This window comes from Borostomias antarcticus (assembly GCF_949987555.1).
Source record: "Borostomias antarcticus genome assembly, chromosome: 7".
NCBI classification, from domain to species: domain Eukaryota; kingdom Metazoa; phylum Chordata; class Actinopteri; order Stomiiformes; family Stomiidae; genus Borostomias; species Borostomias antarcticus.
This window is the reverse complement of record NC_140240.1, coordinates 22,264,890-22,336,978: the sequence shown is the minus strand read 5'-3', so window position 1 is coordinate 22,336,978 and position 72,089 is coordinate 22,264,890. Positions and strand designations below refer to the sequence as shown.

The 72,089-nt window shown below is 44.5% G+C and overlaps 3 protein-coding genes across 3 annotated transcripts; 1 reads left to right on the top strand and 2 right to left on the bottom strand.

Annotated features, from left to right (window-relative positions):
* Positions 1–34,748: 34,748 nt before the first annotated feature.
* Positions 34,749–39,410, top strand: dla (deltaA; the record flags this gene model as incomplete). Its single annotated transcript, XM_084441383.1, has 11 exons — positions 34,749–34,802; positions 34,910–35,212; positions 35,481–35,541; positions 35,635–35,892; positions 36,737–36,797; positions 36,931–37,061; positions 37,579–37,748; positions 37,915–38,131; positions 38,290–39,076; positions 39,181–39,289; positions 39,405–39,410. The coding sequence occupies 11 exons, from the start codon at positions 34,749–34,751 to the stop codon at positions 39,408–39,410; spliced, it is 2,157 nt and encodes a 718-aa protein (XP_084297509.1).
* Positions 39,411–41,330: 1,920 nt separating this feature from the next.
* Positions 41,331–52,853, bottom strand: zbtb45 (zinc finger and BTB domain containing 45). Its single transcript, XM_084441278.1, has 8 exons — positions 52,747–52,853; positions 51,395–51,916; positions 49,358–50,227; positions 47,928–48,050; positions 45,978–46,118; positions 44,527–44,794; positions 43,806–44,141; positions 41,331–43,622 (listed from the first exon to the last, which is right to left on the bottom strand). The coding sequence occupies exons 2-8, from the start codon at positions 51,572–51,574 to the stop codon at positions 43,519–43,521; spliced, it is 2,022 nt and encodes a 673-aa protein (XP_084297404.1). The 5' UTR covers positions 51,575–51,916; positions 52,747–52,853; the 3' UTR covers positions 41,331–43,518.
* A 2,035-nt stretch (positions 52,854–54,888) lies between these two features.
* Positions 54,889–69,873, bottom strand: LOC311311632 (hexokinase-1; the record flags this gene model as incomplete). The annotated part of the gene is made up of 18 exons (XM_084441382.1): positions 54,889–55,039; positions 55,403–55,636; positions 56,082–56,237; positions 57,098–57,281; positions 58,510–58,609; positions 59,238–59,333; positions 59,724–59,843; positions 60,548–60,696; positions 61,587–61,891; positions 62,379–62,612; positions 63,103–63,258; positions 64,104–64,287; positions 64,614–64,713; positions 64,806–64,901; positions 65,123–65,242; positions 66,024–66,172; positions 68,011–68,173; positions 69,811–69,873. 18 exons carry the CDS (start codon positions 69,871–69,873, stop codon positions 54,889–54,891), a joined length of 2,760 nt encoding a protein of 919 aa, XP_084297508.1.
* Between the last annotated feature and the right edge of the window lie 2,216 nt (positions 69,874–72,089).

Genomic DNA, 72,089 nt, shown 5'->3' with positions numbered 1-72,089 from the left:
AGGCCCTACGAAGTCAGCGCATCAATGCGTACACAATTTTAAATCTATTCTCCTTATTTATTGGAAGTTCTTTACGGCGAAAGCATAAAATAGTTTGCAAGACAGTTTACCTCGATCAAGACTCGCGAGGTCGTTCCCTCTTGTCCTCCTTGGCCGTTAGGTTCACGTGAGGTAATTGAAGTCGCTATCTTTCAAGGGTCTTGCAAACGTAGCTAGAATCGCCGTCTCGTCCCCGTCGCCAATATGTTGTATCTTTTTGTCTTGACTTGGAAAGAATCTTCTGGAGAAAAATGCAGTTTAAACCAAATTTATTGAGCACGCCATTCGGGCAAATTTCAGCGGAACTACTGTACTTTACTCGGTCGCCGGTTTATATCCTTGGCTTCAGGCCAATGAGCACACGATAAACAAACAATTTTGCATACGAGGGAGGTACATTTACAACTAGTCTTGCAATTGGTCAATAGGTGTCACTGAGCTCTGCCCCCCCTCCGGACATGGGGGCAGTCTTGGGGTTTTTCCGGTCCTGCTTTGATCACCTGTAGGCTTCCTGACTTCTTCTTCAGAGGTGCCATCTCTATTGTTCATCAGGGGCAAAGGAATGTTGACTCAGGAAAGGACATCTGTTTGTCATCTACATGTTAAACTAATTAAGTTAACCAAGTTCCTACTGAATTGGAGTTTATTCATTATTCTTAATAAAATGATTACTACATGAGTAATACAGATGTATTGATGTAATACCGTATAAAAATACACTACACCTACATATAGGCTAGCCTACTGATCCTACTAATATGTGGCAGACTGCATGCGTAGCGCAGCGATTCAACATAATGGATGAGTTTGGAGACAGAGGGCCGTGCTCCAAGACTCCGTGAGCGCAGCGGTCAAGGGGGATAGCCTACTCTGGAGTCTGGAGACTAACAGGTCATGCAGTCAATAGATCTCGTTTTGAATGTTATTGTAATGCCCTCTGGTTATAATAGAATATCGCTACTGGAGCTGTTTAATCCCAAAATGCGCAATGCTTCCTGAAGTTGGGTCGGATCGAGGTGCTGGGATGATCAACATTATGTGGAGCAGATGCCACAGTGATGATAAGCCTTACACAACTTTCAGAATGTTTTGCAGAATTACAATTATTTGGAGTTGTAAATTATGAAGGAACATAACTTGACTTAATATCTTCACCTCCACCCACCCTGAAATGTAGTCATAATTTTAGCACAGTAGCCTCTATATGCGCATCACAACGCTGCAATACAAGACCTTAGGACAAACGATTCAGTACACAGCAGGTGTGTTTGATCAAGTTAAGATCTCAATGTGAGAATAAATAAATGACAAAAACCCGCACGGGTAGGACTACGTCTTTATTTTCCGAGGTAATTGTTGCGCATACAACATGACATTAAATTAAGACATAGGCTACTTTCTCATAAAACAGGGCGGTGTTGTAACATTTATAATATCATTAGGTGACATTGGCTGCAACCTGTCCTCCAGGACCTGCACACCCCCAGAGCCCTGAAGCACAGGACCTCCCGAGTCCCAGTATTGGAAATGTAGTGATCTGGCTACAAGAAAAGGGGGGAAATTATAAAAGCGATTAGTAATAGCATCGTTATTTTGCATATGCAAAACAGCATAAATTACAACAATAGGCTATTTATCAGTAAGTCTACATTATATCGAATTAAGTTTGAGCGAGATAATCGGGAGATTCTTGTGGAGACAAACTGACTTATAACCAACTTTGACTTCGTAACGTTGCCTATTGTATTGGCCTATACAACACAGCACGCTCACAACAGTTCTGGTAGGCTATCGCTTCGGAAACCTTACAGCACAGTTTGCACCTGGTGCAAGTAGATTTTATGCCAGGGAAGAGTACAGTATGGTGCGCTGTGTTTCTGCCATTGCACTGGAGGGCTAACGTTACCAAAAGCAAATGCATTGAGAGCTAACGTTAGCATGCTAGGATAATTAACACAGCTAGCTGACATTCCAAACATTAGGCTAGCTAACGTCAACATGCTGGATAAAGACAAATAGCTAGCTGGATCAGACAGCTTTTTAAAAACTGTTGCCAATTACAGCTAACGTTACGGTTCGTTTATCTAACATTAGCTAGGTTGGCTACTCAGACACGGAGATCATGGTGAAAACTTCCCAATATGTATGACAACCACAAATACAATTAGGCCTATAAAACGTACAAATTATATAAAATTAAGAGACTGCAACTATTCAATTATTCTCAAGATGAGAAAGGGTTCAGAGCTGCCTTACCATGTTGGATAGATGGTGAAACGGCGCAAAGACAGCAGGTGCGGGAGGCAGACAGGTTTCTGTTGGAGGCGGTGCAGGGGAGTGGAGGCGGGATTTTCAAACTTTAGGGTGACGTCAACAAAGGGAAAAACGTCACGAATTCGGAGTATTTTTACCCCGAGTCAAATTGGACTGAAAATGTTACGCTTCCAGTTTCTCAAAAACGACAAAACGGATATATTTAATGTTTTTATTGTGTTTCTTCAATGTCCTATTGTGCAAATAGCACGTTCAAACTCAAAAAAAGGGAAAATTACCATGTTAATCCTTTAAGAAGCACGTAGCGCTACGATGCCTTAACGATGCCTCTGGGAAACGCGGCCCTGAGGGCAGTTAAACCGTATGCGAGGATGCCCAACACTGTTGCCACTCAAACGCCGAACAAATGTGGTCTTTGTGATATTTTCTGATGACCAAGCCTTTGATCTAAGCAGAGCCTTAGCACATTATGGAGGAACCATGTCCCTTTCTTTTACCGATCCCTGAGAGCAAGACCTGTGAATGTCCTGAACAGTGTGGTGGCCACATTTGTTGGGAATTTGGGTGGAAATAGTGTTGAACATCATTGCATAGTTTGACTGCCATTTCATACCAACATTAAGAGAAAGTGGAGAAGTAGGCTATACCTAGAAAATACTATAGGTGTGCAATTCGTTTGTACAGTCTGATAGTTAAATGGTTAAAAATGGGCAAGCAATAACATTGGATGGAAATGTATACTGACACTGATGATTGTTTCAGAAATGGTCTGAGACAAAATAATGAAATGTTATACATCAGTATTGTGAAACACTGAACATATTTTAATGACTGACAAGGAGAGAGGAAACAGTCCAAGTTAATCAATAATAACTAGGCTCACTATGAACAGTGTGTATTATTGGCTCTGTTCTGACATCAGTGCACAGTTCATTCCACCACTGTGAGGCCAGGACAGAAAAGAGCCATGGCCACGCCAATCTGCCGTAGGGGGGCTTGGAGCAACTGGGGAACCAATCACCTCAAGGCAGCAGAGCTTGACCACAGCCTGGAGGTCGGGGGAGCTGTTCATTTGCCCTGTAGGCTTGCACCACAGTCCTAAACTGGATGGGACAGCGCAGGGAGCCAGTGCAGAGAACGGAGTAGGGAAGTTTTGTGGAAGAGCATGGGGCTGTTGAACACCAGGTCAGCAGCAGCTTTCTCCAGGAGTCTGATGGCCAACGCTGCAGGATGGCAGCAAGTAGGGAGTTGCAGGAGTCCAGGCGGGAGATGACAACAGCCTGGATGAGCACTAGCGACGAATCACAGCCAGATTTCTTTCCTAGCACAAAGTTTGATAAAAGAGATGAGTATTAGCAAAGGCAAGGATAATGATTATATCAGTGTACAATGAGCTATGATGGGGAGGAATTACACTATTAATTTGATTTCCAGGCATGGTATAAACATGGCATGCTTACTTGCAATGGTAATAATGCCTTCAGGTAATAACACTCACTATGCTTGATTAATTTGATGTATAATGTGGCAAATGCTATAGTAGCATCAGCCCACTATAGCTAAATAATGCCAGACAAGATTACAGACTGTAATCAATGTATGAACAATGTCACATTGATCATGCTCAACATTATGTTAAAATTGAAATACATCTGAGACCTCCGAACGTAACGTTAGCATTAACTAACGTTAACCCTAAGCCGTTAGCATTAGCTACCGTTAGCATAGCTCCCTAGCCTATCAATATAGTTGATGTTAATATAAAGAAATGTAACATTAGATAATGTTAGCTAAGTTATTCAACATTGACCCACTTACCCTCTAGATCTTTTCCAACTATGTCCTAAAGTAACCACATGTCATGATCATTTGCATCATAGACATACGTTCATATCTATGATTAGCATGATCATAGCAGCTTCATTGCTAAAAGCATAGCAAATGTTAGCCGACGTCATTGCATGATATCCTTAAAACTATCCAATCAGAGGCAGAGTAGGGCGGGTCTTCCTATGGTGACGTGCTCTCCCGAGCTCGCAGGACTCTTGAACGCGCGACCAGCGTCCCCGAGGCTCGTGCACAGCACATGTTTCAAATGGCTCGATACAGGTATTGGTGGCTTCAAAAACAAACAAAACCCCATTGAATTAAAAGTTTATATTGATTAGATTGGTCTCTGATGCTGAATGATACCGAGAAAAATTTTGTTTTCCTTTTCTAGCCCTATCTATCATAATCCACAAACCATGGGAAATAAGGGTCTTGGGCCGCATGCCGTCACGTGACTTGCAATACCGGGCTTGGCCTGAAAGCCCATGGTGGCTTCAATGCGCCAAGCTGATCCTGGGGGCTTGGCTGAGCCGGGCCGCCACCATTTTGGACTGTCAACTTGTGCTGCACTGTTAGCTGTCAGTGTCATGCACTCACTTTATCATGTTGACACTTGCATTTACTAAATAATAAATAATCAAGAATTCCCACTATTACAATCTCACTTTTTAAAAATGTTTATCTGCATTGAAAATATACAATTAAATCTGCACAAATACAGGTTACTCATTCTATATAGACTGATACAGCAACATCCACACAGGTTTACAAAAGGTAAAACTTAACACAAGGTTTTCACTTTTTTCGCTGAATTTAATTTAATGTTCATGCCCATTACAAGCTATAACTTGGCTAGACTAGCCATCTTCAGTAAAACCAAGGAGCTGTGTCTGGGAGGTAGGATGGGAGCAGCATGGGGCCTTCAAGCCTGATATCATGAAGGGGCAGGAAGTGGAACAGGCCACTCACTTTAATACCTGGGAACAATAATTCTCGTCTCTCTCTCCTCAACAAAGCTACACTAATGTTTGTTTTACTGATGACTTATTTTGAGAAATGTTCTGTTTCTCTTCTGGTTTGGCTGAGAGATACAGCGGTTTTCCTCCCACAGGATGTGATAGATTCTGAGAACTTGACCATGTAGATGACAGACACCACTCAGAACCTTCATACTACTGGTAATTATACAACGGTTAGTTCTGGTTCTTGATTCTGATTGGCTGGAAGCTGTGTTAAAATACTTTGTAACATACACCTGGGACCGCATATCATTCCATTTTCAGTATTAATGCGATAACTAGTCTGTTATAGACATGGCTACCTAGCCCGTTATTGTTATTGTCATGGCTAGTGTTACCACTGTAAACTAGCAGGAATGGCTCTGAGACTTGGTTCAGGTTGACATGATTTTCATCTGTCCTGTACAGAAAGGTATCACACCACAGTTGGCCTATAGGGATGGACAAGACGGTCTCAGACAAGCAGTGTTGCCTGGGACCGTCTTGTCCATCTGTATATGGCTGTGATGTGATGCCTTTCTGTGTACAGCTTCAATTAAAAACCATGTCAACCCGAAGCAAGTCTCAGAGCCATTCCTGCTAGTTTACAATGGTTATTGTAAACTAGCAGGGACTGTTAACTGTGTTGGCTTTTGAGGTCTTTTCTTCTGTTTCTCTGCATTGTGTAATTTTTTGTAAGCCTTGATAAGAGTTGTAGCACCATCTAATTATGAACCATGATGTTAATTGCCTTCTTGTTGTGATAGTCATTGATGAAATCACCCAACACAGGATCGGAAGCGGCGACAGATGATAGATTTATTGTACAAAGTGTAGTGTATTTTTATACGGTATTACATCAATACATCTGTATTACTCTCATGTAGTAATCATTTTATTAAGAATAATGAATAAACTCCAATTCAGTAGGAACTTGGTTAACTTAATTAGTTTATCATCTAGATGACAACATATTGTCCTTTCCTGAGTCAACATTCCTTTGCCCCTGAGGAACAATAGAGATGGCACCCTGAAGAAGAAGTCAGGAAGTCTACAGGTGATCAAAGCAGGACCGGAAAAACCCCAAGACTGCCCCCATGTCCGGAGGGGGGGGCAGAGCTCAGTGACGCCTATTGACCAATTACAAGACTAGTTGTAAATGTACCTCCCTCGTATGCAAAATTGTTTGTTTATCGTGTGCTCATTGGCCTGAAGCCAAGGATATAAACCGGCGACCGAGTAAAGTACAGTAGTACCGCTGAAATTGGACCTGAATGGCGTGCTCAATAAATTTGGTTTAAACTGCATTTTTCTCCAGAAGATTCTTTCCAAGTCAAGACAAAAAGATACGACATATTGGCGACGGGGACGAGACGGCGATTCTAGCTACGTTTGCAAGACCCTTGAAAGATAGCGACTTCAATTACCTCACGTGAACCTAACGGCCAAGGAGGACAAGAGGGAACGACCTTGCGAGTCTTGATCGAGGTAAACTGTCTTGCAAACTATTTTATGCTTTCGCCGTAAAGAACTTCCAATAAATAAGGAGAATAGATTTAAAATTGTGTACGCATTGATGCGCTGACTTCGTAGGGCCTAGTCTTGAAAAGACGCATACGAGTGCGCAAAGTCAGAGAAGACGGGAGCTCCAGAGTGGGGTTCCGTGTCTATAAAGAAAACCGGTTAAATTAAATGCATAGGATTGCATATTCTTGTTAAATGTGTGAGGTACCAGTATGTAAAGCAGGCTAAACCGGAGTCCTGTATGTCTCGTTTAAGTACGTTTTAAGCTGTCTGCTTATTGTCTGGTCTTTCGTTTCTTGTAATTGTTGTATATTTGAGATAGGTTTAATGTAGATATTCTTACTTTCTGAATGATGTTGAGGGGATAGAGATCCTTTGTTCTCTCCTCCACGTGTGTGTGTGTATAGGCTACTGTATTGCCTTTGTGTGAGGAGACGGGCTGTGAGAGGTGTGAAAGTTGAGGTGTGAACGGAGAGCCGTGTGTTGTGGGTTTTGTGCTTTAAAGTTTAAAAGTTGAGATTGTGTGTTTGTTGGTTTTATACATTGTAAGGTTTGAAAGTTGAGTTAATGTAAATAATATTGGCTGATATTTCCTGTTTAATTGTCTTTTGTGGGTGAAGCTGCTCCCACAAAGCCTGAGTTGTAAATTCCTAGCCCTCATCAAACAGCTGTGGAGAGGGGGGTCGGTGAAACGCGTTCACTGGCCAGGGGGGTTGTGCTGTGGTTTGTAGGTGTGAAGTCACCCAATTGTGTTTCTCTCTCTATCTATCTGTCTCTCTCTCTTTCTTTCTCTCTTATTTCTCTCTCTTTCCTGTCTTTAGAAATTAGGGAACGATAATTCATCCAGTGGGTCGTGCGGTGTATGGGACGACTGGATTAGATAAGAATAGTTAATTTATAACTTTAGCCAGATTTTAGGGATATTTAGAAATCTTTCATCCTTCTCACCTCTGTTGTCCTATGCCTCCATCTAGTGGCGTTTAGATTGCAGTTCACGTTGGTCTATTGTGTTGATTCAAGTGTAATAGGTGGTTCAATGCTGCCATCGTGTGGCCGTTGATAGATATGACCGCTTTCTATATTTGTTTGATTATTCGTGTGTTTTATGACAGTTTGACTTTAGAATAATGGATTGTTAATAGCAAATTTATTTTTAATTATCATTGCTTGGGGATTAATTGGGTTTCTCCCCTTTTGAGTCAATCTGTTTACAGTGATATCCGGAAAAGCTTTTGTCCAAACCAGCCACCAATACCAGCCATCCATCCACCCACCCATCCATCACCTGCTTGAAAAGTAAGCCTGAATTGCTGATTAATGCTCATTAATTGAACTAGACTGATCACCTGATTTAATTGTTTTGAGTGGTTGACCTGCATTTAGGGCTTGGTGTTTTATGATAAGGTGATTGATTGGTTTGGTTACTTGATTTGATAATAAGGATACATGGTTAGTTCATTAATTGATTAATTATTCAATATTTTATTGATTACTTGATTAATTATTTATAGTTATTCAACTTTTTATTATTATAAGTATTATATATATAATAATTCTACTTGATACTGGATATAAGTGGTTTTGAGGGTGTTTAATTGTTAAATGGATGTAGATGGTTTGGTGATGAGCTTTGGTTTTGAGTGATTGGTGGTCTGTTGGATATCTGGTTTAAAGGTGTCTTGGTTTTTGATAGAATAAACATCAGTTTAAGCGTTGCTTTAGTAGAGCGATATAGACGTACATACATATATTACGCTTTGCATATTGTGTGTATGGAGTGAAAGGACTGAGTGAACGGACAGTAGGACTCAACTTGCTGACAGGCAAAGTGGTGTGGACATTTCGATGTCTACGTCAAAATATTTTTTATTTTAATTCATTATTTTCTGGCATACAGCGATTAATGAGGGGATTGTCCTCTGGTGCACAATACCCTAAGCTTGCGTCAAACCGGGCCTTGTGGTTTTTAATTTGCAAAAATTAAAAGTGCTTAAATGGGACCGATCGCTCCCTGTGCTGAAGACTAGGGTTGAGATTGAGCAGGAGTATATCTGGATAGGCAGTTTAGTCAGAGCAAGAAGGGTCCCATGTCTGTGAGTGATTGAGTGTTCATTTCTTTATTAATTACATAATTGATAAAGCTTCATTTTATAGTGTTAGATTCTTAGTAGGTTTATTGATAGTTTGAATTGTTAACAGTTTATCAAGTTATGAGGATCTTAAATAGTCTGGACGCTGTTCAGTAAAGTGGGACGGATACAGAACACAGCATTGGAAGCAGTAATTATAGCTCCAACCGAAATAGAGGAAGTCAACAGCACAACGGACAAGCTGTTGAGTGAGTGATGCTCTGTTCTCCCACATGAATTAAGTTTTGACTTTGCATTCTTATGACATCAAGAGGGAATCTAATATGGCTTATACACAGTTACTTGTGATAAATACGGAGGGAAGATATGTAATCAGAGATGATAATAATGATATTATGCAGAAGGGAAATGCCAGGACGACCGTTGTAACTCATCTTGAGGTGAAGCGCAAAACCAAGAAGTTAGCTCAGTCTCTGACACCAGCTGAAAAGAAGAAGAAGTAGATGAACAAAAAGGGAAAGTGGAAGCGACAGTGACTCTTCTGTAGATGAAGGAGTGGATATTGGAGGATATGATGAAAGTATTAGAAAGATTATGACAGGTGCTGTATAGAAAGGAAGTGTTGCTAATGAAACAGACTAGTAGTAGTAGTGAAGAAGAGAGTGAGGAGTCTGACTCGAAGGAAGATGATACAACATGGACCAAGGATGTACCAGGTTAAGAAGAATTGAAGGAAATTAGGAAGTAGTTGAAGGTGATTAGGAAGTAGTTGAAGGAAATTGCAAAGTAGTTGAAGGAACAAGGTGCTGAGCTGAAGAGGAAACTCACTCAAAGTCAGTTATTGAATGGAAAATGGATAGAAGAGGAGTAGAGACAAGCTGTTGTTTTGCAGAACAACAACGACGACAATAACCAATGATGTAATCTTCATTCCCGTTCCCTGTTTTCCAACAGCCTCAGACAGGGGGAGATTATTAATTCTGAAGTATTAAAAAAAAAAAAAAAAAAAAAAAAAAAAAAAAAGGGGGGGGGTGAATAGGAAGTTAAACATGTCATTGGCTAGATGTCATCAGCAATTTACAATACAATAAGTTTCTTACATTTTTAGAATAAATTTTTTAGGAGAATGATAGCGGTGATAACCTACGTTGTCACCTCTGAGCCTGAGTTCATTATTGAAGTTGAAGTGATGAGGAATATTTTTATTACATCTGTGACATTTTGGAGAAACACTTGTCTCCAGAAGATTATTATAGAAGCAAACTAGTTGAATATGGACTCTAGAGTATGAACCATCTTTTTGTTCAGAAAAACAAAAACCAAAAGTCATGTGTGTTGAATGGTTATCAATGATTTGATGCTAAGTTCAGTTTATTACAGGAATTTCATAATAGTAGGAGTATTCAGTTATGGTTTCATATAACATCAGTTTAGATAATTGGTTTACAAAGCTGTTTAGTCAATTCAAATAGGTTATGTTTCTCACTTTGATTTAGGAGTTTGTGTTTCAATAGTCAATGAATGGCCATAAGCTGTTCGTTTATGCATTCTATTGAGGAGTTGGCTTTAGGCCTCCCCCTCTGTCATTAACCTCGGTTTGTGTTGAGTGTTGTTTTACAGGTACCGCGGACCCTGGGGGCCAGGCCCTAGCAATGCCTGGATCGTGCCTTCCTGGGGACTGCCTGAAACCTGTTGTTTGTCTGTTAACCTTTTGTTTGTCTTTTCTATCTTTTTCTGATATGTGTTGGATCATGAGGTTTCTTGATGTTTAGCATTATATGTCATTTCTGTTTAGGGTTTCTTGTTCAATCAAGCTTGAGGATGTCGTCTACATTTCACCTGTGTTTTTGATTCAGGTGTGTGTACACGTCTCCTTGGTTAGATTGTTCTGTTTTGTAGTAATTTAGGTTTAGCCTATGTCTATAGGATGTTCTGTGTTTTGTGTAGTTCTGTGTTGATGTTTTCAGATTTTCCTGCAGTGCATTTAGTGGGCTACCAAGGCGTGGTTGCCCCTCACCAGCACGAAGCTATGAACTGTGTGGAGTCACGGATGACTTGAGGGTCATTCTTGGACATTCCTGGAGTGTTCTCCCTGTTTCGGACGGGGTGAGCTTACCATCTTGCTACGGACATTGTTCTCTGGGTGACAGAGAGGATTGCGACACCTGGGGGTTTGATGTCTGAAGATTGCTCCAGCGTGAGACGAGGAGATGAGACAGCGCTGAGGGCTGTTCTCCTTCGGAGGGGCTAAGTGCTAGTAACCTCTGGCCCCCGATTTGCTTTGTTGCTGTGTGATGATTTGGTTATTTGTATGTGTTTTGGGGATTGTTTATGTTTAATGTTGTTTTGTGTCGAGGCGTTAAGACGCCTCGAAGGGGGGATATGTAGTGTATTTTTATACGGTATTACATCAATACATCTGTATTACTCTCATGTAGTAATCATTTTATTAAGAATAATGAATAAACTCCAATTCAGTAGGAACTTGGTTAACTTAATTAGTTTATCATCTAGATGACAACATATTGTCCTTTCCTGAGTCAACATTCCTTTGCCCCTGAGGAACAATAGAGATGGCACCCTGAAGAAGAAGTCAGGAAGTCTACAGGTGATCAAAGCAGGACCGGAAAAACCCCAAGACTGCCCCCATGTCCGGAGGGGGGGGCAGAGCTCAGTGACGCCTATTGACCAATTACAAGACTAGTTGTAAATGTACCTCCCTCGTATGCAAAATTGTTTGTTTATCGTGTGCTCATTGGCCTGAAGCCAAGGATATAAACCGGCGACCGAGTAAAGTACAGTAGTACCGCTGAAATTGGACCTGAATGGCGTGCTCAATAAATTTGGTTTAAACTGCATTTTTCTCCAGAAGATTCTTTCCAAGTCAAGACAAAAAGATACGACAAAAGATACAATCACATGGAACACTGGGATGTTTCCCTAGTCGCTCTCTCTCCCTGCTCTCTGCTGGCTGCGGCTGTGGGCGAAGACGAGGCCCCGAGTCTTCTCTCCCCCGCATGGTGTTATCAGCGTGTCTGCCTGCTGGGAGCAGCGAATCTGTCCGGCCGAGTTGCCTACCGTTTCCAAATCGAAGTCTCAAGGTTTGGTTGAGACTTTAAATAGTGCTCTCTCGGCCCACCCCCCATGCCTTCACAATTAGGGCCTAGTGAAGCTAGATTGATGGAGGAGTGACCATACAGATGTGTCGCCCGTCACCCTAACATTATGTCTTAATCACCATTGGTTGTCAGTCCGAGTTCTGTCTGTTTATAGTGTCCCATAGAGATGTGTCATTGACCCCCCAGAGGAGAGGCCCCCCCTGTGGCCTAAGTGTGACCTCTTGATACCCACTACCCCGAACGGCCACAGCAGCAGCAGCATCAGCTGTCTCCCTCACTCTATCGACTACACAGTGTCCACGTGTAAACAAACAATAAAATCAAATACATAGCAGTTAACTGTAGATGTTATAGACATTTCTACCTAGATTCATCAACTGTATTACAGTGGTTACACTAGCTAACTAGCTATCTAGCAGTGACAGGTCCAACCAACTTCAATTTCTACACTTTTGTAAACAAGTTAAACAAAAAATGACCTGTCAGAATCTTTGGGGAACAGGTGAAAGGCAAGCTCTGGAATATACTCTGATAGTTCTGACAATTTATTGAAATAGATCTGAAACCTCCGAACGTAACGTTAGCATTAACTAACGTTAACTAAAGTTAACCCTAAGCCGTTAGCATTAGCTACCATTAGCATAGCTACCTAGCCTATAAATATAGTTGACGTTAATATAAAGAAATGTAACATTAGATAATGTTAGCTAAGTTATTCAACATTGACCCACTTACCCTCTAGATCTTTTCCAACGATGTCCTAAAGTAACCACGTCATGATCATTCGTTGATAGATATCGTCATAGATATCGTTCATATCTATGATTAACATGATCATAGCAGCTTCCTTGCTAAAAGCATAGCAAATGTTAGCCGACGTCATTACATATGACTTCCTATCCAATCAGAGGCAGAGTAGGGCGGGTCTTCCTATGGTGACGTGTTTTCCGCCGAGTTCGCAGGACTCATGAAAGCGCGACCAGCGTCCCCGAGGCTCGTTCACAGCACATGTTTCAAATGGGCTCGATACAGGTATTGGTGGCTTCAAAAACAAAAAAACCCAATTGAATTAAAAGTTTATATTGATTAGATTGGTCTCTGATGCTGAATGATACCCAGAAAAATTTTGTTTTCCTTTTCTAGCCCTATCTATCATAATCCACAAACCATGGGAAATAAGGGTCTTGGGCCGTATGCCGTCACGTGACTTGCAATACCGAGCTTTGGCCACTACGTCAAATGGCTTCATGCGCCGGTGAGCAACTTCCATTGAAATGAATAGGCAGCCATTTTAAATGCCGTCTCCAGTTTATATTATACCTCCATGGAGGGAAAGCCAGGGGGAAGTGAAAGCATGCGCCCCTAGCGGATTTGTTCCTATCGGAGAGGAGTTTCAATGTAAACTCCCATAGACCGGATTTTCTAATAATTATTACGAAGCCATTTCGGTGAAGTTATCCCCAAAAATAATTGTGAGTGTCTTTACAGTAATAACCTACTAGCTGTGAGAATTTCAAACAGTATTTCACTTTCTTTCAAATTTTTGAAATTGCTCCTTTCGTTTCATGGACTTCAAAGCCAGGTGCGCTTACGTCACTCATGAGGAAAATGCTGTGCTTTGCGGCAGATTGCTCCCATCGGTATGAGACGAATGGTTGCAAATTCTACTAATTTCCAAGAGATTCCAAAGAGCTGTAAAGATGGATACGAATAATAAGTTGAGTTTAATTCATGGGGTTTAATTGCATATGGACAGTGCTACGTTGTGAAATGCCTCCTATTAACGTGAGCTGGTTAGGATGGTATTAGCTGGTCAGACTGGTCTTAGCTGGTCTGATCCACAGGTGCGCCTCACTATTCTTACTGGCCCGTAACCCTAACCTTAACCCCTAACTGTAATAGGCTCACTTATGATGTCCTCTTGTGTCCAGGAGTGCCCAGGTGGGGATCCTGAAAAGCAGCAAAGCAATCTCCCGCTACTTCTTACTTCTAATTGACAATGGTTAGCCCTTAAAAGTCAATGTTCATGTAGGCTACTATCTCTTTACTGTCCATGTACTCTCTACTGTCCATGTACTCTCTACTCCCTACTATACTCTACTCTTCATGTACTCTACTCTTCATGTACTCTACTCTTCATGTACTCTAGTCTTCATGTACTCTCTACTCTTCATGTACTTTCTACTCTTCATGTACTCTAGTCTTCATATACTCTACTCTTCATATACTCTACTCTTCATGTACTCTACTCTTCATATACTCTACTCTCCATATACTCTCTACTCTTCATGTACTTTAAAAAACATAAAATAAATAAAGCACTTCATATTTAAAAAATAATCTTAATAATGTTACTAGTGAGAGCAGAGGTGGGAGAGAAATGATGGTGTGTGTGCGTTTGTTTAGCTTTTGTAGCTACAGGCACTTGAAATTTATTAATAATAAAATGTATCTTGTTTTTTCTTCCATTTCAGATGAAGAAATACGTGAGGAAAACCTCAAGGGGGGGTTATGGAGAAACAAAGCTGAAAAAAGCTCTTGAGAGCATTCAACAGGGGGAACCAGTTAAGTCGGCTGCAAGGAGGTTCAATATTCCTCCAAAGACCCTGAGACGCCACCGAGATGCAGAAGTGAAAAGGCCAGGTCACATTCACCTCGGCAGGGAGAGTGTGTTGAGTAGGAGTTTTGAGAATGACCTGGTGTGCCATATCCAGACGATGGAGAGGGCCCTCTTCGGTTTGACATCAGAGGACATAAAGCGGCTGGCTTTTGATCTGGCAACAAGGATGGGCCTCAGACACCCCTTCAATGTGAATAAGGGCATGGCGGGAAAGAGTTGGTTTAGCCTGTTTATGGCCAGGCATCCCACTCTGTCTGTGAGAACCCCACAGGCCACTAGCATTGCCCGTGCTGTGGGGTTTAACAGGCCGAAGGTGGAGGAGTTCTTCAAGGTCTATGAAGAGGAACTGGGCAGACTTGGATCCCTGATCTCTCCAATGAAGATCTGGAACATGGATGAGACGGGGATTCAGAATGTCCAGAAGCCACAGCCCATAGTGGCTACAAAGGGTGCCAGGCAGGTGGGGAGGATGACAAGTGCGGAGCGTGGCTTCAGTCTGACCGCCATCTGTGCCATGAGTGCGATTGGGCGGTTGGGCCGTTTGTTCCTCCGATGTTCATCTTTCCGAGGAAGAGGATGAACGATCTTCTACTCCGAGAAGCACCTCCAGGATCAGCAGCAGGACTGTCTGACTCGGGGTGGAGCAATGCGAGCCTCTTCCTCGACTGGCTAAACCACTTGCATTGTCAAGTGCACGAAAGAGGACCCGCACCTTCTCATCTTAGACGGGCACCATTCCCACAAGACTCTGGAGGCAGTGACCTTGGCCAGCGAGCTGGGAGTGATCATGATCACTTTGCCACCTCACTCGAGCCATAAGATGCAGCCACTTGACAGAACATTCTTCAGGGGTTTGAAGCATGAGTACAACAAGGCTTCTGACAAGTGGATGGCATGTCACCCTGCCGAGCGGATCACCATCTACGACATGGCTGGACTCTTCCGGGAGGCATACACCAAGACGGCACTTATGAGTAGAGGAGTAGAGGGGTTCAGGACCTGTAGATTGTGGCCCTGCAACAGGGAAGTGTTTTGCGAAGATGATTTCCGGGCAGCTCAGGTGACAGAGGAGCCTGAGCCAGAACCACTCCTTCTAACTAGACAAGCTGCCTCATCCTCCCCGAGACCAACACCACCATCCTCAGGCAGACCAGAAGCCTCGGCCAGACCAGCGCCACCGCCCTCCTCCTTGGCCAGACCAGCGCCACCGCCCTCCTCCTCGGCCAGACCACCGCCCTCCTCCTCAGCCAGACCACTGCCCTCCTCCTCAGCCAGACCACCGCCACCACTGCCCTCCTCCTCAGCCAGACCACTGCCCTCCTCCTCGGCCAGACCACCGCCACCACTGCCCTCCTCCTCAGCCAGACCACCGTCCTCCTCCTCGGCCAGACCACCGCCACAACTGCCCTCCTCCTCAGCCAGACCACTGCCCTCCTCCTCAGCCAGACCACCGCCACCACTGCCCTCCTCCTCAGCCAGACCACCGCCACCACTTCCCTCCTCCTCGGCCAGACCACCGCCCTCCTCCTCAGCCAGACCACCGCCATCCACCTTTACCAGACCACTGCTTCCATCCTCGGCTAGACCACTGCGCTCAACATCAGCCAGACCAGCAGCCTCAGCCAAACCAGCCAACCTGCAGCCTCTACCCTACCATCTGCCCTCATCCTCAGCCTTATCACCACCCTCATCTTCAGCTACACCAGCAGCCTCCACTTCTGAACCCACCGCAGTAGCTGAGCCTTCAATCTCCTCTGTACTGGAAGAGCTGTCTCCAGTGCCAAAGCTGCAGAAGCCAAGACCACGGAAGCGTAAAGCTGAGTCAGCTGCGGTGTTAACATCGTCTCCATACAAGAGGTCCTTGCAGGAGAGGGTCACCAAGGAGAGAAAAATATTGCCAAAGGGGAAGAAACCTGCAAAAAAAAAACACAAAAGATGAAGATGCTGAATGCTTTTATTGCTGCGAACTTTTTTCTATTAGTAGAGGGCAGTGGATCCGCTGCGAGCAATGTATGAGGTGGGCACATGAAGACTGTAGTTGTGCCACAGCAGAGAAGTTTGTGTGTGAGTTTTGTGCCGACGAGTAGGTTCAACAATATGAGCATCATTTGCACTAAATTTGTTATTGTTGTCAACTTAAATTGAATTGAATTGAAGGAACTGCCTATTTATATTCTTATTCTTATTATTAATATTGTTATTATTATTCAATTATTTATCTATTTATTGTATTATTTATGTTTATCAACATTTAAATTATACATGTCATTAAATTGCATTAAAATTAATGAATAAACTTGTCTTTTTGTTATTTTCACGTATCTGATACAATGCCTAATATTATGCCAAAATGGATGTAGCCTATGCATATATTTCAAGAATTAATTACATTTTAAAATATGAATAACTACTTTTATAAGATTGAGACTCATTTTACACTCTATGATAAATTATTTAAGATTAAAATGTGAGGCAATATTCCATGGGGGGGGGCATCTTGCACTCCAGGTGGTGGAAGATGCCCCCTTTACACAAAAAACATGTTTTATTATATCATCAAAGTGTAGTTTTGTTTTGTTTTTTTACTTCAATGCTATTAAAGTGTAAAGTCTTCAACATAACTAACATGTATATACTAAATTCAGTTATAAATATGTATTTAATAAGCCACAAATTGACATTGACATTGGGGGGGGCATCTTTGGGTCCTCTACTCTACTCTACTCTTCATATACTCTACTCTTCATATACTCTACTCTTCATGTACTCTACTCTTCATATACTCTCTACTCTTCATGTACTTTCTACTATTCATGTACTCTAGTCTTCATATACTCTACTCCTCATATACTCTAGTCTTCATATACTCTACTCTTCATGTACTCTACTCTTCATGTACTCTAGTCTTCATGTACTCTCTACTCTTCATGTACTTTCTGCTCTTCATGTACTCTAGTCTTCATATACTCTACTCTTCATATACTCTACTCTTCATATACTCTCTACTCTTCATGTACTTTCTACTCTTCATATACTCTACTCTTCATGTACTCTAGTCTTAATATACTCTACTCTTCATATACTCTACTCTTCATGTACTCTAGTCTTCATATACTCTACTATTCATGTACTCTCTACTCTTCATGTACTTTCTACTCTTCATATACTCTTCTTCATGTACTCTAGTCTTCATGTACTCTACTCTTCATGTACTTTATACTCTTCATGTACTCTACTCTTCATGTAATTGAATGTAATGTTCATGTACTCTCTACTGTTCACATACTCTCAACTGTTCATGTACTCTCTACTCAATGTACTCTATACTCTTCATGTACTCTACTCTCAATGTACTCTACTCTTCATATACTCTCTGTTCATGTACATACACTCTACTCTCCATATAATCTCTACTCTTCATATACTCTATTTCTCATGTACTCTCTACTCTTCATGCACTCTCTATTTCTCAGGTATTATGTACTGTTCATGTACTCTCTACTCTTCATGTACTCTCTACTCTTCATGTACCCTACTGTTCATGTACTCTCTAATCCTGCTCCACAGACCCCTCCTCTATTTAAAGCCACCTGCCATTTTGAAATGCAAGTGGGCCAAAATAGGTGCCTTGAGGAACACTAGCATGGACAGAAGTAAATATAGCTTAGCCCCCCACATGTGTCCCTCTGCTCCCAAATTGACTTAAACAGAGAGAGAGAGAGAGAGAGAGAGAGAGAGAGAGAGAGAGAGAGATCATAAAAGGCACTTTGGGATTGGGGGAGTTGTGAAGCAATCCAAAATGGCAGAAGGTAAAAGGGGAAGACTGCTGTGTCAGCGATGGCCTGTGTCTGTAAATGCAGTAATGGCTTTCAATATAGCTGCAGAGGGTCAACACAGAGAGGTGTTTGCTTTAACTTTGTAATTCTCAGAGCTGATATGCAGTTGAAGAGCTCAGTAGAGAAGGGTGACAGAAATAGCCCCTAAGAGTAAAAAAAAAAAAAGAAGATAACTGAAGACTTGGAACAGGATCCCCCGTGTGTGTGTGTGTGTGTGTGTGTGTGTGTGTGTGTGTGTGTGTGTGTGTGTGTGTGTGTGTGTGTGTGGATGGGGGGGGGGTAGAAAGAGAAAATACGTTTCTGATGCTAGAGAAGACTTAATATTGAGGTGAATCAAATCACACCTAAGCCTTTTATGGTTTTAAAAGTAGAATAGAATAGAATGTTTCTTTTGCCATATATAACCAGTTAGGTACATTGGAATTCTTGTTATTGCTTATTGCTTGTCCTTATAATATATTATCAACCTTAATCAATTCCTCATTCTAGTTCCTAGGTACACAACTAGACATTATAAGGTTCCCAATCTGGCAATTTACTATCTGTAGTCTATCAGTCTATCAAATTGACCTCCATCTACTCCTCTAATCCAATTATATGGATTATTTAAACGATGGAGTAGGCTCTTGGAGGCAATTAGTCTGTAGTAGCAGAATTACAGGGAATGACAACAAGACTGGAACTCCAGCAGGAACATATTCAGATATACTAGCGGAATGAGAGATAAAGACAACAGTTTGACAAACTGATGGCAGATGCAGGTATACATCTAATTATCAGGCCTCTGATGCGAAAGATGTGAAGTCAGTTTATTTACCCCTAATCCATTTAGGTGAATCCCATCCTTTCTGTACAGGCCCTCCCTTGACCAGAACAAATCAACATTGTTTATGTAACCATAACCAGGAGCAATGCAGAAGTTCTGTAACCAGCAATGTGAAGTAAAAAGACGACTAAAATGTTCAACATCCTAAGGACGGAATGGGACCAGACAGAATATAGTTTTTCCCAAAATCAATACTACTACTAAGCACTCTCAATTTATCTACTACAAAAAGGTGTGACACTCACTCGCTCCTAACCTAGTTTTTAACAACGGGTTACCTACGTGATGAGGTGTATACCCATGTTTTTTTTTTAACCTACATTAGCCCTTCTCCACAGTGACCAGAAATGGAGTGCATCAGGACGAGGCAACAGCTAAGTACCCACACAGAAACACTCATGTAAAGCCCAGACAGAACAAAGGTACAAATATAACAATCATCCTCCCTTGCACACGAAACAACACAGAATATTAAATGTATACAGTATATGTGATAGATTGTCGTCTGATTGGATAGCAGGGACAGGTGGATGATAGGACACAAGTGGACTAACAATTGACGGGACACAATGAGCACAAGCACAACGACGGACCAAGGGAGGAACCACACACACACACACACACACACACCGCTGACGAACACCTGGGGGAGACAGACAGGAACAGAACAAAGAACAAAACAGACACTGGACACCATACAGATAAACAAGTGTGAAGAAGCAGCATGTGAAGCTGGGTCAAAACGTCTCTAACTCCAAGTCCATCAGCACCGGTTCCCCACAAAGCTGCGTTCTTTCCCCTCCACTCTTCTCCCTGTACATGAACAGCTGCACCTCCAGCCACCAGTCTGTCAAGCTCCTGAAGTTTGTGGACGACACCACCCTCGGACTCATCTTTGAGGGAGACGAGATTGCCTACAGGTGGGATATTGACCAGCTGCTGTCCTGGTGTGGCCAAAACAACTTGGAGCTCAACGCTCTTAAGACAGTGTTGATGGTTGGTTCAAGAAGAACCGAACACCCCCCCCATCACCCTGAATGGCTTCCCATTCGCCACTGTGGACTCCTTCCTCTTCCTGGGCCTCGTCATCTCCTGGGACCTCAAATGGGAGCTGAACGTCAGCTCCTACACCAAGAAGGCATAGCAGAGGATGCACTTCCTGAGACAGCTGAAGGAATTCGACCTGCCAAAGACAATACTGGTATTTTTCTACACCTCCATCATCAAGTCCATCCTCACCTCCTCCATCACCACCTGGTACTCCGCCGCTACAGACAAAGACGAGGCCAGACTGCAGCGACTCATCCGCTCCGCTGAGGTGATCGGCTGCAACCTGCCCTCCCCAGATAGCAAGCGGATCTGGGCAATATACAGGCCAGATCTGGCCCTTGTGGCTTAGTTCCGGCTCATATATGGCCCAGATCCGCTTGCCTCCTGGTCCTGCACAACTCCAGGGCGCTGAAGCTGGATAGAAAGATTGCAGCCGACCCTTCCCACCCTGGCCACAGTCTCTTCAGACCACTCCCCTCGGACAGGAGGCAGAGGTCCATCAGGGCCAAGACCTCACGCCATGAAAACAGCTTCATCTCCACGGCCACCAGCCTCATCACGAAGGCTTGTGCCCCTCTGACCCCCCACCCCCACATGTCTTCTGACTCCATCACTGCTGCAATACTTGCACATGACAGCTGATTGTACAGTACATAGCACACACCGCACTCATATCACGTCACACACATATTACACTTTGCACACTCACTGTATATACCACTGACTGCACTCCATTTTGTATATTGTTCTACCTTTTGCATTCGTATTTTTAACTGCTCATTTGCACTGTCCCGCCCCATTGACCGAAACAAATTAGTATGTTGGAAAACTACATGGTGATGGCAATAAACATTTCTGATTCTGAACAAGAAACAGCTCAAGCAATTGTATGGCATTAGTGACCTCTAGTGGTGGAGGTACAGTATAGCAGACATACTGTTTTTTCCTGGTCTTCTTTCATCAAACCTACTGGAGCAGATTAGTCACATATTGCTGTATTTAAAACACGAGTTGTAAACTGGATGCGAGCTGCTACAGGGAGCCAGGGTAGAGAACGGAGAAGGGAAGCTGTGTGGGAGAACTTGGCATGGTTGAACACCAGGCAAGCTGCAGCTTTCTGGACAAGCTCCAGTTTAATGGCTGATGGGGCCCCAGCAAGGAGAGAGCACCAGCTGACCATATAAGGGATCTCTATGGGCATATACTGTCTACACTGTGTAGCTGTGACTTGACATGAGCAATGAGCATTAATATCTCAAGAGTGCAGTCTGTCAAAAGTTGTATCGTAAATAATCTTCCAACAGTGCTTATGATGCTGAATACCAAACTATTACTTTAACCTCACACTGAGGTGGAATTAAGCAAGGTAAATGAGGTCAATTCCCCTGCTTGGTTTACCACTGCCATATTGAACATCACATACTGGATACCACCACTGGCTCGGTGTGTGACACCGTCGCCTCACAGCAAGAAGGTTCTAGGTTCGATTCTAGAATGGGCTATCTCCCGGGCCTTTCTGTGTGCAGTTTACATGTTCTCCTCGTGCTCACTCTGGTTCCCTCCACATAGAACCCCAATACGAAAAACATGCAGAAGAACAGAATGCGTCCCTGACCAGGACTGGACAGAGGAGTCTGATTGGTCCCCAGGTGAGGCCCCTGCACACGCCCTCGGCTCCTGGCGGCCCTTGGAGAAAGGACAGCACAGGACGGGTCAAAGGCAGAAAACTAATTTCACCAGGCAACCCTAATGTGTGTGTGTGTGTGTGTGTGTGTGTGTGTATGTGTGCTCCTGTGTTGCAAATTGCACGTGTGTGTTGGAGTCAAGTTCTGTGTGACAAATAAAGATTTCTTCTTCAGAGACCTTATTCAATGTCAGCAATGTTAGCAAATTTGTGTTAACCCCATAGTGGGCTAGGTGTGATAACAAAAGAACCACTGTAACCACTGAGACAGACTCTGGAGGGATCAGGGGAAACAGCACACAAACTGAGCATTAGTTTAGAATAAGATAAGGAAGATAAGAATTAAAAGGAAGTTACTCTTTTGCTTCATTTGGATGTCTGGTAATCTCAGTAACATCTCTTCTTTGGTGTTCTTACTTCTCTAATTTCAGATTTCAGACCGGTCTGATGATACAACCATTACAACTATATCACACAGATGTCGGGTCAAAACCTTGTGATTTACTTATTTATTTTACATCAATTGAAAGCTGGGACTACGCTTTACAAGCTCTGAACACCTCCCGGCCCTGGGACCAATCAAATGTATTCTAAACAGCTCATCATATGTGATTTTATGTTCAAAAACAGAAATTGGAATGTTCTTTTCAACATTTCTGAAAACTTGGCCATTTTGTAGATGCAAGGTTTTGACCTGACAGCAGTGATTATTTATTTGAAGTATTACTATGTCTAGAGTTTAAGTTTAAAAAAAGAGAAAACATGCCCAGAAGCCTAGCCTAAAATGAAGGTCATGGTTTAAGAGATATATAATATGCACATCAGGCAATGGGTGCTGAGTTAAGAATAAGTCATCGTTTTTAGGTATAAACCTGCACACCGGCTGTAGTTAAAAGACTTCTGTATTGAGCAACATTTCCATCCCAGTGGATCTTCATCAGGTCCTGGGGGGCGGACACACTCCAACTTGTCCTACGTGAGACAGAACAAAACTCAGAGATACAGACTGAGAGAGAAGCAGAGTTACCTACTTAGTTCTGGGTTTAGATAGGGGTTGGGCAGAAGTCTTCAACAGAAGGGTCTTAAGAGTTAACCAAAAGGGGGCGGTCAAGCATAGAAATAAAGGGGGTCTGTACAGTACTTATATACACAACCTACAGGGGGCGATGTAGATCAGATAATCAAAGTGGAGGCAAAGTCTTTAGACAAATCCAAAAGAAACTCTGATGGGAAAGAGAGGATTAGAGAGGGGGGGATGTTTTAAGCAGGTACAGTACCCTAGGTTACCCTACATGGCAACTGAGATAATGTAGACTGTCTAACTCTAAATAAAGGAGAGTGGTAGTACACTGACTACCTACATTAAATGCAATTATTATAAATCGCTTTGGATTAAAAAAAAAAAATCTGCTAAATGACTGTAATGTAATGTAATAGATATCTCATAACAAAAAGACAGAGAATGCCTGTAGCTGAGTTAACCAACCCCTACTTGTTTTCAACAGATAATAATGAATAATATTACAATGAATCGTTCCTTCCTCTCCTCATTGATCTGATATGAGAGGATTTCTAGGAGCTGACTAGACTAGAGGGACATGTTTCCACATATCCAATCATGTTACAACCAGGTGAGAAGGAAAAATGCATTTTTCAAACTGTGCTCTTGGGCAATGTAGTGACCTACAGGAATCTGCATTTGCTCTAGTCTCACCTGTCAGAGTCAAGTGCTACAGTACCAGTGCATCTTCTGCTAACTCAAGGCAGCATAGCCCTTATTATACTTCACATTTTCTAAAGGGCGGCACTGTGGCATGGGGCGTAGTACAGTCGCCTCAGAGCAAGAAGGGCCTGGGTTCAGTTCTCACTTTTAGCACTGGGGGGGTGAGTTCTCTCCAGGTAACCCAGGTGGGGGTATCTCCGGGGCCTTTCTGTGTGTGAGTTTGCATGTTCTCCCCGTGTTCGCAGAGGTTTCCCTCCATAAAGAACCCAATACAAAAAAACATGTAGAAGAAGAACAGGCCGCTATTGCTGTTCGTCCCTGACGAAGACGGACAGGAGCGTTTGGATTGGTCCTCAGGCGTGGCGCATGCACGCACCGACTGCTCCCAGCTGCCCTCGGGGGAAGGACGACGGGTTAAAGGCAGAGACACATTTCGTAAGTGGAGGCTCCTGTCATTCGTGTTTTGCCACCATGTGCTGTGTTAACTGCGTGACAAAGATGTTTGTTTTTTGTTTGTTTTATTTTGTTTTGTTTTGTAAGAAACCACATTAACTTCTTGCATTTCTTGAATATGTCATCACATTCCAGTCAGAATATAGGCCTGTTCAGGTAGAATAGGCCTATATCTTTACTTGTAAAGATTACAGCTTCATGTGAAAGGCTAGAGCTTCGGACATGATTTCTCCACAGATGTGATCAGCGGTCCTGGGACTCGTGCTGCTGCCAGGGCCCTGGAGAAATCTGTGTGGCCTTGGGAGATTTCTTTTTACCTAAGTTGGGGTTCTGGGAGAGAGGTGGTGGTTTGTTACAGAGAGCCCCCCCCCCCCTGCGCCACTCGACCCGGCCCTTAACCCTTCCCTGGCGACATTAATGGCGTTGTCAGCGACAACACAGGCATCGATCACGAGGGCGTCCCACACTTACGTATGCAGACGCGCTAAAGAAAGACGCAGGGGCGGAAAGTACCGGCGAGCTGCTAGCCAGACGCACGGAGGAAAGGGATGACCGGAAACGCAGATAGAGCGCTCGTCCAAGGACGACCTAGAGGGAGGTGGGATCTTCTGACGCCCCCTACAGGCGTGGCTGATGAACAGGTTCAGAAAGAGGCTGGCAGCCCCTAAGTCCCGGCCCGGCGCCACCCGTAGCTCTAATACCCCCTCAAACGCCCCAGCAATGAGTGCAGTATTACCTTGGTTCATAGGTTCACCCTCAGGGTCGTCTAGCAATAAAGGCCGCTGGTTTACCTCCGGGGTCGCCCAAGAGGGTGGAGTGCTGTTTGTCTGATGGTTCTGCGAGTTTTATCTTGGGCATGCGACCCCAATGGTTTTAATTTGAGCGTGTAGGTCCCGAAGGTTGTAAGTCGGGCGTTCTGGCCCGATGGGTCTGACAGTGTAGTGGCCGGGACGGCCTTTGATAAGTGGGTGGGGGGGTTGTTGCCTATACAGGAGCTGCACTCTGCAGCCAAGAGCATGCGGAGTGAATGAGGCAAATTAATGGAGAGGAGGAGAGAGGTGTGCGTGGGAAAACTACGCTCCGTTCACGACAGGTACCGGAGTTAGGCTGAGACCTGGATTTCCACGCTCTCAAAACGACGCTTACAATTGTAGTGACAGGGTGGGTGCTTAGCTTGGGGAGTGTCCTCATCTGCAGGAAAAGCTTCCCCGTTCATGTCCTGTGTCCCACTAGCGTCCCCTTACATATGCGTTGTATTTTTTTAAATTAATATGATGAAATAAAGCTGTGTTTATCCTTATTATATATCCTTATCTAACCTGTCTCTCCTGCCTGTCTGTGTGGCCTTGGGAGATTAATTTTTAACTGAGCTGGGGTATTGGAAGAGAGACACTGGTTTGATACAGACAGACCCCCCTCTCTCTCTCTCGCCCCCCCCCAGCAACACTAATATACACACATAGCCACCATCCTACCCACAGGCAAACAATTGCCCCAACCCCCCCCAACCCACAGCTGATTAACTAGACACTTTATCAGAATCTGTATGGAGCACAGGTGTCCCCTTTTTTGCGGGGTTGCAGAACTGACAAATATATTTACACAATTTAGAGTTGGGGGATTAAGAATCCCACCCCCCCCCCCTCCTCCACCCCCTTCTCTATCCTGCTCTTTCCTTTTGATGGGATCAGCTGAGAGATGCATTCTCTCTCTCTCTCTCTCTCTCTCTCTCCCTCCCTCTCTCTTCACCCTCGCCCTCCTCTGCCTCGTTCCCTATCTCTTCCTCCTCCCTCTGGGGACCGAGCGTTCTGCGGACCCATAGTTATGGACCCGGGGCCATCTGCCAGCGCGTGCATTCATGCAGCCACCAGAAGGCCACAACATGTGCTGATTTAAATGAAGAACCTAACTTTCCCAGGACACACAGGCCTGACCTCGGCAGCCGTAACCCCACCCCCGCCAACCCCCGCCACCCTCTCCCTGTGCCCCCCCCAACCCCCCACCCACCGAATCCACCACCCCTAGACCCACCCTCCTCTCCCTAAGAAATACTGTCTGCATATGAATCACTGAATTAGAGTCTCACCCTCCCCCGACACCCCCTTGGTGTATGGTAATAATCGCAATGTGTCCGCGAGGGACCTTTTTACACACAATGATGGATTTCCACCTTAACAGCTGATAGGGGGGTTCTAGGGTGGGGGGGATGGGGTGGGGTGCTGGGAAGGGATATGGGGTGATGGGGTGGAGGATGGAGGGGGGTCTTAATAGTCCCTGGTGTGTGTGTGTGTGTGCGTGTGTGTGTGTGTGTGTGGAAAGGAGGAGGAGGGGTTTGGTAGGGGAAGAGATTGGATTGTCTGTGGGACCCGAGGGTAGGACAAAGGGACTGGGAGCGAGGGGGGGGGGGGGGGGGGGGGTTTGGGGTGTGACTGTGTGTCACACGCTGTTCGGTCAACAGGCGTGTGCCACGGGTGTTGTCTGGACTCCCCTGCGCCTGCTGTCCGGCCATGAGAACCAGCCCCGGGGTCTATAATGAGGGGGTTGTTTCTTATCAAAGATGGACAAGGCATCATTAGAATCATCATTACACCACCTTACAATAGGCAAGGGCCTCCACGGGAAAATCCTCCAGTAACGCCTACGAGGAATCCTACTGAACACTTCTTTCAATATCAGTGGGATAAGCTATGTTTTATGCTACATTCAAGTTTATATTGTGTTGGTAAGATGTTGAAGTTAGTCAGACATATAATGCTATAATGATGTTTAATTTTTTAGTGGGTGATACAGTTATCTTAGTTTAATTTATCACCAGCTGTTATGCAAAAAAAATATTTAAAAAATAAATAAAATGAATGTAATGCAAGGTAACTTAAGATACATCGTTTTCTCTTTTATTAAGTAGTTACCAAAAACATAATCATCCAGATTATGTCTCATCTTTCTTTTGGTACACTCCACTCTATCTACTCTACCTAACCTATTAATGGTTACTGTGCCCTATAATACACTTATAACTCACACCGAGTTTGTCATCATCAACGTAGCCAAACATAGCCAAACAACATTGCTGCAGCCTTGAGGCTCTTTCTCCAGTCCTTTTTAATGGTCTGCAGTGGCCTGGTGCCCTGGCCGGAGAGAGCATTGTCATGTGTGGGGGGGGACGGGGGGACGGAAGGCCGCGATGCTGCAGTCGTGGCAGCTGGCTGCCCAGCTTGCGAGGCCATCTCCTCACAATAGAGAGCCGTCCCCTTGGGGGCGGGGGGGGGGCAGTGATTTAGGACAGGGGTCCTCTGGACAGCCCCAGGAGAGAGGACGCCCTTATGAAGAGGATACTGGCCCCTCCTCCTCTTCCTCTCCCCCCCCCCCCAGAGACAGACAGAGAGGCTTGTGGACGGGGCATTCCTGAGGTGAGGCGCATTAAGACTAGAGAGCCACAATGGGGAAGACAACAGGTGCTCCTGGATGCTCGGTCATGGGCGGCAGCTGAGGGATAGGACACGGGCTGTTATTGTTGTTATCAGTGCTAGGCTGTCGGCTTGGCTCTTTTTCCCGCCCATCTCCAGGACAAGTTCCTCCTCATATCTGTAACCTGGTCTGCTCCTCCTCCTCCTCCTCCTCGTGAGGCTTTCTTTCAGCCAAAGTCCCAGCTAACACCTGCTGCCACTGGTTTAGCTCCTCAAAACAGGCCACTTATCTCAGTCCTGAATCAAATCCCTAGTATTTTTCTCTTCATGTTTAAAGCAAAGAAACACTTTAGTAATGTTTAGGCTATTACTAAGAGAGATGAGGAGAAAATATTTTTGGTAAAACACAAACGTTTTTAAAGAAATATTTTTTTAATGATCAGCCCGCAATGCTAGTGTAATGTCCAGAAGACAAGAAGTTATCCGACATTAAGGTCTGCACACCGTCTCAACCAACGCCTACCAACTCCCAACATCCAACATTGTAAATTTGGCAGTTTTTGTAAGTTTAAAATTCAGCTGTAAAATCCATCCCACCGATTCCAACAGTCACGAACAAACATGAAAGACCGATCCAACTTTGATGTTGGTTGGCGTTGGTCGGGGCAGCGTGCAGACATGCAACCGTTACATTTTAACTTGGAGACGGTCGAGTTAAGCAGGAAGGCAGGCCGTCATGTGGTGCTGAAATGAGAAGCCGTGGCCATCAGAGCAGGTGGACCATGCTTTATGCTGAAAAGTATAGATAAATTGTTATGCGAGGGGTGCACATTAAAGGTACCCAACGAAACGTGAATCAAAACAATCCGTTCTTTATTTATTTTCGAAATTCCTCGATTATATCGTTCCTTGTAGTCTAATAAACATGTTGAATCACTTGAATGTCTTTCCTACCTTGTAATTTCTTCGCAAAATGATATTTAGCTAATGTTTTGAAAACAACAAAGATGTGTGAAACGTCACTATTATGTGTTCCGTGTATTGACGCAATGACGTAGTATGCCATTTTCGAGGACCACCTTCTCAAATTTTCTCTAGAGTACACACTAGTGGTCAAAAACTACATTGGGTAGGCTACCTTTAAAGGAGTAGTAAAGGGAAAATGCATGCAAATCCCTGTTTTAAGGTTACTTATGATCATATACAATGGTTCAGATCAAAACGTTGACAAAACTAGCACTTTTGAGAAAGTCTGATAATTGCTCTACTACCGTTTTGGTCATACAATGGATGTAGATGGGCACCGTGAAAAATCATTCAAAAAACATGTTAAACACTAAATTTCAAAGACAATAAACTCACCGAGGTGTTAGTTGGCATTCTGACATATAATTCGCCATAAAGTAAGATTCTAGTTCATCTGGAAAGGCTTTTTAAAATATTTAGCATAGAACTATTTAGTCGCAGCACATACATGTGTAAACTTCCGCAAACTAGGTAGCCTAGCAACATAAACAATAACAATAGCTACCGTAAATAGTTCCACTTCCTGAATCCCCTCTGCGGATTGATCTACACATCTACAACGGTCGCTTCAATACAAGTCAATGGATTTCATAAAATGATCAATAAAACCCTACAGGATTCATACTTTGCAGCGAATTTGATGTCAGAACACCAACGGACACCAATTACCCCCTCGGTGAGCTTCTTGTCTTTGAAATCGAGAGTTTAACATGTTTTTGAATTATTTTCTTGCCCACCCACATCCATTGTATGACCAAAACAGTGGTAGAGCAATTATCAGACTTTCTCAAAAGTGCTAGTTTTGTCAACGTTTTGATCTGGACCATTGTATATGATCATAAGTAACCTTAAAACAGGACTAAAAATGCATTTTCCCTTTACTACTCCTTTAACAGAGGAAGAACAACAACAACAGCATCATTCATTTCAACAATAATCTTCAAATTAAATTTGACTATTACCAGCAACGAGAGGTTTTGGGTGATCCCATTTCTTTGGAGCCTATTATGTTTGAAATATGCAATCACATATGCATTAGACTTATTTCTCCTATTCCTCCAAAACTGTCACCAATGCGATCTCATACCTCTGTGTCTGTGAAGGGCATGTTGTTTATTTAGAACCCAGGCAACTTGAGTATGTTCCGCCCCAGCGACAGCACAGGGCGAGAGTTAATGTTTTCTGTGGCGTGTGTGATGGCGTGTGTTAGTGTGTGTTAGTTAGTTAGTAAGCAGAATTACGTAAAAACTATCCGACCAATTTTCATGAGACAACCAAACACGGTCATCCATGATTCACCTCCATTTCTCATTCCTTTTTTGGAGCATAAAAATCCCTCCCATTCATTGTCAATGTGTGAGTGTGAAACGACTATATCTCGACGTAGGAAGGTCACAGAGACGGGTTTGGACTGGCATAAAGCTCTCGACCTAAATGCAGCAATGCCAAACAAACGCATGTGCGTGCGCACAGAGCCACAAAATGCATTCATGGGCGGAGGTCTGTGCTCTTCTGTTCACCATTTCTAGTTTTCCGTGTCGTGCCTCAGTCTGGGGCAGAGGGGGGGCGCTTTGAAAGCAGCAACATGCTTACAGTCATAATGATGTCTTAGATCAACCTCTTTGCAATCAGCGACAGTTTCATTGCACACTAGCTGGGCAGTGGTGCAAGATGGTGGGATTCACGGACATCTCTGTCCATTCTTCCTGGAAACATATATTTTCATTATCCACCTTCCGTTTGAGTTTTTGAGAGCGACACTTTCTCCTGCTATCCAGCTAAGAAATTAGACTAGTACATCTGGTTACATGGTAGGGTACAATTACATAGTACTATTTTTCCCAACAATCAACGCATAGAGAAATATAGGCATACAACAATAATGATTTAATGAAGACTGGTGATTTTATGAGTGCAACAATCAAATTGACTTTATTATGTTAATTAAATTGATTAGGCTATAATACTTATCAGGTGTATTACATGATTTGTTCAATTTGTAGTGTAGGCCTTGTGCTGCTTTTTATTTTCTAACCCACTGAATATTACAATATCCTGTAGCTCAGATGTAGCTTATGTAGCTCAGATGTAGAAGATTATGTAGCTCAAATCCGAACCTGCTCTACCTCATATCTCTATGTAGATACCACCTCAGCCCAACTCCACATTTCTCTGAAATATGCTATGTCTCAAATGAGCAATCATACAACAGCTTGTTTGGTCCAGCCACATGATATTGCCGGTGACAATGGCTCTAGCAGAGCGAGCGCCCTGGGGGGATAGGGAGTGTTTGGTTACTGCGCCCCCGATCTCTCCCATTGTGGTTCGCTCCGGGTCTCATAGGAGGCTGAAAAGAGACATGTGTGCACGCGGGCCCACAGCGCAGGTGTCTACATCTGTTCAGTCCAGGGCAGATGCTCATGGTGGAGAGATGGAGGGAGATAAGACAGAGACAATGAGAATAAAGCAGTCCTACCCTCGTCACAAGGTATTTTATATCAATGGATGTGGTACAATTTCATTCGGATTGTGCACTGGTTCATTTGGTGACCAAACATTTTTTTGGGTTTCACACATGTTGCATCTTAAGACAACTTCCCCACGTGTTTTTATATGCAAACATTGGCTACCCAAACTTAGAATGTTTTTTGAGTTATCAAAATATATCGGGCCTAGCCTACCTGTCTTCACCTAAAATAATTTCCGCTAGCCATCTGAAAAGGTCCATAACACTTTAATCCCATAAAACCTCAACCCTTTTCCTCGTGTGTATCGGTCTTCAAATTTCGCCTGTGGTTTATGAATCCATCTTTCATAAACATTGATAGGCTATTAGTAGCCTAGTGTGTGACGTCGCGTAAACTATAAGCTAGGCTATCAGTTGTTGAATGATCGATTTATTCATAGGGGATCGGGCGTGTTGTGATGCGCCAACCCACGGGCGTGTACCCCGGGGAACGTGGCAGATGTGTTTTGATAAACATTGGCACGCGACTGGCTAGAGCACCGTGAAAAAAACTTGAGTCCCCCCCCTCCCTCCTTGTGTCACTCATTCACTCGCGCACACACGGGCGCGTCTCTCCACGGCACTCTTCCCCAAACCCAGCACGTCCCCGACAACAACACACGCAAATGAGACAGCAGCACGACCACGACACTAGTGGCTTGACCTGTGCCCCATCTTCAAGCAGCTGGTTTTAGTCATCCGACAGGACTCGTTGCCTCGCTCTCATGATTTGAGCAGGTAAACAGGCGAGTGACGGAGGCGGGCGAAACCCCAAAATATTATTCGCCATATTTAATATTAATCTTGACAGAAGCGTGATATTGCCATAACTGTTTGTAACCTTTTATTATGCCAAACTGTTTCGTTTGTGCTTTCTTCTGATTAAATTAAACGAAATAATGTTACCTTTTAGGTGACCCAGGCATATTGTTTTTCAACTTAACGATAACCGGCCAGATAACGCCGTGGTAACACATTTTGAACGGTCGTGGGTATAGGCCTATCAATGATATAAACCATTGATCACAAGCATCAACACCCCACATATACACACACACGTACCCTTTCGAGCTAATCTCATCCACACCACTTCATATGATCGATATCGTGTGATGCGCGCCATGTTTACGTTCCCACGAGTTACCATGTGGTGTCTACTCTTCGGGGACGAAAACTTCTGGCTTCCCCTCGCCATATGGCCCCGGATAGTCATACCGTTACAGGTTCTTTAACATGCTTCCAGTTCAATTTAGACGGTGCCCAGTGGACAGTCAGTGGCGTATAGAGACGTGCGCTTGTTAGGGAGAGAGGGAGAGAAAAAAACGTTTGGTTCGCGGCAGATGGCTTGTAAGGGTCTGGCAGCGTCTGAAGGCGTGTCGTGGTCCTTCACAGAAAATCCCCAAGGGCTACCCGCGCATTCAGAATCAATGAAAATTAAAGCGCATAGAATGGATGAATAGTCAGACCTCGAGTCACCCTTTTTGTTAGCGGCAGCTACTGGTGGGCAGGAGTTAAAACTACAGCAGTCACCTACAGTAGCACTTTAGTTAAACAGTCGCCCCGTTGCCATCTTTTTGGGAGAGAAGGTAGGAAAGTGTACCCTAGAAATAGGCTATTTTCATGAAAGAAAGGGATAGGTTTGTAGCAGGACGATGTTTTACGCGCCTTAAAGTCGGTATTGTTGATTGCAGAGAAATACGTTATGTGGTTCGTGTATAAAAACCTATGTCATCTATAGGTCATAACTACTACAGAGAAGTAATGCATTTCATCCAAGATGTTCCAGGACCTCTCATTTAGGCACACGTGTACAATGCAAAACGCAACGAAAGAGGACTGGAGAGATCTCACGTGGAGAGAAAAGGACAACGCCTACATTCTCTCGCGAATGAGGTTAAAATGAATGTGTTGAAATCATATGGTAACACACAACCACTGTATTAACCTATCCTGTATGCGTGTTGTAAATATCGGCAACAGGTATGGCAACAAATTCTGGGCACACAAGCTGAGCCCCCAATATGCGTATCTTAGGAGAGTGGCGCAATGTAGGCTATCTGTGTATGGTAACTATGGACCCCAGGCTATTATCCAAAAGAAAACCACAAGTAGCCTAATGAACGACCTAATTAAGAAAAAATCATACAGCCCCCACACTGCATTCACACAAAAGTAGCCAACTTGAATAATGGCCCCCTATTCTGTCGTTAGCTCAATTTAGGTTCAATTCTACACTATGGAAATAGAAAGAGAAGTCGTTTCATATTCAAGAACGAGGAGAAAAAAACAACTACAGGCTATTTGACTGCACTGCGTGCATTATTGTTCAAGTTCTTCAAAAGTTCGGGACATTGTGAGGGCTGCGCGCGCGCTCCCGGAAAAGCTCGCTCACGAGGGGAGAGCAGGTGCTGCTCGAATTACCATACAGCTGAGCGCACAGAGAGAAGCGAGAGAGCAAACTATTCCTTCAACTCACAAAAACAAAGTGCCCTCAGGACGGCCACGCGAACGATTTCTTCAAAGGCTACACACGCGCACGCACGGGCGCGCACAGGCGCCCACTTTGCACTTGGGGAATGAGAAAAGGAGAGTAGGCTAAATGGGAAAACTCTTCCCATACAAATGCAGTTTTGTTTTCTAACGTTTACCTCAGTCATCACATGTGCTGCCAAGGAATGTCCATTATGAAAGCCTTTAAGTAATTCAAAGCACCAAATTCTCCCACAACTCCCAGCACCAATACCGACATGTTTTTAGAGGGACACGAACAGTTAAATTAACTGACAAACAAACAATGGCACACCACATCTTTAGCATGACAAAAAAAACATCCTTGCTACAAAAGAAAACGATTGCACTCACTCGACCTAAATGTCTGGGACAATCATTCAAATTAAAAATCTATAGTCGCAGAAAAGTACATGTCCATATAAAATAATGATTAGGTTAACATGTACTCCAGTATACACATTGTTTTGTTTCTGGTGAAAATGAGCAAACTTCTTCAACAGGGTGAAGTAGCCTAGGTTTGTTTCCTGTAGCCCGATTGACTAAAATAGTTTTGCACTGTATGCTAGCCTAGTACATTTTCAATTGCTGTAGGCTATAGATTCAGATAGACTGCTAACTTGTGCTATTCGGACATGGAGTGTAGGGTGGTATTCCATTGTGATTCCTCGAGCCAGATTGGGGGTAGTTAATTTGCATGTTATTATCATAGCATGCGCCAGCCCATATAAAACTGGCGACAGGCGGCCTGCACTCAAGACAAACGCACAGTTAATACAGAGGAAAGACGTTGGTGGCGGGGAAGTATGTTGGATCACTGACAAAATCCTTTCTTGGGATAAACCAAGACACCAAAAGCTATTTCCCAATTCTGTCGTCCTCCTCGTTTTAACGGGGAGAAAAACTGTCTTATCTACTTTTTGTAATTGGACTGGGATTATCGTATTTTAACGGAATTGGAGGACAGTCCAGCAAAGTGGCCCTGTCCCTATATTTGTATTTTTGACCACTGGGATTTATCTTTTTTTTGTTTCTTGGAACTTGGACATGAACGAAAACATCGCGGCTGGTACAAGCAACTGATGCTTATAGAGACTGAAAAGCGTGCTCAATGAATCATTATCGGAGTTGTGGACGGGTTTGAAAGGAGGCATCCCCGAGGACACTTTGAGCGAAGTTGCCCCAAGACTTTTTACTATTTATTTATTTATTATTTATTAGGGGCCTTGTATAATATGGGGCGCTATATCCTCTTGACTATTACCATTATGTCCATATGGTTATGCCAGGTAAGACGCATCTAAAGATTCTCTATCTTAAATGTTTTACAACATCATAGCCTATAGCTACATTTACTACCGTATGTATCCGTAATAAACACAGTGTTTTTCAACAGGGGTTTTGTTCGGGAGTTTTCGAACTGAAGTTGCAAGAGTTTTTGAACAAAAAAGGAGTGCAGGGGAACAGAAACTGCTGCAAGGGAGGACTCACGTCTTCGTTTCAGCAGCAATGTGAATGTAAAACATTTTTCAGAATCTGTCTGAAACACTATCAGCCAAACGCATCACCGGAGCCACCTTGCAACTTCGGCGGCGCGGTGACGCCAGTGCTCGGGTCCAACTCGTTTCAAGTGCCCGAAGCCATCCCTGAGAGTTCATTCACCAACCCCATCAGAATAAACTTCGGTTTCACATGGCCGGTGAGTAGACTACTTTGGCGATAGTTCATTCGACTTATTGATGCCAATCTCAAGTCACGACAACATTGTTTACGTGCGTAAAATGTCCTCGTCTAATCCAAAGCAGCCAGTTAAGGAATGAGAGTAAACAAAAACATGTATTTAGTTGGATTGTGTTCAGAACGGCAAGTTACTCATTAGATTGGAGAACAATCAATTGAAGCCTCGGGTTAGACGTTATGTGCATTTCAACTGGCCACATGTCTAATGTCCATCTGTATGTTCTCAGGGGACCTTCTCACTGATCATTGAGGCATTGCACACAGACTCCAAAGAAGATCTTTCTACAGGTAACAACACAATACATTCCTGTGATTTTAAGTCCAGTTTGTTGTTCGCCATACATTTAACAGGTTTTGACCACTTATATTTTCCATCTCCAGAGAACCCAGACCGTGTTATCAGTACCATGGCCACCCAGAGGCATCTGACTGTGGGAGAGGAATGGTCTCAGGACCTGCACACCGGCGGAAGAACCGAACTTAAGTATTCGTACCGTTTCGTGTGCGACGAGCACTACTACGGCGACGGGTGCTCAGTGTTCTGCCGTCCCAGAGATGATGCTTTCGGCCACTTCACCTGTGGAGAACGCGGGGAGATCGTGTGCGACGCAGGGTGGAAAGGACACTACTGCACTGAACGTAAGTAGCGTGTTGATCTACGTCCACGTTTGGCCTAGGTGTTATGATATACGATGTCCTTTAGAGCACAATAGTTCGAAAATGAATACAGGTTTCGGAGAAAATAACGTTTTATAGACGTTTTATGATATATTCTATGGCATAAGTCGGATGGGGGCCTATTCGATTAGGCTATAGAAATGTGCGCCGTTAAAGCCAATGTGTGTGGAGACACCACGCTTCCACACACTCCCAAACACACGACCACTTTATTCAAATCAGGCGGAGGAAAGTTTTCGGAATAATCTCACGCGTGCCATAAATTTACAGGCTACGTCCGATTCGTTACTCATGGAGTGGGTCGGCTGCTGATTGGCTGAGGCGGGTGGGGTATTGTTTGAAGTGGGCAGCTGCCGGGAGAGAGTAGACAATGGAGCAGCTGTCGCGCACTGGCAACATACTCGCCAGCTGTCCACTCTTATCTGCCCCAATCCGAGACATTAAGGGGAGTTGTGTGCACAGAATGAATGAAAGAGCTTTGACCCACAGCGAAGAAAAAAGGACCTATGCCTGTGTGTGTGTGTGTGTGTGTGTGTGTGTGTGTGCGTGCGCGCGTGTGTGTATGTATGTATGTTTGTATGTAGCCTATGTATGTATCTATGTAGCCTGTGTGCTCTCTTTGGTGACAAGGTGATTGTGTTTTAGATGTGTTTTAACAATTAGGTTAGGATAATGAGTTTAGGGATTCTCATAATGAATTTGTTACGATTTAAGTAATGTTTTTTTTTCTTCAAAGCCAAATTTAACAACTTTTTTTTACTTTTATGTTTCTGTGATGCTTATATCTGTTTGATCTTCTTTCCAGCTATCTGCCTCCCAGGATGTGACGAAGAACATGGCTTCTGTGAGAAGCCCGGAGAGTGCAAGTAAGTGCAAAATAACCTCACATCATGCAAACTCATGACCAAATGAAATGTATTCAGAAATGAATCAGTTGTAGCCTAGGACACACAAAAGATTGTTCAGAGGGCTAACCAGTGTTTTATGATTGGTTGACAGGTGCAGAGTGGGTTTTAAAGGCCGCTACTGCGACGACTGCATCCGTTACCCAGGCTGCCTGCATGGGACCTGCCAGCAACCATGGCAGTGTAACTGTCAGGAGGGCTGGGGGGGGCTCTTCTGCAACCAAGGTGAGTCCCGCTGAACAAGAAAGAAAGACAGGGTATAGTCTCGCATAGCCAGACCAATATCTCCACACTTGGTTTACGCTGTGCCAGCGCTGGAGAAAGGTCTGGTTGGACTCATTACCATTTGTCCGATAGGGGGGAGAAAATAAAACACTGTATTTCTTTAAATCAATCGTCTTCAGTGGAGTGGTTGCTATAGGTTGTTGTTGTTTCACGTAGTCTGGGAGAATCTATCATCGCCACTCATTGGCCGGCCACATGAATCGGCGCCACTGATTGGGCAGCAATAAACGAATGACAAGGCTTATCCCCCAAATCTACATCCGTTGAGTCAGACTACACTGAACAAGTGAGAAGGACAGAGAGTGAAAAAAAAAAAACGAGAATCTGAACAGTTGTCAAGATGGATGTTAGAAGAGAATGAAAAAAGAGAGCAACAGGACAGAAAGAGTGATTGTTTTGCCACAATGTTCCACTGGGGGCTAATCCACATGTGCTGCTGCCGCCGTCTTCCTTCCAGATCTCAACTACTGCACTCACCACAAGCCTTGCATGAATGGTGCCACTTGTAGCAACACTGGCCAAGGGAGCTACACCTGTTCCTGTAGGCCGGGCTTCACTGGGTCCAGCTGTGAGATGGAGGTCAACGAATGTGCGGGAAACCCCTGTCGCAACGGAGGAAGTTGTTCTGTAAGTGGCCTCCGATCACATTTTTCTGGTCAAAAACCTACCAGTGATGTTTCTGCGTTAGAAAAATGACAATGATGAATAATACCGTTGTGGTATTGTGTAACTCCTTTTAATAAAAAATAAAAATAACACCTTGGATAAAACATTACGTTTCCCCATCTCATAGGATATGGAAAACACGTATACCTGCGCTTGCACTCCCGGTTTCTACGGCAACAACTGCGAGCTGAGCGTCATGACGTGCGCAGACGGGCCCTGTCTCAACGGAGGGCGCTGCACTGACAACCCCGGCGGAGGCTACTTCTGCCAGTGTCCCACAGGCTACGCTGGCTACACCTGCGAGAAAAAGATCGACCACTGCACCTCCAGTCCGTGCTCCAACGGTAAGGCTGCAGCGACTAACTCAAGAGATTCTTGTGGGATGGCTGTACCTTTATTGTTCCAGATCAAACAAAATTGAATATTACTTATATTTTGGATTTCAGTTTGTCCCCGAACTACGCACCACCCATTAATGCCAGTCCCTTTTCTCTGATCACAGGAGCCCACTGTGTTGATCTCGTCAACTCCTACCTGTGCCAGTGTCCGGAAGGCTTCACGGGCATGAACTGCGACCACACCGGTAACGAGTGCTCCGCGATCCCCTGCCAGAATGGCGGCACCTGCCAGGAAGGCCCAAACGGCTATGCGTGCACCTGCCCAACGGGTTACACGGGCCAGAACTGTAGCTCCCCCCTCAGCCGGTGTGAACATAACCCCTGCCACAACGGCGCCACCTGCCATGAGAGAGGCAACCGCTACGTGTGCGCCTGCGTGCCCGGCTACGGTGGCCGCAACTGCCAGTTCCTGCTCCCGGAGCACGCCGCTATACGGGGCTCCGAGATCCCCTGGATGGCCGTGGGCTCGGGGGTGGCGCTGGTGCTGCTGCTGCTGGCGGGCTGCGCGGTGCTGGTGGGTTGCGTCCGCTCCAAGGCGCAGCAGCGGCGCGGCCAAGGCGAGGTCGGCGAAGGGGAAACCATCAACAACCTGACCAACAACTGTCACCGGAGTGACAGGGACCTGGCGGTGAGTGTCGTCGCGATGTCGGGCGTCAAGAACATCAACAAGAAGATGGACCTCTGCGGTGGCGACCCGGACGACGGCGCGTCGCCAGGGAGGAGCGGCGGTTTCAAGAGCCGCCACCCGCCGGCAGACTATAACCTCGTGCGTGAGGTGAACTACGAGCAAGCCGCTAAAGAGGCGACGCTGGAGGCGGCCGGCGAGCAGAAGTGCCACGCCCCGGACCCATGCGAGTTTGAGGAGAAATCATGCACCAAACGATTAAAAAGGTAACACCTTTTGGCTCTAGCAGCCCAATCTAGGGCAAATTTGTTTAACTTTTCTCCACTTTGAATGTACAGTATCGGATGGCTAACGTCTATGTTTTCAACAGTGATGCATCGGAAAAGAAACTTCCAGAAATGTCTGCATGTGCGGACACCAAGTACAAATCCGTGTTTGTGATGTCTTCGGAGAAGGATGAATGTATAATTGCAACCGAGGTAAGTTTAGAACCTTTAAATTCATCTCGCTTCCAACTGCAATTGTTTTATAAACATTATTGTTCTGTTTTATAAAACAAACCAATTACTTATTGTTTCCTCTCTGTCTCCATAGGTGTAACGAGCCACCAAGTTGCTCATCTGCTCTATGGGAGAGTTTTTATACTCCTTCAAATGCTGCTCTAACCCTAGGGGGAGGTCTCCCACCTTGAGAATGCTGCTGATACTATGACGTTTAACTGATATTCAGACTGAGCTGGTTCTCTACTGGAAACTAAGCGCAGGCAGTGGTGGCCTGTGGGACAGGAATTGGAAGGGGCAAAAACATTTTATCTTTCAAAGCAACCATCACTCAAGTTTCTGTTGAAAGTTATTTTTTTAAAGATTTGTAATGAGATCAAAAAAGCGACTTTTACACAGAGATCATGTGTGAAGTAAAGATTTCAGTTAGTGTAAATGGAAACTTTGTTTTGGAAGTTTTTGCAAAATTTTTACCCATCCTTCTTCTCTAACCCACAAGCCGCCGCTGAGCGCAGGATCTGCATCAAACGGTGGATGTTTGGCCATACTGGCCTGTTCTTCACAAGGCTGTTCATATGGGCGGTGACCCCGTCACTAGACCTGTGAGGACTGTATACGTATAGTTGATCACTGTGTAAAACTGAAGTGAATTCTTTCTAAGCCCTCCGAACCCCTCCATTTATGACATAGTATTGTTATTGGACATGAAAACCTTATTTTAATTCTCTTTAAACATTTGTATTGATACGAATTATGTCCTTTTGTATAAAAAATTAAAAAAAAGAAAGAAGAAAAATAGAAAAAGAAACTATGATTTAAAGTTGTATGATTTAATTTAATTTAATTTAATGGTGTTATTTTATTTTGTATTATTGTATGTTATTGATGTTATGATTATTTAAGTTTGCTTTTTATTGCTGATATTTGCAAAGGCACTTCAGGTCAATGAGACTTTTTTTTTTTTAAGAAATGTTATTTAAGTAAAGAGGGACTGTACAAAAATATTGTTACTGTCTCCGGTACTGTTTTTGAATGAAGGATTTAGCGAAGACTATTTTTCCAAATAAATATTATTGAGCGTTAAAAAACTTTTGTGCAACTCTTGATTTGGTCACACTGTGGCTGTTCTAAGGGACACTGCTCTTTGGGGTCTGTGAGCAAAGTTAATCAGCAACATCTGTTGTCTTCCCTGGCTTCCCCATGGTGGGGTATTCTATGCTGACGCTGTTGGCCGCTGCCAGGAGTTGAAAGTGTCTCCTTGGAGACCGAGGGGGGGCTACTCATGGAAAAAAAACCATGCTAAGATTTACCACTCCCATTTTGTCCATGAATGAAAAAAAAACAGGTAAACATGGCTCTAATACTTATTCAAAGTAATGCTTTTTAAACATAGGTTTGGAAAAGTCATGGAAACATGGCCGTTTAGTCAAACGTTTTATGGTTTGCAAGCAAACATCAAGCTCTGGCTCCTTTTTTGTTTTCTATTTGCTATACCTTTTGTTCTTGTATCCAGCAAAGAATATACATTTGTTTCGGACAGAACTCAGTAACTGTAAGTTTAAAACCCTATGAAGTTGGCCTCTAAAGGGGTTTATAACCTCACAGCATCATTGGAACAGACTTCAGCAGACAATGATGGAATTGACAATGGGGCACACAAAAGGCTGCCCCTGGGAGGGCCTGTGTGTCCCTCGGCATGCTGGGAAAAAGAGAGTAACAGGAACAGATGTTGTTGAGTAACAGATGCCTTCTGGCCAGAGTTCAGGCACCACCAGCCACACTTTCAAAGGTTTGGGCTGGAATGAAACATTATCTATGGCATTTAAGAAAAGAGAGCTTTCACTATTGTATTTTCAAATAAATAAGTTAGGTAGACTGAAGTGAGCACCATGGGATTAGTCCATACACTGAACACAATTTTTGTTTTCAAGAATTTCATAAACAAGGAAAAATCTTTACAAAGTGCTCTACACAGCTACATAACATTCCCTTAAAATAAATATTCAGTTGGACAAAAAGCTGGCTTTTAGCCATAGAAGACTTTATTTGGAGAAAGAAATCTTTGAAATGTGTAAAATCACATGTTTTAAAATTCAATTGTCATTGAAGTAGTACAACATGTTATTTTTCATAAAAAGTTCAATCATGCCTTTAGTCTTTCAATACATACAAGAAGCTATATACCATTAAAAAATTACTTTTCTTACGACATTTAACTTGTTAAACATACATGAATGTAAAAATCAAAACAAAAAAACAACACAATAAACAAGTTAAATTCACCCTCCCTCCAAGAATGCAAATGAAAGGCCAAAAAACATAGTACATTACAAATATGGGATGCGTTCTGAAATGGCTTTAAAGCACACATGATACAGTACTGTACATGGGTCCACCTCAGACCAAATGTAAAAACCACTGGAGTTGTTGAGGATATATTAAAATCTCTAGAACAGCCTAATCATTGTTTTATTTACAGAGGTATGCCTGAACTAGGTGCTGGCACTTCACAAAGATCTGGGGGGGGGGGGGGGGGGGGGGTGAGCCCTTCAAAAGTTTGGAAAACATTTTCAGTCCATTGCCTATGGTATAATGGACATCTCTTAATTCTCTCATTGTTGTATAGAGAGGTCTATGAAGATGGACTCACCAATGCAGCACCTAGCTCCAAGATATCTTTGTGAACAAGCAAAATAATTCCTCATTTAAGTGGGACATTCTATGTCAAAGTTTAAAGTGATCTTAGTCTTTGCCGGCCCCACCCGTTTAAGTCTAGCAATGACTGTAAATATAAAGTTTATATAAACAATCACCTTTAAGGTGAGAAAAATAAGAATTTGTATCTCTGTAATAACCAAAAGTTAGAGATAGGAGATTTATCAAGGATGTGGGTCGGACAAAGGACTGAATTAAATTGCACATTGTGCAAAATGTGATTGTGCATAGAGATCAATTTAAAATTGTAATAAATATTAATGTGGTAAATAATATTACCACACACTTTTGACTTCGTCAGTATCTACTCAGGGGTGATTGTATAATTCATCATTCATTTCATTAGACCTAAAATAGTAAACAAGCATTGTATTACGCTGCTGGAGAAAAGGTTCTTTGCAACCATTCCCAGAGTGGCAAGAGCCCAGACACATTAAAGTAACAACAAATACACTTAGTTAAAGCCTGACAAATGATCAGCCAGCCAAGTTTCACTTAGTGGCTCATGTAGACTTTTAAGTTCTTTTGAATTGTCTGCCTTATTTTTTTCAACAAGTCAAGCAAGGTAAGTCATTATTGACAACGTAAAGGAATATTACACACATATTTGTTTTTAAGATGTAAAAAGTAAAATGGATTTCCTTAGCTTGAATTCCCACTGTTTTTGTTTTGATGTAGCTTAAACATGTGAAGCATAGTGACAGCCTGTGGACCGCCGAGGTAATTGTAGGTGTGTGTGTGTGTGTGTAAAACATGCTGAAATGTTTCCGAAACATTTCAAAAATAGTGTCCTTTATCCATTCTTGTCTCTATTTCGAGGTATATGATCCTGGGCCTTCATGTGGCACCTGTATAATGTTTCTATGCCGCCTGTGACGGCAACTTGCTTTCACTCTCCTCCCATCCTCCCTGCTTTTTCTAAACATCTATCCTTTTTTCTTCTTCTCTTCACCCGTTTCTGGTCTCTCTTTGTCTCCCTACTTTATCACCCTCTCCACATTGTCTCTCTTTCAGCCCCTTCCTCTTTCACCCCATGTCCTCTTAATCGTCTCCCTGACTCCACTGCCACTGCCCTCTGTTATTCTCCCCCTATCCCAAACCAACCCCTCCTAGCTAATCCCACGATGACTCCCTGTTGCACTGAGCTAGGCAATGTGGTGTGAAAACTACATTGCTTTGTACCTCGTTTCCCAGCCATTTAACCTGCACACCAATCAAACACTTAAAATGAGAAAAATGGGAATCACTAAGGTCCTTCAGGTTAGGGGGGCGCTATGAAGCAGGACTGGTTTGGAACTGGGCCCTCTAACGTAGACTCTAGGTATTCCGTACACTATGGTATTCTCAGCATAGTAGTGCGTCAATAGGGCTGCTCCCAATGCGCCGACTAGCATGAAAGATGGCTTAGTCACTGAAGAATTTACTTGGCCAACTAGTGAACTTTAATTGAAGGGATTTAGGCCAATAGGTTAAGAAAAACCACCACTGACTCATCAGAAAAGCTTCCCCGCGGCCATTTTGTAAGCAAAAAGGGGTGGACAGTCAGTACCTGCGAGGATAGTAAACAGACGGTCGGTGTGGGTGTCTTGTCCTTGGACTTGTCAGGAAGAGGGGGGAAATAAGGACGGCACAGATATAAATGTTATCAATAATAACCTGGGAGTACTTCTTGCGTTTTTAATATGCAAAAAAGCTAAACTGTACGGAATACTGTATGAGTCTACGCTAGTCGTCTAGGAGGACGAGCCGTGGCTGGGCATGCTGGCCATGCCGCCCATACCTGAGGGCCCCGCCAGGGCCGGGGGGCTGTGTTTGGTGGGGGAGGTGATCCCGAGCCCGCCGCGTCCCCCCTGGGGCTCGTGGTGGGCGTGCTGCAGGGCGTGGCGCTCCAGCAGGGTGCGGTGGGTGAACGCCCGGTGGCACACAGCGCACTGGAAGGTGCGCTCGGCGCGGTGCGTGCGCATGTGCACGTTCAGCGAGCTCTTCTGGGTGAAGCGCTTGCCGCAGACGGAGCACTGGAAGGCCCGCACGCCGGTGTGCACCACCATGTGCTTCAGGAGGTAGTCGCGCAGGGAGAAGGACCGCCAGCAGATGGAGCACTGGTGAGGCTTTTGACCTGTAAAACACACGCACGCACGCACACACACACACACACAAACACACACACGCACGCACGCACACACACACACAGAACAGAGAGAAGTCACTATCAGTATTGCATGTATGAATTATGAGTTGGGCTATCTGCATTAACAGAGAATTTGTTTTAAGTGTAAACAATAGTATTAAGCGACCCGACCCCGGATAAGTGGATGGGGACGGATGGATGGACAATAGTATTGCAATATGACAAAAAATGTGAGTATGTACTCAGGTGTCTTGTGTTATATTATTTTTGGTGGGTTTGTAGTGTTTATGTTTTTAATTAATTCCCCTCCGGGGACAATAAAGATTTATTGAATTGAATTGTGTCAAAACCACAGATTGCAGGAAAGTCATACCAGAGTGTATGAACATGTGCTTGCTGTAGTTCTTCCGGGAACGTAGCGATTTCCCACAGTGAGTGCAGTCAAAGGACGTCTCGGATCCCTGGGAGGAAGGGGAGGGGCCCGCCGAACAGGAAGTGGTTGACGGAGGGGGCGCGGGTGTCATGGGCGCCGGTGGTGGAGTGTGTTGGCTTGGCTCGCTTCCCGCCATGCTGTCAATCACCATGGGCCCGCCCACAAAAAAGGATGACTGAGATTGGCTGACTGGGTACTGGAAAAGAAGCTGTGGAAAAACGTGGATGGAGACAGAATGTCAGAGGTAATAGCTATTAGTCATTTTAGGGCTTCTTCATAGAAGCCATCACTGTTGTGGTAATTTAACACTAAACAGAATGTATTAGAAAAGGGTGCTAAAAGAGCGCAAACCTCCGCCCATGATGCATGTACAGTTGTTGAATGGTTGAATGGCTTGCTGTTGACTGGTAACTGCAGAAAGCTTTTAACGCCATGTCTGATGGAAGTGCACCCTACTGTTAATCACTCCTTGTTCACCGTTACGTTAATCACTCCTTGTTCAGTGGCACCGATCCTTCTGGTTGGCGTGATCTCGTCAGTTGTGATGCGTTTCACCTGTGCTAGCTACTAAGGGAGAACCATTTGCCCATAGGGCCCTACTTGTGTTTACAAATTGCGTGGTTTGTGGCATGACAAAATTGTCACTTTATGCCAAGTACTGCAGTGCCCTTTCAAAACGTGCACACAGCGCCCTCTGGCAGCTGGGTGGTGTACAACATTGTGGCCGTGGTAAATGTGTGACAATAAACTCAATACAGGGTAGATGGCGATGTCATACATTTCTCGAAAATCCAGAGAACCAGCTACAAGCCTACAATGAAGCTGTTCATTAGCTGGTCTTGCTGGATTTACCTGGTGGGTCAGCATGTCTGTCTAATGCGTCTGTCAGTCAGTCAGTCTACCCCGTCTGTCAGTCTGCCCTCCTGTTTATGGTCATGGGGCATATCCGTAGGACCTCTTCATTACCGCTTGCAGTCTTTTTTTAAACTTGCTCTCCATGAAGAAAAAAAAGAAGCTATTTCTTATCTACTTATTGAAGAATTTTGACCAACTAATATCAAAATGACAAGGGGTGGTCAACAAATCCAGTGAACAGGACGAGCCCTATAGTCCAACACTTGCCTCAGCACCATAGCCGACAGGTCACTCAGTAGCAGCTGTAGGCTGTGGAACTGCTCCCCTGGCTCATTTGTTAAGGCTGGGTTATAATCTGTAATGCCTAGTCTGTACATTATAGGTTACAATCAGCGGCCGTTCTATACAGGGGGGAGGGGTGACCTACGCAGCGTTGAGTGTCTTGAAAAGGATAAAACAAATTAAATGTATTATTATTTATTACAATCCTTAATGAAATCATACAACAACAACAACGACGCAGAAGGACAACAGACCTGGTTGTTGATGGACTGTGTGGAGGGAGGGGGAGTCAGCGGTTTGCTGACCCTCCCTCGGGGGTTAAAGGTCATGGTCTGAGGAGGCTCGCTCTGCGGCCAGAAGCTCTCAGAGAACACTCCCGGCTCATCGTAGAACTCCTAAGGGGACAGAAAGTTCCTTGTTCTTCAAACGAATTGGTCCCTCATAGGGATGTGCGCGACTAGTTGTTTAAACGACTAAACGGCGCAGCTTTTGCTAGTCGTTTAAGAAATAATAGTTGATTAAACTAAATATAATGGAATTAGATAAAAATAAAAAGATTTATAAAAAGACTTAAATAATTAGTCACCTCATTCATTCATCTGCGCAATCCCTATTGTTTATGCTGCGTTCCTTTTGTATGGGAGCTCTGGATCTGGCGCCTATCGTCTGACATCCGCGGTCTTTAATATTATAGTAATTTAACTTATGCTATTCAATGATCAGGGGTGTGCTCATGTTAATTAATGTAGCCTAATCATTTGGTTTGTGAAAGTCAAGAAGTGATGGAAATCTGTGCAACAATAGGCTATGACTAGATTCCAAGAGGCGCGCTCGCTTTCACAGCCTAATTGCTGAGTTGAACTGTGAAGGAGGCAGACCATTAAATTCGCAAAACATAGGTTTATGCATACTAGTATACATCCAAGCAACTGTCACAAAGTACCCCGTGTTTTAAATAGCCAAACCAGACTTGGAGCGAGAGAAAATTGGCTTCCGCTGAATGTTGGTTAGAAAGATAAAACTTTATGGCAGACACACAGGTCCATATAAAATATTATATATATATATATATATATATATATATAGCACAGTAGGCTATTATTTCTTTCACTTTATTATTTGCATCATTCTTTGTGGACCAATGTTTGAATAAATTTGCCTTCGAACGTTATTGCCCTCTCTGACATCCGCGGTCTTTATATGAAATCTAGTTTTAGCCTACTGAAACATTACAGGCTATAGGCTAGCCTACTCTTCAATTAAACAAAATAAATCACATTGATATCTTTGCTAAGTAATAAGCTGTAAGGACAGGCTGAACTACTGTTTTGCACTGGCAAACGGAGAGTGTAAATGGGCTGCCGCTGAGTGGTTGGGAAACATCAAGGATAGTCATGCATCTTAGCTTGCATCCTCGATTTTCCTAACTAGCACTTGTTGTAGAAACTTGGGAATCCTGTTTTAAGACTAGTCGTGTAGTCGGTTACAAAACCACCGTCTAGTCGTCAGTGACTAGACGCACATCCCTAGTCCCTCATAAACTAGAATACATGATGGCTGAGTAATCTGCATTGGCAGACACACTTATCCTAATTACAAAATGTGTTCATCTTAATATGGATCTTGACGTTCCATTATGCATTATTGTTGGGTAATTATTCTAAGGGGTAACCAACAAGGAGGTGTGGTTATCTGAAAGTACTAACACTGTGGAGGGGTGAAATCTCTCGAGGTATACCCAAAGTGCATTATTTTCAGATCTACTTGTTGTAGATACACCGCTTATACCATGGCAACTTGTAACAACTAACAAAATAAGCAGGCAGTACCTCCTTTCAGAGAAAAACATGTACCATTTGGGCATCAAATCCACAGAGGTGCATGGAGCACAGTGCCAAAACAACAAACGTGTGTCTGACTGTCCTAATATTGTGTCTATATACTGTCACTGCTGGAAATATGTCTCTGAAAGGAAGGTTATGATGGAGGGAATGGGAGGATGTGGGCTGGCAGGTTCAGGGTTACAGGTCATACTGGAGTGCGCTGGTGGTGGACAAGCAAGGAAATATCGGGTTTCTTATGGAAAGTGGACTGATGGGGGAAATCTGAGAGGATCCTGTAGAGTTTCTTAATTCCAGCAGATGAGAACGCTTAGGATGCAAACTACCGTTAAAACACCACAGAAGAGGCTGCTGCTGGTTCACCTGTCCAAAGCTGGGCATGGATTCCTGCGAGCCGTCCTGATCCCCATCCCGCCTTCCGTCCGCTAGGGCGAAGGCCTCCTGAATACTTTCATCTTTTATCACCACGCTCTCCCCGCCGGGAACCTGAGGAGGCAGAGGGACAAACGTCTCAAAAGTTACACTGCAACAGCGTGATGTCACTCCCGGAACAACTCTGGGTAATGAGCTTCTGAACATTCTGTCAGCGCCTGCAGGCATAACGCCAACACCTGTGCAAGCATAATATGACTAGGCCTTGGGCATTGGGACATGGGTAATATTGTTTTATGAAGTGTCACATTTCATAAAAATGCCTAAAGGATAAAAGGAATATTACTTCCCTCCCTGAGGGGAAGGCAGTTTTGTCTGCTATCATTTTAGGTGTAGCAACATTCAAATAAGCACAATTTGCATTTTCATAATCTGTAAACAACTGAAAAATGATGCAAAAAATATAACCTGGTGCTCTACCGGGGAGAGGTAATGAGATGGTGCTCTACCGGGGAGAGGTAATGAGATGGTGCTCTACCGGGGAGAGGTAATAAGATGGTGCTCTAACAGGGAGAGGTAATGAGATGGTGCTCTACCGGGGAGAGGTAATGAGATGGTGCTCTAACAGGGAGAGGTAATGAGATGGTCCACTTGGTGCTCTAAGATCTCTGGGAAAGGAGCAATAGAAAAGGAGAAAACGGATCCAGGCAAACTCAGGACTGATGAAGACCGCTAGGTGGAAACATGTTGACGCGTAAGCCATGATTTGATAAAGGCTTTTTAAACTAAAACTACTCCTGCCTCCGCATCCCTTGAGTTGCCTGGATCCGTTTTCTCCTTTTTCAACTGAAAAATGATCTTGCCCTACTTGGGGAGCAAATCATCAGTTTCCGTCACTCTAATTAGCTATCTATCTAATTGCCAAGCAACAAGCCCAAGTGTTGGGGTGGGACAACTGACATGGCTTTTTTTTAAATGATTGGTTTGCGTAATTAACTGCTTAATAAATCCGATCATAACCCCACTATCAGGAACATTACAAAAATGTAAAAGACAATATTTCAAATTTGGATTGAAACTAATTTACTAATACTTTTAGATGCTTACTATTATGTACATAAGACCCTCAATTACATAGTTAGAAGGATCTTGGGTTTACAGGGGATTCAAAAACGGCGGATTTGGCTAGAAGCAATGTAACGTTAGCACTGACTCTAGCACTTCAACCAGAAGTTAACTTGTTTAATGACCCAATGAAGGTGTGCTAAGTCCATAGAATATCAATTACACTAAAAAAAACGATTCAAAAACAGTCTCCCCTCAATGCTACAGGGCCTGGTCACTGGCTCTAGTCCCGCCACCCACAGTGACCAGCCCCCTCCTCCTCCTCCTCCTCCTCCTCCCCCTCCTCCTCCTCCTACCTGCAGTCTGAGCGGCTGCCTCTGCTTGCGGCTGTGTCCCGCCCCTCTGTCTCTGTCTCCGTCCCTGCCTCTTCCGTCCCGTCCGTCCATCTCCTCCTCCTCGCTGAACCTCTCCATCCCCACAAGGTCGTCGGAGAGGTCGGCCGTGCTGCCGCGGATGCTGTCCACACTGCCCATCCCCGAGCTGCACGCCGCCGCCAGGTTCCCCATGCTGGTGGCGCCGCCACCGCCGCCGCTGCCGGCATTGTTGCCAGCGTTGGCGGTCTGCGCCAGCAGGTCCCGCAGCTTGTACCTCACGTCCTGAGCGCAGCTCGAGCTCTGCTTCATGAGAACAGAACCCGCTCCACCGGGGCCCATCCCGTCGGCCCCGCCGGCGCCGCCGCACATGGGGCCGGGATCCATGTCTCCCAGCGCCAGCAGTCCCACCGGGGCGGCCTGCTCCAGGGGACCGGCGCCACTCTCGCCGCCGCCGCCCAGGCCCGCTGCGCCCATGTTGCTGGCCACGCAGTCGCCCATGGCGAAGTTGGTGAAGCTCTGGAAGCCCCCGCCACCGCCCCCGCCGCTCTCCCTCCCTTTCCCCCCGCCTCCTCCGCGCTCCTCCTGCTTAGGGAGAACGCCTCCGATCATCCCCCCCCCTCCTCCTCCTCTTTCCACCGCCTGCGCGGCCGCCTTCCTCTGCGAGATGATCTGCGTGCACTCGTCGATCACCGTCTTGATCTGCAGGATGCTGGCGGCCGTCAGGATGCAGAGAGCCTGCGACTGGAGCACCACCAGCGAGCCGCTGTACATGAAGTCCACCAGCTGCTTCACCGTCTCCGCCGGCACCAGCGGCGGCACCGAGATCTCCGAGTGGCCCAGCAGCAGCTTGTCCTGGAGGTAGAGGTGTCATTATCAGTAGCTGTGTTCGGAATCGCTCCCTCGTTCCCTCACTCCCTTTTCCCTATATAGGGTTCACCATGTAGTGAACTACCTAGGGAACGGTGAAAATGTAGGGTACATGCACTGTTCCCTGCAAAACAAGGTGAATTGTGGGTAATAAATAGTGGACTATATAGGGAATGAAAATTCAGTGGAGAATTCGGACACTACAAACAAAATGCTGGGGTTGGGTTAGGCTGGACTGGACTGGACTGGACTGGGCTGGGCTGGGCTGGGCTGGGCTGGAGATTTGAGGCTTTGAAATGTCCCAATGATGTCTGGCATATCAGACAGAATGGCTTACCATTACGTTCTATGAAGAAAAAATGACTCTCCCACTCGGGTAAAAAATGTCGTTCGTCTTCATATTTTCTTTTCGCTGTGCATTTCTTTCCAGCCATTCTTTGGTTGTGTACAGTAGCCTATGCTATGTTAGCTTTTGTCGTAAAAGAGAATGACCCACGCAAAGCAAATTATTTTGTTTACAATTATTTTGTTACCAAAGTGATTTGCTACCTATATGATTGGTTTGAAGTGGTTCTCACACGACTTCCTCGCGACCTAGCGAAACGAATCAAATCTGCAATAAACTAAAATGGGCAGGAAGAAATGCACAGCGAAACTAGAGAGAGAGAGAGAGAGAGAGAGAGAGAGAGAAACGTTCTTATGGAATGAATGAATTTATTTTTTTAATGAAAGGATGGAAGAGCCGCAAGCCAACTTTTTTTTAATCAATGGATGGAGGAGCCGCACATTGACGGGCAAAGAGCCGCATGCGGCTCGCGAGCCGCGGGTTGGCCATCCTTGATATAGTGAATAGGAAGCGATTCCGAACACAGCTAGTGTTATCGCGGTATTATAAAATGTGCTACTGATACACACACTAAAATAAGTTTTACATTGAAAACCACACATACAATTAGCAGCACTATGCACTTTTTTGTTTGCATAAACATTAAAATAATTCTTGGAGACAGTTGCTAACTTTGGTTGATGCTGGACAGTATTTACAGTGAGTATTTCAAAGCGCAGAAATCAATTACGGTTTTAGTGATAATTTTAGCGCGGTAAATGTAATCAAATGTTATCGTGGTTTATCATTCTATCGGTTATTGTCACCTGGAAGAAGGGGCTGCCGGCGGCCAGGACGCAGGCGTGCGCGCGCAGCGAGGCGTCGTGGATGCGCACCGTCACGTCGCAGAAGAGGCCCTCGCGCCGCTGGGAGCGCAGCGCCTCCAGCACAGACTGGCTGGAGTTGTGGAGGTGGATGTAGTGCACGGTCTCCGTGCCGGACGCCATGGCCGCGGTCAGAGGTGGGCCGCCGGGTACAGGCGCGTGCTGGGTGTGGGCGTGGTGGGGAAGTGGAGGGATGATGTGCCTGGAGGTAGAGGAGGGCTCGCGGTTCTGCGTCAGCTGGAGGCCGAGGGAGGACAGGGAGGGGAAGGCGAATGGAGCATGGGCCACGACGGGGCCGTCGGCTCCCCTCAGGCTGTCATGGACGACGGGGTCAATTTTTTCTGAGCTGTGTGTCCGGGATCTCTGCAGGTGTCATAGAGGTTACCCAAGGGAAGGTCGGGTAAACTTCTGGCTAGGTTTGATGGGCTTCCGGTGGTGCTGCAGTCTCTCACTCCTGGTATAAGCCTGCTGAAAAGACATGCTATTCAGCCCAACTGTTTAAAGTCCCAAACATATAATTGTAGTTGTTCAGTATTGGGCTTTTAACCTTGGTTGAAATGATTAAAGTAACATAAGGCTACTGGCAGTGTGGCCACTTTTCATAGATTGCACAGATAACACAGTTCTTCTGGGAAACAGTTAACAAGTCAGCGACAGAAGTTAGTCAGATAAACGACAACTATACAAAAGCCAACTTACCCCCACCACAGCACGTTATTAGGGAGCTAGCTAGCTAGCTACCTAGCTTCGGTAGTGTATGCTAAGCTAAGTAGCTATTAAACATGAAGCTGCTTGAGGTAAAACATTCAACTATATATAAATTTAGCTAGGTAGCAGTAAAACATAGCCAACTAATGTCATAAGGCAAATCAGTCTAATAAAGCGACAGACTACACTTGCTAGCTAGATATGTCATAGCACTATACATATTTGGATAGCTAGCTAGCTAGCTTTGCCAATGTTGACATTCCTTCGCAAACAAATTCAACACCGCGCATGCACGGCAAATATTTGAAAATGTTTATCAGCGAACTACTTCAAATGTAGCTGTAGTTAGCTAGCTTTCTACATATATAACGCCAAGTATACTACTACCACGCTAGCGCCACGAAATGGTTGGTTGGAAACGGAATATTTAGCCAACCTAACCCATATGCTAGCTTTCGTTAGCCAGCTAGCTAGCTAGCTAGCATTTCCCCCGGCTAGCCCGTAGGTACAACAGTCAGGCAGCGGTCTTCGTTCAACCAACTAAGATTGCATTTCATCCTTCTCATATTTTATTCATAGCTACATACCTGAAGCGTGTAAAGATGAATTGCATTTCAATTTCAAAACATTAACGTGCATGACGTTCCATTGGTCACCGCAAGCTAGCGAGCGAGCTAGTCCGACGTATCCCTCCAACACTTGACTGCCTGTGTGCAAATGCAGGCAGTGACAGTAGACAGGCTGCAGCTTTTGCAGCATCTCAGATCTGTTGAATAGATGCCCCTTTCACCTATCACCATTATGATATATCTGATTATAATACCTCCATTTATTGCTCTGCATTAATTCAATTGCACTACTTTGATGCTCTATGCTCTTCTGATTGATATTAAAACACTGCAGAACGAATTTACTTCACTGTTATGCCTAATTATGTAAACTACTGTTTGGTTCTGCCACCCCATAGCCTAAGCAAGAATTCAACGTGTCATACTGTATGTACATGATACAATGAAATGCCTAAATGTTAAGCATAGCTACAAGGTAGGCCTAAGCAATTCCTTATCTGACGTAGGCTATGTTTGTACAGTACTTTATTTCATTACCTGTCTGTAAAAAGTAACTTTATATGAATTGTATAGACTCAGGCCCGATACAGGTTAGGCTATAGGTGGAACATTATTGTATGTTTTATATGGATCAGGTTGTTGCACACCTCCATCGACCTTCACTGTTAAACTGTAGGAAAGAAAGACTTCTCGAGAGTTTACTGCACGACAAAATATAATTTAATTAATTTATATATCACTGGTTTGAACACATCTATTATGATGTATAAAATAAAATGTCCCAGTATACCCTCCTTAGTCTCAGTGTAAAGCATGGCATGCGTTCTCCATAGAGCTTTGGACATATAAAGCTACAGGTCATCTTACAGTAGGACTCACAGACACAAATACACACAAAAGCGTTCTGAGTATCCTCTCTTTTCATGGGGCCCAATAAACATTTAGTATTCTATGTGCACAAAATGTATAGAGGTGGGATTCATCACAACACCTAAAAGTATGGTAGTTCACATTTAGCAACACGGCTAATACTTTAACTGTAGGTTGGGTGGGTCACGTCCCAAGTATTATTAGGAAAAGTGGTTTTGCGAAATGTGCAATAATTATGAGAGCTACATTGACTTATACACAAAAAAGGATTAGTAGTACATGATGTGAGTGTGTGGTGTGTAAAATGAGATTTGTACAGCCGTGACTCAACATTCAACCCTGTAAGCATCAAGCCCTTTTGAAACCAGTAGTTAAAGGGTCAATAATTTAATCAAATGCTTTAGCCACTAATGCAATTGAGAGCTCCTCTGAAATACTATATACTCTAGTAACTTACATATCAAAAGTACAAGGAATTTGTGCTGTCCAAAAACTCTAAGGACCTCTGGGAAGTCACCCTAACTACAATTACTATATTTCCATCCATACAAAAATAAAATTAGCAACACAAATATTGCACACCTAAGGAGTTTAGATTTATCTGATACTTTGACAACAAGCTATCAAGTAAAGTAAAATCTAAAAACGAAACAAAAAAACTCTCTTGTTGGTATAAATAAATAAATAGACGATAAAGGTCCCCTATTATGCTGCTTTTTAAAAAGTTAATATCGGTCGCTGGGCTCGCCAAAACATGTCTTCCCTCAGGAACCGCTCAGCTGGACTGTGAAACATTTTGAGTGCAGTGGCCAGATTCGGTGTTGCAAGTCACCAGCCGCATTTAGGGGCAAAAATACATTTTTCCAATAGAATATTTTTTCAAACTTTTTTTTCAGATGGTGGCGGTATAATTCTAATGAGGACGTCAGAACAGGAGGCAAATCTGAATGGTTTGCTGAATCACATGTTTTCAGAATTTGTCTGCCTACAAAAAAACCTGACTGGGTCTTGTTATTTCACAGTTTGTAGTAGCCCCACCAGAGACCCAAATCTATGTACACAAGCACTGAAAAAGTGAATTTTTTAAAGAATAGGGGATCTTTAAATATTCCATTTTAATTCCCTATGCATGAAGACTGTTTCTCTGGCTGGGGCAGCTCGGGCAGAGGCGGAGTCACGGCTGCAGGGGGCGGGGCTATAGGGAGATAGGGGGAGGGGCTGGGCGGTGAGTGAAGGGAGAGGTGGGTGAGCAGGTTGTTTCCAGGGGCGACAGTGTGTGTGGGGGGGAGCTCATTGTTGCTTTTGCTCCTGTTCTCTCTGGCGACAGCCCACCGCAGTGATGAGGGCCGCCCCCTTGCCACTCCCGTCCTCTGACAACAGGAAGGTGACGTCGCATTTCGGAGCGAGCTCCTTGACTGTCTGATGGAAGATCCTTGAGAAGCTGGAAGGGGAAGGGCGAGAGCAGTGTCAGAAGAGTGACGGATTTAGTCACAACTAAAAAAGAGGAAAAGTGAACTCTGATTTCCAAATATGAATTGATCCCCTGAGGGCACTCTTTACTTTACCGGTGACCAGTTGCACCGTGGAGAGATGGTCAAGACCAACAACAGGGCATCATTGATGGTGACTGGCCATCTGAATACTTTATCGCTCCTCTCATTCCCCCCCCACTAAATTTCACCAGGCCCTCCCACACAATAATTCCTGGCTACACCACTGGGTTTATGGAAGCCTTGTATTTAGTAAACTATCCAGTATCACTTTCTTTTTGTGCCAATCTCTTTATATCTCTGTAACCACTCACTGCGGGTGCAGTTTGTAGAGCGTGCCGTCCACCCCTACTGTGATGTCCAGGTGGTCCAGCCCTCTGTTCTCGCGGATCTTGTCCACCACCGCCGCCATCCCGGCTCCGCAGATCTGAGCCGCGCGGAAGGACACCGTGCCGCACACCTCCTTGACGATGATACTGTCATCGCACGTGCTGTCCAGGCCCAGCTGCTGCAGGATGGCCCTGACCTGCAGCAAGGCCAGACGATCGCTGGAGGAGGGGTCAGAACCAGAGCATGGAGGTCATTCCCCAGATACCACTTACCGAATGTGCTTATCATCTGTCTGTACTGTTAAGGTGTCTGCACATTTGTCAGGTTTGTTGGTGACTGTTGGTGTCGGTTGGATGGATTTTGCAGCTGAATTTTAAACTTCCATAATTCTAACAACTGCCAACTTTAGAAAGTGGGGTGTTGGGAGTTGGTTGGCATTGGTTGGGGCGTTGGGCAGACACCTATACAAATTTTGGGATACCTGCCCAGAGAATATAGTTGGGAACTATACTGGCTAATACTGGCACATTTATAGTAATATTCATTAATGTATACTGTCTACTAAATTAAAATAAAGTACCTATCATCTTGTTCATGCACCTCAGCTATGTGTAAATATAATAAAGTGTGCTACAGTAAGTGCTAACTCTTTTGTGAACCCACCTCTCTATCTGGGACAGGAACTTGGTTTCAAAGATGCCCCTGGTCTTCAGCGTCTCAGAGATTTGTCCCCGGAAGAGGAAGCCACGCTTGGTCAGGTCGATCAGGATGTTCCTCACGATCTCTCCCAGGTACATGCCACTGCACATCTTCTCATACCTTCCATACAGAGTTGTTATCCAGATCACTTACATACCGTCAAAATAAACAGTATCAATCCACTTAATCAGGGACATCAATAACAGAGGCTAGCTACAATATGATGTTGTTGATATACAAAATTACGCTACAACAAGTATATAGAGCAGCAAAGGAACAAACTGCAGGTTACTGTGGCAACCACAGCGCTTTTGGCTCTCTAAAATGGCCGACCTGGAACTACAGCTTGTAAGATGGACGTCGCCTGGGAATTACAGCTCCTCAGGCTGTGCTTTGTGCCTGAGAGACCTTTTTTTTTCTTTTTCCCATATGTGGATGAGCCTGGTGAGACCATCCTGATCTTGTGAGTTCACATTCTGTTTCTCTCCACAGATCAGTCTGGAAAAGCTCCATAGAGATCCGTTTGGGCCTGAACAGAATTTGGTCAGGCCAATCAGCATCCTGGGAACTACTGGCAGCTACGGGTGTGGTTTAGATATGATGGCAGCGAGAAGGCCATGATAGATGGTGATAAATAGATCCATCCAATCACCTGCCTGTATTTTTCTGAAAGTGCCTGCCCTTTCCCAAACAGTTTCCAATGGAGCTTTCCCAGATGGTTGTGTGAAACAAACCATCTGATGTGTCAGGTTAATGCTCATCAGGATTCATGGAATGCCTCTTGTCCAACAAAGTTACTTGGTCGGAACTAACTGTTGTATTAAAGTCTTTTTGATTTGTGATTTGATTTTCTTTTCTTAAAAGCGCCGACGTGCGGCCCTCTTGCAAGATGTCTCCCCGGTCTTTGTCTGTGTCGCTGCCAGTTTGAGGGTTTTGTGGTCAACCTTTCCCCCCCGGAGAGGATTCTGCAGAGTTTTTACCTTTGTTTCCCTTCGTTCAGTGAGTTCTCGTCCACGGCGCAGTCGTACTGCGTTCTGATATCGTCCAGGCAGCCGTTGTCTCCGAAGGCGCCCCACTCCATGTTCACACACATGCGCCCCACATCTCCCGGCACGGTCTCTATGTTCCTCATCTCCTCCATGTAACAGGCGTTGCTGCCCGTCCCTAGCAGGAAGCACGCAACCGCACGCGTCAGACAAGGCGGCCATGTTGAAATCTCTAAAATGTTGTGCTGTTTCTGTTTTTATACTCTTTTCTTTATTTGTATAGGACAGTGTAAGGACAGACAGGAAAGGTGGGACAGAAAGAGGGGAGGACATGCAGCAAAGGGCCCAGGTCGGATGCCGGCTCTGCGGTAAGGACTAGCCTTTACATGATGTGCGCCCCAAGCCATCAAATGTTGTGTTCTGTAACACTGGATATGCATACATTAAAGGGAAATGTCACCTTTTTAACATAATATCATATTTGCTTCACTTACTCCATTAAGTGTTATGTAGGATAGTAGTTACAGCACCTTTCACACTATGGGGCAGATGTACGTACGTTAGAGAGCGCAGCGTAAACAGCGTCTTGGCCAGTCCGCAGAAAACACACGCTGGACCTACGGCTGAAACTCCCACTTCTCCCTCGACCCTCCCATGAATGCATATGCATGAGTAGGAAAAGCACAGCTTGCCATTCGGCGCTCCTGAGCCAGGCAAAATGCGGTCTGAGCCATGTGCGGTCTGTTTGTACATACAGTACCATGCCTTGTTTTCAGGCGCATGTTGCGACGAAACTACACCTAAAACGGGCGCTAACATGTTAGTACATCTGCCCCCATGTTCAATAGCTTTGCTCCCCTGTCCAGATGCTAAAGTTAGCTGGGGATAGAGTTATGCATATGATAATTCTGCAGGGAAGCTACTTGTTAAGGCCAATTTATACTTTGTCGCACGACACTTTTAAAAGTGTCGACAGACAGAAATGAGATCACTGTCGACACTTTTTTGTGTCAGACAGGGGTGGCTTGCACCTACCAAACTTTCTAATGTCACAGACGCCGTCACTTTCGTCACACAGCTGTGATTGGATAGCTAGATAGAAGGCATGTTCGTTGCCATGGATCAATCAGCCACGCGCCTGCAAGTTACCATGGAGGTGATCAGATACTTCGCTGAAGTATAAATGCTAAATGTCGTTTGCCATTTTTTGTCTGTCGACAGACATTTGTCGTACAACACTTGTCAACTGAGTATAAATTAGGCTTTAGCCTCTGAACTGGGGAGCAATGCTAGCAAACAGAGATCATTATAAAGTTAGGGTTAGACATTAGTAGTTAACCCAAAATATCCTCTACAGAAGTGCAGTTCTGTGTTACATGATTCTAAGTAAGAAGTAGATGTTGTACCTGCAATAAGTCCAACCTCACAGGTGGGCTCCTCGTATGCACAGGTCATCATTGTTCCCACCGTGTCGTTCACAACAGCCACTACATCCAGTTCAAACTCCTATACACATTATATAGTACATACACACAAAAATAACACAACAGTGCGGATAAATATTAAAATATAGCTGTGAGAAGCAATACGGGGGCCAAGCAGTGAGCACAATGCGTGCAACGCGCCATAGCAACAGCATGTGGTCAATCGAAGTGACCCTGGAGTGACCTTCTAGACAAAATCGGCAAACACATCAATACTTATTAGCCAAAACGCATTTTCGGTAATTGCAGTGCCCACTAGTGGTCAAACGACTGAAGTGTTTTTGGGCTTCTTCACGATGGAGTCCGATGTACCCAAGTTTGGTTTTGATACCCTTACATAAAAATATTGCTGAGATATGACCTCATTTTCTATTTGTATAATATATAATGTTTCCTTTAATGTTTTTGCTGGGTTGGGATGCATTCTATGTTGGGCAAAATCTTGACCTGGAATAGGTACACACTGTATGTGTTAGGCATGTTTTCTTTAGTACAAAGATTTTTGTCAAATGGTTTTGAAAGGGAGATGGATTATCATAGGGATGTCAGTATCATGGTAAATGAGATGAAAATCTATTGTGTCACACTGTGATTTTTTGGTGTGGTTGTTCCATTATGAAGGTGTTCAGGGTGTGGTTCTCTCTCCTTACCTCTTTTCTCTTGATGCCCTCCCTCAGAAGCTCCACCACATCCTCACCCTCACAATCAGTGGCTTTGAAGCCTTTAGTCCAGTTCACCAGGATCCCCTGAACAAAACAACTGTTATTACACAACATCAATACATAATACATAACTGTTATTACACAGCATCAATACATAATACTGACAATATAGCACACGGCTGCAATCCTGATAAAATTATCCTGTGAGATACTTAATGATGACATTTTTTGCATTCGTGATTTTGTAAAACAGTGTGAAAATGGAATATCCCAAACTTGTTTTGCACTGGCTTCCATTCACAATATTTGGCTCATGTCATTTCTTGCCTTGCAGTCACGATCAGGATTATGAAGGATTTCAGCCTTGTGTGCTTTAGAGAATTTCCCTTTAGAGATTAATAAAGTTCTCTCCCTCCCTCCCTCCCTCCCATCCATCCATACATCCATACATCCATACATCCATCCATCCCTTACCGCGTCCAGGCTGGTCTGGTGGCAGGGGAAGGAGAAGGTGAAGCCCAGGGGTAGACGGGCGCTCTTCATGCCCATGTAGTCCAGGAAGTCTGAGATGCAGTACACGATGTGGTCAAAGAGCTGGAGAACAACAGAGAAACAGTGGTTTCAAGACTATCCTTCATTAGAATATGACTTTGAGGGACGACGGGCATCCCAGTAGTTGTCTTTCAGTTGAAAAGAACTGGAACTGAATCTGCTTATAGCCACATATAGCCAGAACTATAGCCAGCCAAGTGAAGGGTAGTACCTAGCTTAGTCTCCCATAGTCAGACCCATCTCCACACTTCTACATAGCCAGACCTATCTCCACACTTCTACATAGTCAGACCCGTCTCCACACTTCTACATAGTCAGACCCGTCTCCACACTTCTACATAGTCAGACCCGTCTCCACACTTCTACATAGTCAGACCCGTCTCCACACTTCTACATAGTCAGACAAGATCTTTGTTCTCTACACTTCTACACAGCCAGACCTACAGGTATCTCCACACTTTGATTACGCTGTGCCAGCGCTGGAGAAAGGTCTTGCTGGACTCATTACCATTCAGGGATAGGGGGAGAAAAAACACTGTATTTCTTTAAACCAATCACATTCGTCTTGGTTGGAGCGGTTGCTAGGTTGTTGTTGTTTCATGTAATCTGGATTGAATCTTGATTGGGCTGACAAAATATTCACTCACCACTGATTGGGTAGTAATAAACGAATGGCAAGGCTTTTCCCCAAAATCGACATCCCTTGAGTCAGACTAGGTAGTAGCTAGATATAGCAGGTATTGTACCTCCTCTCCTGTGCCCTGCATGACCTCGATAGGAATAGCGTAGATCTTGTTGTGCATCTCCACCGTCCGCCGCTTTCCACTGCGGATCTTCACCAGTAGCACGCGGAAGTTGGTTCCTCCGAGGTCCAGAGCCAGGAAGTCTCCGTTCTCTATAACAGAACAACAGGTGTTTAATCTAATGAGGTCCAGAGCCAGGAAGTCTCTGTTCTCTATAACAGAACAGGTGTTTAATCTGAGGGTGCATTTATTAAGATACCACACTATCATTTACAAATGTATGGTTTTAGGTTAGATTTGAATGAGGTCTGTGTAACATTAATCTGTTTGCCGTCCAAACTATGTAAGGATAGTGGATGACAGATACATCAAAACAAAAGTCTTTAACAGTAATATTTAAAGCAAGGTGCCGTTTGTAATTTTGGACTCACTCGAAGGTAATGAGAACATAGAAATTCTTATTTTCATGGGATTATACACTAGCCTCGTACCACATCCTGATGTCGCGAGGTCACTACTGTCTGTCTGGATACTCTCGATAGAGGAAATGTGGGTTCTGAGGAATTTGAAATACAGCTACGCTGGGTGGGTTTATGACAGCGAGGAGCGGTTGAAGTTAGTGTGTGATAGACCTTTTCAGACTTTTTTCAGACGGTTCATCCAATCACCTGCCAAGTAGTGCTGAAAGTGCCCGCCCTTTTCCAAACAGTTTCCAACAGAGAGTTCCCAGGTGGTTATGCAAAGCAAACCATCTGGCGCGTCAGGTTCATTATACACTAATTAACGCATGAATATTATATTAAATTTCTGCCAAGTCCGTTAATTGTATTCAGTTGATCTTCAACCTCAACACTAGACGCCGCCAAAAACTACACACTGCACCTTTAACACACAGGAAGCATTGTTGAGGATGAATTATTACTGTATTGAAGGTTTGACAGCATTTCACAGACTGGCTTCATTATAACCATTCAACTGAGATTTTAAGAATTGAGTCCATTCATTCTTCACTCTATTTTGCACAACATGTCGTATTAATCACCTGTTCCGTCCGGCGTGCTGCGGACAAAGGTGGGCAGCATCTTGACCGTGGCGTCCTTGTGGGTGTTCTTCCCGAGACCATTTTCGATCTCCGTCCTCATCCTCTTCTTCACCTCCAGCAACTGGGCCTTGCTCAGACGGAACTCCGCCAGCGTCTGGGCGATCTGCCGCGTCTGGTCGGCCAGTCGGTACGCCACCGCCGTCACCATGGCGGCCCCCTTGGCGCTCCCACTCTCGGACAGGAGGAAGCGCACGTCGGAGTCGGGCACCAAGCGTCGGACCGTCTTGTGCAGACGGCGGGAGTATCTGCAGAGAGGCGGGCGCGAGGTTACGGATTCACAGCGTTTGAAAGATTCGTGTTTTGTCGACAGATGTGTTGGGGATGTGTTTCACCATCATCATCACTTTGGTGGAATAACAAAAAAACGAACAACTTGGCTGTTAGCTTTCACGCACACCAACCAACACCAACATTAGATTGGTGTGCCACGTTTGTTGGTGACTGTTGGCGTCGGTTGGACAGATTTTGCACTTCCAACTTCCAACATTCTAACACCAACTGCCAACTTTAGAATTGGCGTTGGTTGGGGCGGTGTGCCGACACCGTTAAGGCCGTTTCAGACGGGGAGCGATATTCCGCCTGCGTTCTTGCTCGGATCAGCGGGGGACGCGTCCAGATTGTCCGTGGCTCCCAAATTGTCTGCCTGCCTCTCTCATTGAAAATGAATTACAATGCGCGGATATCGCTCCTCGTCTGAAACGGCCTTTAGGCGTAGATTGCTTAATGACTCACTGAGGGTGCATCTTGTAGAGCGACCCGTCGATGCCCACGGTGGTGCGCAGGCGGACCACGCCCTTGTTGTCCTTCAGGCGGTGGAGGATGCCGCCCAGGGTGGCGGCGATGAGGTTGGCGGAGCGGAAGGAGACGATGGTGCAGACGTGCTGCACAGCCAGACAGTCCTCCTGAGAAGGCTCCACCCCCAGCCTGGTCAGGATCTCCATGCACTTCCTCAAGCCCTCCTTGCTCCTGGAACGCAGGGGTGAAAGGTCAACGTAGCGTTCATACGTAGGGGTGAAAGGCCAACGTGGCGTTCATACGTAGGGGTGAAAGGTCAACGTGGTGTTCATACGTAGAGTTGAAAGGTCAATGTGGCGTTCATGCGTAGGGGTAAAAGGTCAATATAGCATGCATACATGGGGTGAAAGGTCAACGTAGCGTTCTTACGTAGGGGTGAAAGGTAAATGTAGCGTTCATATGTAGGGCTACGAAGGTTTCAAAGCACTTGTAAGCATGTGTTATCATATCACATTACATTAGTCATAAAGCAGACGCTTTTATCCAAATAATTATTAATAAATAATAATAAAACTATAAATACAATAAATGCTTAAGGGGGAGGATCCTGGTAGTACTTCTTGAAGAGGTGAGTTTCGTTATATGACAGAAGGCCTTATTTTTCTGGAGCAAAATCGGTCTGATCATAGGTGATGTTTGGCCCAGTGACTTGACCACTTACTTCTCAATGGCTGAAACATGCTTTGTTTCGATCTTGCCTTTGGTTAACAGCTCCGGGGTGATCCGCCCCTCAAACAGTAGCCCCTCCTTGGCCATCTTGACCAGGATGAGTCTCACCAGCTCCCCCATGTACATCCCACTGGCCATCTTCTCAAACCTGCCCAGATGGAGACACAACAGGCTTCATGTCCTTTACCACCTTTACTGGTGTAGAGGCCATGGCATAAGCTGACTGGGACACAACCCACAATATGAAGTGCATAGTATGTTGCTTTTGTCCTTGTTAATGGCATTAATTAATAGGATCTAGATATGGTATAGATAGATAGATAGATAGATAGATAGATAGATAGATAGATAGATAGATAGATAGATAGATAGATAGATAGATAGATAGATAGATAGATAGATAGATAGATAGATAGATAGATAGATAGATAGATAGATAGATAGATAGATAGATAGATAGATAGACAGACAGACAGACAGATCTATCAATATATTGCCTATCAAATGTTTTTTAAATCCAAAATGTTTTGGTTTCATGATTTATTTTTCATTTCTCATTTGGTAAATGGTAAATGGACTACACTTATATAGCGCTTTTATCCAAAGCGCTTTACAATGGCCTCTGATTCACCCATTCACACATGCATTCACACACCAATGGCGGCAGCTGCCATGCAAGGTGCTAGCCTGCTCATTGGGAGCAATCTGGGGTGCAGTGTCTTGCCCCAAGGACACTTCCACATGTGAACAGAAGGAGCCGGGATTCGAACCGCCGACCCTACAATCATTGGACGACCCTCTCTACCTCCTGAGCCACAGCCGACCCTCATTTCATTATAGTGTAGTCGGTATGTATTCTTGAGGCTGCATTATATAGGCCGACTTCCACACTAGTAGTAGCATGTGGAACAGGACAACCACGCAACGCAGATTAACAACTGAACGCAACGCAGCGAGTCCACCTTCGGCGTGGCTCCGGCCGTTCAGACTTACAGCTGTTTCCCCGGGTTGATGGAGCCCCTGTCGATCTCTCGGTCGAACTCCGTGCGCAGGTCCTCCAGCGAGCCGTCGTCTCCGAAGGCGCCCCACTCCGTGTTGATGCACATGCGGCCCTCGTCCCCCTCCACCAGGTCGATGTGGCGCAGCTCTTCCATGTAGCAGGCGTTGGTGCCCGTACCTGAAAAGAGACCGGCTTATCAATAATACCTCTTAGGCCAGCTTACAGTGCCACGCTAAAGAAGACATCTCCTTAAGGTGTCTGCACACTGCCCCAACCGACGCCAGCCAACACCAACTGCCAACGTTGGGTTGCCGTGCCATGTTTGTTGGTGGCTGTTGGCATCGGTTGGATGGGTTCTGCAGCTGAGTTTTAAACTGACAACATTCTAACAACAGCTGCCATCTTTAGAATGTTGGGTGTTGGTTGGCGTTGGTTGGGGCGGTGTGCAGACACCTCACTCATATATTAAACTGTGGTTATGGTGTGCATGTGTATTCTCTCACCGATGATGATGCCAACTTCACAGCGCTGGTCATCAAATCCACAGGTCATCATTGTTCCCACTGTGTCATTGACCACCGCCATTATGTCGGCATCATAGTCCTTCAAAACACACAGGAGAACTGTTCTTACTCCGATCTCCATCAGAAAGACTCGGGGTCCAGATCTCCTTACGCTGAAAGACGTTGACCTACCCCTCGCTTCCTAATGGCCTTGTTCAGAAGCTTCACCACGTCCATTCCTTCAACACCGCTCGCTTTGAACTTCTTGGTCCAAGTCACTAAGACAGCCTTTTAAAAAAACAGCACGTTTTAGCAAAGTTTTCTTGTCTTTATCATTTTGCCGCCCCCCTGCCCACCACACACAACACACACACACACACACCCCGGCATCAACCAATCCACACATTTGTGTGTGTGTGAAAGCTTTACATAACAGTAGACTAATCCGCTGATGAAATCAGAAGCATACTATTTTTTCCAAATAATAATAATAATAATAATAATTTTACCTCATCAAGTTTGGTTTGAGCGCAGGGGAAGGAGAAGGTGAATCCTACTGGTAGTTTTTTATCCTTGATATTTTGCTTCTCCATGAAGTCGCCAAGGCACTCAGCGACATGGTCGAACAGCTACGGACATACAAGCAACTCTTACATGGAGCAAAAGTAAAAATGCAATCATTATCACTAAAGTGCAAACATGAACATCAACTGGCAGAAAAGATAACTTTTTAGCTCATATTTTAACGATTGTTCTGTACTTTACACTATTTAAGTCAATCCTTTATAACCTCTGTGTCAACAACACTTTGATTTAAACCATCACAAGCAACAGCAACACTCCTCTTCACTCACAGTATAATGAGTGTCACATTATTTGAACAGCTGTCCCCTAAGAGTTCAATTATCAACTGAGGTCAAATATATTTTGTCTCATCCAATCACATAGTCTCACCCAATTAGAATTGGTCTTGTTGTTGACTTAATGTTATTGGTATCATGTTACGGTTACTACCAGCAACAGTCCTCAGAGTGTAACATAATATCACTCCCAAGATCCAATTTCAAGATTCAAGATCTTTTTTATTGGCCATGTATATGGTATATACATAATAGGAATTAGACTAGGGTTAAGGCAAACACTTTTGCGGACGACATAGGACAAGGTGCAGGACAGGCCAGGACAGTGCAAAGACATGAGTCAAGTCAGTGAAACAGATCAATGGAACACTATCAAAGACAAGACTTCAGACAAAGTGATCCTTAAAACACTGACTTCAGAAACAGCTTGGTTGCATTTGACAACAACAACAAAAAATTCCTAGTGGAAATCTTCAGATGGTGATAATGGCCCTGGTGTGAATGAACGAGAGAGTAAAGGTGTGTTTCAGGGTGTGTTTGTTTTGTTTACCTGGGTCCCATTCCCATGGATGATGTCATCAGGGGTGTCGTAGACCTGGCTTTCCATCTGAACAGGCTGCTTCTTATCATGCGTCACCTTCACCCTCAGGATACGGAAGTTCGAGCCGCCTAGATCCAGAGCTATGAAATCTCCCTTTTCTGTCAAGTGATATAGAACATTTTTAATTTCAAGACACTTTTCACAGTCCTCAAAGCAATGGAAATGCACTTCTAAATTTGACTTTTTAAACACTTTTATGACATTACGTCCGAAGGCCAGCGAGAATTTTGAAAACCTTTTCATATGACCTGAACTGACTACCTGCCAGGTGTCACTACAGGTGTAAAAGCCCATCCGTTTCTGCTTGTCCAGAGGTGGGATTTGAACCCAGGGCTCCTGCGTTGCAAACACCTCTTTAACCAGCTCCGCCAATGAAAAGCTAGCTGTTCATCAGCGCGGGTGGATGGTATTTATACTGGGGGGGCGTTAACCAACAACTCGCTACCTACTCAGGACTCACAAGGACTCTGTTTCACTCGGTTACACATGCAGGGAGCCAAAATCAAGATAGATTGTCGAACGATAGTGTTCTCTGTTTGCATAGGTCAGACTCAGTATGGGACAGTTCCACACAGTAGTGTTGACACAGCAGAACGATCATTACTGCCATGAAGTGTCTAGAATGAGATGATACGTAGAGTTGGAATAAAGAGGTGCTCTTGATAGCTAACCTACAGACTCAGAACAAGTCTATATGGAGCTGCTTTTAAAGCTTTCTACATACATTTGTGTCCTCAAGTTAGTGATGCTCAGTAATGGCAGCATTAGACAGTCTCTGTCCATGTTGACATTAGGTAACAATGGATGGCTTTAAGGTCAAAATATATTCCACTTCTCATATTCCATGGACCAGTAGGAAAATGACTAATATAGACTAGACTTTTTGTTGTTGCTCTTTGTGTCTATATCATATTGTTGGATATTTCAAACGCTTATCAATTTTAGGCCTGAACTCTGCCCTTTACCTCTGCCAAGCGGCCAGCATGTCCGGTGAAGACAAGGGCTATTTTTAAAGTGAGAGAGATGGTTGGAGTAGCTCCGCCTGGCTCTATCTATGATATGACACCTCTCCATTGGGCCTTGGCATTTCTGGCCATTGACGTTACGCTATATCGCCACAACAACAAGGAAACCCCTCAACTCCATCTTCATTCCATGAAGTTCAGAATGATATTATATTTCTATAAACATAAAATAAAATAAACACTACGGCCACAAGACATTCTGTGAACCTGATCTGCTCTTTCCTTTACCCTGTCTATTAAAGGAGCACCTCCCCAATTAGTAATCAGCTTTGTATCATTCCAAAATCTGCATATGTTACAATGAATGTGATTTTTCTTCCATCAATGTTCCCTGGGCCTAGCTTTCACGCAATCCAAAAAACAAAAACTACACAAATGATATTAAATGACACAAAGCTGATTGCTAATCAGGGAAGTGCTCCTTTAACAGCGTAACAAAGGCCACACACGCCAATAGACGGCATATGACCTGTAGCAGTCGTACGCAAACAGCTGAGCGTCACAGAATGGCCCCGGCGGTTTGAAGCCCCTCAGCACATTTTTGCAGGACAGAGCTGGCAAAGCAGCGTTGGGGGGAAAGTGCTTTACACGGACGAACAGCATGAACACCATAATACAACCAATAGAGAAGTAAATATGGTAAATGTGTTTTATAGAAATACTGAAAACTGACATACAGTAGCTGATAGTTCCACAGTCAGAATTCTGAGATCCCTACAACTCCCAAATGATGAATTGTATTATTGTTCACCTGTAACACCTTTATAACACTACGGTATATTATGATAATATTTTAATGTAATTTAGAGAAGCTGAAACATGATTAATTTGGTTTGCAGCACTCAGTGTGTTGCTTAAATATAGTGTTCTTCTATACTTAAATCTAACGTAGTGTGGATGTGACAGTGTACCTGAGCCATCGGGGATGGACCTGACGAAGGTGGGCAGCATCTTGACGGTGGCGGTGGGGTTGGTGTCCCGGCCCAGCCCGTTCCCCAGCTCCCGCCGGAACCGGCCCATGATGTCCCTCAGCGTCTCATCCGACAAACGCATGGTAAACAGGTACTTATCGATCTACGGGCCGACGCAAGAGAAAACGGATGGCTGGTTGTTATATGTCATATTAGATTGTAAAGATGTTCCAGGACGACAGTATTAGACCAACTGAGTAAGATTACTTATATATGAAAAACCAACACAGACCAACGTATATGTCACAGAATAGTGTGCATAAAATTGCCTAATTCAACCAATGGATAGCTCCATAGCTTTATCAATCTGCTGATTGTCTTATTGTGCGATGTCATCCATGGAGCTCCATAGTTTACAAATCCAGTTCAAGATCATCCACAGGTCATTATATTATCATCTCTTGCTTGGGCATTATCATTAGTCAGTCCACAAATAACAGCTGACCTGACTGCTGTTACATGGCATGGCGTTTACAGCCATACATAGCCAGTCCAGCCACAGCCAGTAACTAGTGTGCTGTTGTCTTAAATATAAATAGCATAACAGAGCATTGCCTTTTGACAAGGCGTCCATCAATATGAATCCCCACATTATGCACTCGTCACAGAGATATGAAATGATTTCAGATATCGGATCATTTAGATGCTTTGTGTTAATTATAAAGTAATGGCACACACAGCTACAACATTTTTAGGCTACTCTACAATTATTGGAAACATGAATTGAAGCAGGAAATTGAGGAGTATCGCACCATTATAGCTGTAATGATTGCAGTCACCCTAAAACCATCTTGTACATTCTAATATCTAATATATCCCAACACTAAACTACATACTGTTAAGTTGCAGAAGCAGCAGAATCTTATTCTGAGTAGTACGCCCAATAGTGTGCATTAGAATGGAAGAGTGAATTATTGGAATAATCAGAGTGTGTATTATTATTATTATTGCTGGTACTATTGAATGATGTGCAGAGTGACTTTTTTCCTGAGACAGTGTCTCTTATAAATGGCTAGCTTAGTGCTCTGCTCTGTGGTAACAGATAATGAGTGTTTCCTCTTGATAGGGGACGAGGGAATCGATAGTCCTTGCTTCAGGGGACAGGGTGGCAGAGCGGGGTTGGTATTTACATGTTTCTTTTTAGAGATGAAGAGAGGCAGACAGAGAGGGAGAGATGGAGACAGAGAGAAAGCAAGAGAATGAAAGAAAAAGTAAGAAAGAGGAATGTGAGATACAGAAAAGTAGAGTGCGATGGAGACATGCACACACATTAGAGTGATTTTTTGTTGCTTTGGCAATGTAAACATTATGTTTTCCATGCCAATAAAGCTATTTGAATAGAACGAGAGCTCCGAGCCCCTCACACAAACTGCTTCAGACGACCTGGCAACCGACGCCCCGGAAACTCTCCTTACTGAGGAGGGTCTGTATGACTGCACCGACTCACGACCACTGCCGTTCATTTCAAGGACATTCAGCAATCAACATTACCGTCCATGTAGCTATGCTAAGCCTGGGCTGAACTAAAATCAAATTAACGTCCATCATGGGCCTCCAAAATGACCCATCCTCCCTGGTCTATCGAGGCTGTTACGCCCCTCAGGCATATTGATATGCAGGCAGCATCAACCAGTGTCTATTGCTGTCATTGAGCCTCGGTCATTATTACACAACTATTATATCAGAGAAAGAGAGGGGGGGGAGAGAGATGTGGGCCTAAGATGTAGGCCTCCTACTCACCTTTTTGAGTTGATCATCCTTCAACTCGGTGAAGTAATACGCCAAGAGCTGCGCCGCTATCATCCTGGCTGCACGTAGGCGAGGGGCCGTCAGCCGCCGAGGGAGGTCAGAGAATTAAAAGGAGGGAAATAAAGATATATCCGTCCGACAGATATCTCTCTCTCTCTCTTGTTCTCTCGTCCCGGGCTTTGTCCGTTTTTTTTTTTAATCGTAAAGTTATAGAGAGAAGCCGGGCCCTAAGCTGCCTTTTCCCTCTGTCACGATAGCTGCATGCAAAGATGAAATAAAAGTGTGCTAGCAAGAGTGCAGCAGCGGTAGCCGTGCCTGAGTCTGCGCACTCACACAGACACGCACACACGCATACACACGCACCCACCCACACACACACACACACGCAGAGAGAGGACGTCTGTCTGCGTCTCTCCTCCGCGCTGCTAGCTCTGCCCCGCTAGCTCTCAGGAGATGCGGCAGCGCCGCGCTGGAATGGCGGTCCGCTGTGCCCTGCCCCCAATGTGCGCTCTGATTGGCCAGGGGCCGAGGGCTTCTCCTTTAGCAGAGGAGGAGAGATTAGGGGATAGAAACATAGAGAAGGAGGGAGGAATGGACAGTGAGAGAGATAGAGAAGGGAGGGAGGGATTGACAGAGAGAAGTGGGTGGGGGAGGAGGGAGTAGGGCCCGGTTAGTCCCGTCCCACCTCCCTCTCCTCTCCCGTCCTCTCAGAGGCGCACCGGCAAGCCAGTCACGTTGCCACGGCACCCAGGGGCGGACGTGCAAGAGGGCATGGCCGTCAGATGATGATGTCATCGCTCCCCCCGCTGCGTCAGTTCGCCATCAGTCAGCCTCGCGCCCAGGCATCATCAGTTGGGGACGGACAGTCCCATAGCTCCACACGCCCTGTGTTAGTATGTGTAAAAACTACCTGGTTAATAAAACTGATTCTGATGTAGGCTACCTAAATGTAGCCTGTCTGGTCGGGTGCGATGTAGGCTACGTTCTCTATGAAATGTAACGGACCCATAGGCTGCTATTAGAAAACGCAGTTAGTTAATTAATTAGTTGTAGGCCTATGGGATGTGGTAAACCAGCTTTTAGATTTAGGTTGTCGGGTGATGGCGATATTCATGAAGCATATAACTGGACGCTGTAGTGACAGCAATCACATTCGACTTAGTCACTCCGAGGACACTGGATGTGAATGGTAAAGGTCCCTATGTCAACACCATCACGTACAAGGTAAACTGGACCAAAGACTCAGATGACATTCAACCATCATCACGCTTCTGACGTCCCTTCTGACGTCAAACAGACCCTCTGACCCTCTACCCCTCCATCTCCCCCTCTTCATCGATTCCCCTTCCACTGGCCCTAGTGAGTGAAGAGACAGCTTATCGTTGCTCTCGATCCCTCTCTCTTTCTCTCTGGCAGCTTGTGACAGAGAGAAAAGAAAAGAGAGTAAGATTTGTGTTTGTTTGGTTGGCTTCTCTCTTCTCCAAAAAGGCTGCCTAGTGTCATGGCCGCTCCAAGGTGACCTTGCCTCTGGGGGTTGACTGTCAGAGATCTGGAAAGAGGTGCAACATATATATATATATATATATATATATATATATATATATATATATATATATATATAGGCCTATATATATTGGCATCTACTACTGTAGAAAGCTGCAGTTGGAATCCATTTTCATTGTAGTCATTATAGCCTATTCACACAATTGGGTTATATTAAAATATAGGGTATATTGTTGGTTATCAGTAGGATATTGTTTTGTCTAGGCTATGTCATGAAGTTTGATTCCTGTATATTTTGATGGGAAATGTATGGATTTGTCAGTATGGAACTGAAATGGGGTTGACCGTTGCTCTGAGAACTCTGTATCAGAACTGGCATCAGTACAAGCAAGATATCAGTACTTCGTAGACAGGGTGTCAGAGTTTCTAGGTTCTATTTGTGTGTAAAGGCTGCCAACTACAGTCATGTGCATAGTAGGTGTTCACTGTACAGTATGTCCACTGTGAGAGGGTTTAGAGGATGTGTGAAGCAGCACGTTCTTGTCACAGGTTGTAACTCACACAGACACACGTACACACACACACACACACACATACAGAGACACACACACACACACACACAGAGACACACACACACACACACACACACCCTGTACGATAACAGGCAGGATTAGGGACTGAGTTGTCTCTCCCTCATGTCATTCTGACCCCTCGACTGCCCTCCAGACCTGGCTCTGCTCCATAAGGAGCAGTCGCTGGAAACAATA

What these genes read in the sequence shown, in the direction of transcription:
- zbtb45 (XM_084441278.1), bottom strand. Translation starts at nt 51,574, where the DNA reads ATGGCGTCCGGCACGGAGACCGTGCACTACATCCACCTCCACAACTCC. An exon ending in GGCAGCCGCTCAGACTGCAG is followed by an intron (nt 48,051 to 49,357) that starts GTAGGAGGAGGA and finishes CTGCCTCCTCAG; the next exon opens with GTTCCCGGCGGGGAGAGCGT. An exon ending in GGCCCTGGCGGGGCCCTCAG is followed by an intron (nt 43,623 to 43,805) that starts GTATGGGCGGCA and finishes CTTCCTGACAAG; the next exon opens with TCCAAGGACAAGACACCCAC.